This window comes from Triturus cristatus, chromosome 5_1 (genome assembly GCF_964204655.1).
Source record: "Triturus cristatus chromosome 5_1, aTriCri1.1, whole genome shotgun sequence".
Lineage (NCBI taxonomy): Eukaryota > Metazoa > Chordata > Amphibia > Caudata > Salamandridae > Triturus > Triturus cristatus.
In genome coordinates this window covers 848005799-848077887 of record NC_140587.1, presented here as the reverse complement: position 1 = coordinate 848077887, position 72089 = coordinate 848005799, and positions in this window count along the sequence as shown.

The window sequence follows — 72089 nt, the reverse complement described above, 5'->3', positions numbered from 1 at the left end:
CATTACAATGTTGTTGTCACCCCTGATCCGATCATCGAGACAGTTTCTAATCCTACGGTATTACGAGGTGGTCTTATTAATGCCCGTTCGCTCTGCAAAAATGCCCAGAACATATATGATCTTATTACTGATAATATGCTCGACTGGCTTCTGATTACAGAAACCTGGCTTAAGCCGTGGTGTAAAACTGACTTAGCTATAGCCCTCCCGCAGGACTTTTCTATCCAGCGCCTAGACAGAATCAAACAACGGGTAGGGGGCCTTGCTATCATTTATCGTAACTCCTTAAAATGTTCTTCTTATGAACTGGCTGACATTAAAGGAGCAGAAGCGTTAGCTTTTTCCTTGGGCATTCATGATTCATTCACTTTTTCGGGTGTACTTATTTATCGCCCTCCGGGCTCCCCGAAGGAGATTCTGGAAGCTGTGGGAGATGTGCTAAGTGACTTAGTGCTTAGATTTTCCAATCTTACTATATTGGGCGATCTAAATCTGCACCTTGATTTTCCTAAAGCCCAGGAGTCGACTGCTTTATGGAGATCATTATTGTACTTGGACTCACTCTTCTGACCCATGAACATACACACGCAGGAGGTCACCTTTTGGATTGCATTTCTAATAGGCTTGCAGTTAAACCACCTTGCCCTCAGATCTGGTCCGATCATTTTTTTATTCCTTTTCACATTCATTAAATCATAGAACTTTGATACCTGTTACAAATAATACCATTATTCCTAATTTAACTCGTAAACCTAATTGAAAGAAATTATCTAGCAGACCTGATGTGATCGAATCTCTTATAACTAGCGTACCGGTGCCAACAGGCAATACCTCTGCAGATAATCAAAACTTCTGTGACTGGGTAACTACGGCAGGTCACCGTTTAGACCCTATCAGATTTCAGAATCCTAGTTCTATTAAAACTAAAAGGAAGGCCCCCTGGTTCTCACTTGTCTTGAGATCAGAATTGGCAGAGTTAAGAGTACTGGAACGGAGGTGGCGTAGGCAATATGAAGTCACTGCCCGCGATACTTACAAACGGGCGAGAAGAAAATACCATGCAGGTATAAAGTCAGCTAAGAAAGCCCATTATTTACAGGCCATTTCTATGGCAGCTCAAGGGAAAAAAGAAATCTTTAAGATAGTCAAGGATTTCATGAATCCATCAGTTCTCTTGCAGGAAATCCCGCCATCTCAAAATCTCTGCAATGAGATATCAGATTATTTTGAGAATAAAATCCTTGATAACGTGAAGACCTTCCCTCCAACGTCCCCTATTCTAGGAGCTGTTGAAAGAACAGAAAGGGAGAAGTGTTTAACCTGCTTGGAAACATTTTCCCCTGTTTCCCTGGAAGATTCCTTTAAAGCTATCCTTGCCAGTAAATCTGGATCCCCCTTTGGTCCATGCCCTCCTTTGGTCTTACAGACCTTAGTAGTAGCAATCAATCCCATAATTAATGGTATCATCAATTCATCTTTAGCCACGGCAGATGTTCCTAATGACTGGAAACTTGCTGCTGTCAAGCCTCTTCAGAAAAAGGCACTAGCCGATCCTACCACCCTTTCCAACTTACGCCCGATTTCCCTGCTCCCGGCAATATCAAAAATGACAGAGAAGTTCGTGAATAACCAACTTACGAGCTTCCTGGAAGAAAACAATATCTTGCATCCAAATCAGTCAGGGTTCCGGTCAAATCACTCTACCGAGTCTGCCCTGCTGTTTACAGCAGAGACCCTTCGTATGGCCATTGACCAGGGAAAGAAGGCTGTCTTAATCCTACTCGACCTGTCAGCAGCCTTCGATACGGTTTCACATAACATCTTAGTGAACCGTTTTGATGCCGCAGGAGTAGGTGGGATGGTTTTGGCTTGGCTTAGGAATTTCCTTAGAGACAGACGCCAAATCACAGTGCTAGGTCATTTCCAATCTGAGGTTAAGGCCCTCAGCTCTGCAGTTCCCCAGGGATCGAGTCTAAGCCCTATACTTTTTAATCTGTATATGGTTCCCCTGGTAAAACTGATCACATCTTTTCAGATCAGTACAATTTCGTATGCTGACGATACTCAGCTTATCCTAGTACTGGACAGTGAGCGGTCGGGCACTGAGGAAAATCTTAAAGAGTGCCTAGCAGCAACATTTAACTGGATGACTGATAATCACCTTAAATGTAATGCTGGCAAAACTGAAATCCTCCCATTCGGAAAGCAAAATTTGCTTTCCCCGACAATCTGTTGGCCTGATGATGCAGAAGCCCCCCCTAATATCATTACATCTGCCCGAAATTTGGGCATCAAGTTTGACAGCCAATTGCCCTTTAAACAACAAGCGCTTGCCGTAGCTGGCTCATGCTTTCACATAATAAAAGCTTTAAGGAAGTTTTTTGATCTTCTTCCGCTGCCAGCCAGGAAAATGGTCGCAGTGGCTCTAATCGCCTCCAGGTTGGACTATTGTAATAGTCTATATGCTGGAGCCAACAAATCGGTACTTCACAGATTACAAATGGTCCAACATGCAGCGGCCCGTCTAGTACTACGTTGGCCCTGTAAGTCATCAGCTTCGGCAGCACTGAACACGCTTCATTGGCTTCCAATTGGTAAAAGGATTCTTTTTAAGATCCTTTTAATCACCTTTAGGGCTTTTCAACATCAAGGACTTAAATATCTATGCAATGGCTTTAGACGATACCACCCGGCATGTTGTCTAAGGTCTGCGGGTCAGAATCTGCTTATAATTCCCAGATTCAAGTTATCAACTAAAGGTGGCAAATCCCTTTTTGTGTTGGGTGCCAAGGCCTGGAACAAGCTCCCTCTCTCCATACGATCCTTGTCTCAGGAAACTCAGTTTAGGAAGGCCTTAAAAACATGGGTATTTTCCCTTACCGATGTAGCTTGCTCAACAATGGTGTAGATATTTAGTGTTTAGCGTGAAATGTGTCCTCTTCCTCCAACTGTTGCATCTGGTTGGGTGAGCGCCAAGATACTCCCTGGAGTGGTAGTAGCGCTATAGAAGTACATTTTTACATTACATTTCCAGAGATTTCTTCAGCAATTGATTAAATATTGAAGGGCTCTCTGTATACCCCTGTGGAATTCGGCACCATGCCAAAATCCGCTCTCCAAATCTAAATGAAAATATTGGCTGGCTGTCATGATGCAACGGGACTGAAAAGAAAGCATGACACAAATCAATTACAGTATACCATTATGCAACATGGGGAATCTGATACAAAATAACTGATGGATTTGGCACAATGGGACAGCATGACACAACAATCTTGTTAATTTTTCTCAAATCCTGTACTATTCTGAACTTTCCATTAGGTTTCTTCAGTCCCATTATTGGTGAATTACATGGGCTGCTCAATATCTCTCTTAACACCCCCTGCTGAATCATTTTCTCAATTATGGGTGTTATTCCTTCAATTATTTCAGGTGTCAGTCTGTATTGTGGTATGTTTGGGTAAACCACTCCCTCTTTTACAGTAATCTTTACTGGATCTACATTTCTCATCAGGCCCACATCTTCTCCAGTAAAATCCCAAACTGCTGCTTTCACTGTCTGTTTCAATTCTGGGGGTAATGCATCTGGGTTAAATACACAATATGTCCCCAAAGCCTCACATTCCCTGTTATCCATGGTCATTCTGTATAGGACATCCTCATCTGGTGTTTCAAAGGTTATTCCATCTGGAGTATAGAAAATAGTGCAATTAATCTTGCACAGCAGATCCCTGCCTATCAAGTTCACAGGACTAGTGTCACACACGACAAATCGGTGCATGTCTGAGAATTTCCCTATTCTAACCCTTACTGGTTCAGTAAGATGAGTATTAATCTGTGTGTTGGACACACCAACTACTTGGATTGCTTCATCCGAGAGAGGAAGATTCTTTATATCAGCTGACCTGACAGTTGATCTCGTAGCTCCTGTGTCAACTAGAAAGGTAACACTTTCACCATTGATTTTTCCATCTACAAAAGGTCCTGCCTGGTCTATTTCTAGAGTTGCGCCAAGTACGCACTCCTCCTCCTCTCTTCGGCACCGTCAGAAGTCTCCCTCAGAATCACTTCCCTCATTTTTCAGCCAATATTGAGATACAGCGCTTGCGCGTTTTGGCTTGATTACCTGCTCTTCATCGTAGAACCCCGACTCTTGACTGTACTTCTGGGATCCTCTTCTCTGTGGCAAGGGTGGTTTTGGCACCTGATTCTGCTGCTTAACAGCCTTCTGCTGTTGCTGATGCTGACCACACCCCTCACTCAGCACCTGTGAATTCAATGATGGATTGTCATCATTAGTAGACAGTGGATTCTTACACTCGGATTTCCAGTGCCCTAATTTTCCACAGTTGTGGCAAGGGAATTTCTTCTTTGCCTCCTCAATATTTCCTTTCCCTTTTCCTGGACCAAACCTGGGTTTATTTCCTGGGTTATTGGCTTGTTCAACCAACTGAGCTTCCTGTCTTTCTGCAACTTTCACCTGTGCCCACATTGCCTTTTCTTTCAGTTTCCTTTGCTTTGCCTCAATCTCATCACTGAAGTGTTTTGCATGTCTCAGGATCTCATCAATCTTTTTGCTCTGCCAGTCTACGGTATGCTGCCTTATCATTTCACTGATTTCAGGTCGCAAGCCATATACAAATCTATATACAAAATGGCTCAGGTCCTTGTCACCTAGATGTTCATCGCCACTGAACTGTTTGAAAGCCAGTATTATTCTTTCATAATATGCATGGACTGATTCTTTCAATTTTTGATGTGTTCGATCTATTTGAAACCAGTCTGTTTCCTTGGGGGGGTACCTTATTTTTCAAGAAGGCCATAACCTGCTCATACTTTTTCATGACTTCCGGATCTGGAGCTCCTGTCTTTGGATCTCTTGGGTATTCCTTAGTGGGCCAGTCTATGACTATTTTACATTCTGCCCACAGGTCTGCTGGTACAATTATATCAAACAGACTATTCAGGTCGATCCACAGCACTTTTGACAACTTCACAAATCTGTCGACCTGTCTATACCACTCGACGGGCTTCCCCCTTAGTCGAGGGAAATCATTTGTAAATGATAAAATATCCTGTCTGGTCCATGGGACATGTACGTACCCACCTCCTGGAATCTCCCTCATGGGGTAGGCTGTCACTGCTTTCTCCTTTTCTTTCAGAGGGAATGTCGAGTAAGTTCTGTCTGCTGCATCCTCTTGCTTTCTATACCATCTATCTTTCCATCTCTCCACATCTCCCCATTTTCTCAGCAAAGCAACCATCTCCTTAATCTGTCCTGTTCGGCCTGCATTGTTCAGATTCTCAATGTCCTTATCTGTAAAATCCACTCGGTAAGGCTTTTGTAAAGCTTTTACCTTGTCCATGTCAATCCCCATTTCACTGGCTATTCCTTTCAACCTGTCATGTATGTTCTTTGCTCTCCATGTGATGCTCTTACATAAAAATAGAATCTCTCTTTCCTGATAATTTTTCAGCGTTTCTGTAGGGATTGTTCCTACAATCAGCTCCTCCATTTCCATACGTAGTCTAGATACATCAAGTCCCCGGGACTCTTTTTCTTTCCTCTGCAAAGCCTTCAGCCAATCATTCAAATCTTCAGCAGTTATTCCCACAGATTTTTCTATGCCCCCTGGTTCTGACACTCTTTGTGGTTCTAGGATTGATCCTCTGTTCCCTTCCACACATCCAGAATTCAAACTTGAGTTAGTCTGCACACTCAATTCTCCTCCACATATGGTATGTCTCCACTGATTTTCTCCCGTTCTCCACTGTATTTCTCCTGCTCTCATTTCTGCCTGCTCTGGAGGAACAATCAATCTATTGCCCACATATGGAACTGTCAAACCACTTTCGCCCGTCCTCTGCTTATCAAAAATCGGCATAACCGGACCTATTGTCACAGGCACTGTAACTGCCTCAAGATTTTTAGTCAGTTCCCTGATTTTCTCTGTCAATTCAAATGTAGTCCTTGCTAGTTCTCTGGTCTTTTCATCCTCAACTTAATTCTCCCTTTCTCTCTCTCTTTCTCTTTCGCTTTCTCTCTCTCTTTCTCTCTCTCTTTCTCTCTCTCTTTCCCTCTCTCTTTCTCTCTCTCTTTCCGCCAGAGAACAACTGCTTTTCAAACCAGGGGTGGTACCCTCTGTCTTAATAATCCGCAGGGTGTCTCTCATTGGGGTCACTGCTGTTCCTACCTCTGGTTCTCGTCTATACGGGGGTGGTCTTTTGTAGAGCATGTCCTCTAGGACATCATCATCAGACTCATTCGCCCCATACCTCCTTGTTTCTACATTATGTTCTTTCTCTGTACACTTTCTCCCTTCCGTCTCCTCTGCTGTTCTTACAGGATAGAATCCCTCGGTCATACTGGCATCACGCCATCGTCTCATCCGGTCATGATGGGTTTCGCGATCATACTTTCGCCCAAACATATACCGGTAACTACCTCCACCCCTCTGCTTTTCTCGCTCATGCATTTCATCTTCCCATTCAGTTAATGCCTCAAATTGCGTCGGCCTAGGCCGAGGCTCTAGACACATCATCCGCTCCCGTAAGTTTCTCAGTATGGCCAGATTAAATGAGCCATGTTCTGGGAAAGCTAAAACTCCATCCTCTTTCGTATACTTCACCCAGTTGTCTAACCAAATACAGGTATGATACCCATACTTCGCAACCATGAAGGATGCGGGGGTTCTTATTGGGGGCAGTAACTGTCCTTCCCTAGTCACCATATCCTTATCCTTGTCAAACCAGTTCTTAACCTTACTAAAAAAGGATTTCTTTTTCTTTTCCTCAGCGTGGTAATACATTTTCTTATTTTTCCGCAACCCTTTTGTCTTTCTACAACTGTACGATCTCCTGTCCAATTGCAGCGCGACTCACACCAACGCACCAATCCTGGAGCGTCTACGTCACTAACTCAGTCCACGAATCCCAGCGCGACTCAAACCAACGCACCAATCCTGGAGCGTCTACGTCACCCTGTATGTCTCCCAATCCTTGCGCGGCGTACACTAGCACACCAATCACCGTGCTTCCACCGTTCCAACCCACTGTCCAATCACAGCGCGGTCTCCCTGACGTCGCCAGTCGCTGCAGCAGTTTCTACTCCTGTCTCCTGTCTCTCTCGTCTACCCCTCCTTTACAAAACTACTCGGTAGACTTTGTTTCAACTTCTACGAGTCTGTTAGTTACAACATACAAACATCTCCATTGTCTGCTTCGCTAGCCACAGAACAGCAAAAGACCTTTCCCACGAGAATTTCGCCTTGCCCTACTACGGAATCGTTACTTCTGTTGATAAAGTAGCACATCCCTCTACTCTACCCTTCTAACAAGCACCAATTAACTGTTTTCTCCGGAATGCTCCTAAGTGTTTCACAATTAACCAGAATGCCTTCTCATTCACGCACTTTCACACCAGAAAATGTAGTACATTCACACAGAATTCTGTCTTTCCCGAGAACAGCGAACAGTCTGTCCTACTACAGAATTATATCACATGTTAACAAAACAGCGCTTACCTCTGCTCTGTCCTTCTAACAAGCTTAGAGAATACCTATTACCTTTCTAGTGATAAGCGTTAACGGAATGCCCTAAGGATCCCTGATACCTAAGACCAGAACTTCACAGATACCCTTCGCTATCATATTCACTTCTCTCACACAGAAAATACGTTTCTAATGGCAACACACGGCGCTGCTACCTCATCGAACCCAGACAATGCGACGCGCAACTTCAATTGTCACACGTTTTTCCCTGTCTGCATACAGGGCCAACAATCCCGCCTTTTTCAGAGAGCAGCACTCCCTCTGCCCTACTACGGAACTGTCACCGACTCCCTACGTCCCAGAAGTCGTACACAATACATAAAACTCAATACAACTTCGACATATAGTGTTATTACAAATATCAATCAATAATCAACAAGCCTATATACACGCAAATTCGCCAGATCAAGACAATAGTTAACCATCCTCTGCTACCAAGAAACTGGTGCAGATCGTAGCTTCCAAATCCCCTCTACTTCCACGGACGGAGTGGTTTCACAGTCACACACGCACACACACATCACACGCTAGTGGGGCCCATTACACCAACATTCATCCTACCACTCTATCCGTGTCATGTATAAGGGGAAACACTTTCGATACCTAACCAATCTGCATGTACCCTGAGGTCAATGGCATCAACTAGTTGCTATAGATCTGGTGAAACATTTTACAATATGCAAATAAATTCAATAAACATGACAATAAAATAACCACCCGACACAGTGATTCAAACTGAATATTTGTTTATCTAAAATTGTATGAAAAGCCAATTAAATGCAAATTCATTTCTCTCATATTTACCTATTCTGGCTAAATGTCAGATCCTAAGTCAGAACCGGCCCTCAGCAAAATAATCAAAGTTTCTAGCCGTCATGTAGAGTCACCGTCCTCTCCGTCAGCATCGGGACCTCGGATCATCAGTTCGGGAAGAAGTGGCGCTAGACCTCTCTAGTCTACTAATATTTATACTAAAATTACATTCCAAAATGTTGCAATCATATCGTACAAAATGGATGAATGGCGGAAATTATGTCGTCTTGGTACATTGAGATACATCCAAACATTTTCACACACATTGATCGTCTCAGATAATGAATAGAAAATAAGGGGTCCATAACTAATTCGTTACTTCTACGGATGTCTCTTTTGGATAAATTGTATCCCATTCGTGGGATCCTTACAAATTCATAAAGTCAGTATTTTGTTTAGCAACAAATATCATGTTCAGGGGCTCTTGGCATTACTCCTGGATTTGTCGTCATGATCATGGCTTTTCAGTTCGTCAAGAGGGCAAGGTCACAGGCAGCGCGAAGCCTCCTTGCAAAATTTCCATCAACTCGAATGCAGGCTGCGGGTGGTAGCCATATTTTGGTAGGCCACATTGGTCAACTTAATTAAAATGAAACACAAACAAAATTACTGCACGGAAATGATTATACAGTGTTATTCCCCTGCTAATACCCTTATGTGTATGTATTTATCTAGCCATTTGCGACATCAAAAGCCATTAATGCATATTAATTATAAGCGCAAAACACAATAACATCACATAAGCAACATCTATTTCTGTCAGTTTGCTCACCAACTTAGTTCACTTATTATTTTAGCCATGCAATAGCATTCCCACGTGTAATTCTTTTGTTAATAAGGTTGATTAGACAAGACTCGACAAACTTTTAATGATTAATAATTAATCAGTAGTACTTTTAATTATAACATGCGAAAATGAAACAGGTATTTGGTTTTAAAGAAAAAACCCTGCTCCATCACAGTCCACCATCAAGAAAGTTTTTCCCCGTGTTTTTCGCGGGGCCGGCTGAGGCAGGGGCCGCTCGGCCGGTCGAGGTCACCAGCAGGGTAACCAGAGAGGCTCCGGTCAGTCGCAGGACCAGTCCCGATTTGTGAACTTCTACCCTACCAGAGGCCGCAGAGGCAAAGGAAGAGGATTCCGCGGTGGATCCACCGCCTCCAACTCCGGTGAGTCTTCGCATTTTTTCCCCATCAAAGATAGGGGGGCGGTTGGCAAGTCATTTTCAGGCTTGGTTGTTCCTAACACACGATGCTTGGGTTCTCCAAACCGTGAGGGGGTTCCATATAGAATTCACGGGGTTCCCAGTTCAGCGGGCAAGTCCTCGTCCCATTCAGTTTTCAGCTCCAGACGTCGCTCTAGTGGACGAGGAGGTCGCATCCCTCCTACAAAAGGGCACCATTCTTCCCGCCATCCGCCATTCACGGGGTTTTTTGAGCAATATCTTCTTAGTGTACAAGACAGACGGCGGCAAGAGGCCCGTCATCAATTTAAGCGAGTTCAACGAATGGCTGGTTTACCGCCATTTAAAAATGGAAGGGATTCACCTCCTGAGGGATGTTTTACGACCCTGCGACTGGATGGTTCGCCTGGATCTCAAGGACGCCTACCTGGTGATCCCGATTTTCCCTCCGCACAGGCGGTTTCTCCAGTTCTCCTGGCGCAACCGGGTTTACGAGTTTGCTTCCCTCCCGTTCCGCCTCTCGTCAGCTCCGTGGTGCTTCACCAAGGTTCTCAAACCGGTGGTGGAATTTTTGAGAGCAAGAGGGGTCAGGATGATCGTGTACTTGGACGACCTCCTTTTGATGGCCTCTTGCCCGCGCCAACTGGAAGTCCAACTCCAGATGACGGTGAACCTCCTTCAAGATCTCGGGTTTGTCATCAACCAGAACAAATCTCTCTTACATCTGACCCAGTCGCTTAGCTTTTTGGGATTCGTGATTGACTCAACGTCGTCCACTCTCAGCCTTCCGGCCAAGAAAATCTCCAAGATCAGGCACGATTTGCGTCGTGTCCTGGCCAGGCAGAGAATCTCCCTCCGTCAGCTTGCCCGTGTGGTCGGTCTCCTGTCAGCCTCCATTCAGGCCATATTTCCAGGCCCACTTCATTACCGGGCTTTAAAGCGCCTAAAGGCTTACTTTCTCAGGAAAGGTTTCCCTTATTTGCACACAGTGGCTCTCACCCCAGAGGTGAATGCCGAGATCCAATGGTGGCTGGACCATATGGAGGCCTGGAATGGCCGAGCAATTTTCGGGTCCGCCCCGGATCTGGTAATCGAATCAGACGCCAGCCGAATGGGCTGGGGTGCACGCTGCGGGGAGTTAGCAACAGGAGGTTTGTGGTCTCCAGACGAACAGAAGTTACACATAAATTGTCTGGAACTTTTGGCAGGCTCGTTTGCCGTACGGTGCTGGACGAAAGACTTGGTGCGGTCGTGTGTTCTACTAAAAATTGACAACATTTCTGCAGTCAGATATGTGAACCATCTGGGGGGAACCAGGTCCAAAGCTCTCTCGGATCTAGCGGCGAATTTCTGGCAGTATTGCCTGGACAGCCAGATCTCAGTCACGGCAGAGTATCTCCCCGGTCGGGACAATTTGGAGGCGGACTTCCAATCCCGCCATTTCTGGGACTCCAGCATGTGGATGTTAGATACGGGCATCTTTGTGGCTCTGAACAAGCTGTGGGGACCGTTTTCAGCGGATCTGTTTGCATCCAGACTGGACCACCAGATTCCTCGGTTTTTCAGTTGGAGACCGGATCCGTTGACGGCAGCCACGGACGCGTTCCTGCAGGATTGGAGCGTGGAGCAGGGGTACGCGTTTCCCCCTTTCGCAATGATCACCCGCTCTTCGGCGCAAGTTCGCAGGCAGAGGGCGGACCTGGTGATAGTCACTCCCCTATGGAGGTCGCAAGTGTGGTTTCCAGTTCTTCTGGAACTTTCCTGGGATTTTCCAATCCTACTCCCCCAATCTCCCACTCTTCTCACGAATCCCGACGGGGGTCCTCACCCACTAGGGTCAGCAGGATCACTGTTTCTCATGGTGTGGCGGATTTCCAGGGTAGATGGGAAACCCCAGGACTTTCGCGAGCGGCTGAGAGCCTCATCTCAAAGGCCTGGGCGGACAGCTCAGTTAAAAGATACAAGTCCGCGTGGAACCGATGGGCCAGTTGGTATATGCGACTGGGTTACGATCCCTTGGGCGCAGACGTGGTTCAGGTGGTGAATTTTTTGGCCCAGCTAGCTTCTGAGGGTTTGGCCTACCGGTCCATTAATACCTTTAGGTCGGCTATTTCGTCGGGCCACACCCCGGTTAATGGAACGTCTATAGGGGAACACCCCTTGGTTTGCAAGTTGCTCCGAGGAGTGAGGCTTTCGTTACCTCCGGAACCTCGTTACTCCGCCTTGTGGGATGTGAATCTGGTCCTTAATCTTTTTCTCTCTTGGCAGCCTAACCGGTTTCTTTCTCGGAAGGAGCTTTCAGCAAAATTGGCAATGCTCCTTTGTTTGATCTCTTGCAGGAGAGTCTCGGATGTGCGGGCCCTGGATATTTCTGGAAGGATGTTCACCCCTGACGGGGTAACCTTCACCCTTTTACGGCGTACTAAGTGCCATTCTAGGATAATCTCGTACCCGGCGTTCCCGGACTCACCAAAGTTATGTGTGGTTAAATGCCTAAAAGCTTACGAGGAGATGACGGAAGAGTTCCGTCCCCCAGGAGAACGCCAGTTGCTCATTGCGCTCCGGAAACCCTTTAAAGCGGTTTACTCACCCACCATTGCCAGATACTGGCATAAGCCTTCGGGACTTTGGAGCACACTCTGCTCACGGAGCAATGGTGTCAAAGGCATTTGGCCTAGGTGCACGCCTTGAGGATATCCTCAATGCTGCAGATTGGTCCTCAGACTCTACGTTTAAGAGGTTCTATTTCAAGCCAGTCCTAAATATAGCTCAGCTGGTTGTGGGCAAGCTTTGAACAAGCATAATCCTCGCCTCCAGTCCTGACATAGAATGAAAAATTTCCTAGCTAACGTAACGGAAAGTTTCAATTCGATTAAGGAATCGGAGGCGAGGATTATCCCGCCCTTCGCTCCTGGAGGAGATCCCTCCCCGTATGACAGTAAGTAGACGTTTTCCAGTGTTGATTGACACTTTACTGACGTGTGTAACCTGTCTTGCTCCGTAACAGGGTTCCATATTGAGTAATACGTCTCTGTTATTTGCAGGTTCAGACGCTCAAAAACAGGATATTTGAAGAGTGCGGACCAGCTGTCGTCGCGCTCCGAAAGAGGAAGAGAGGACACTAGCAAAGGACTATGTGGGACTCTCTCGCCGTGGATTGGACGTTGATGCTCTCTGTTGATTGGTTTTTGCCATGTTGTCTTTTTTTGACTGCTCTTTCCCTATGGTGCAATGGAAATGTAGTCTTTTGTTTACCTTCATGCTGCTGTGGAAATAAAGTGAAGGAAGAAGGCATAATCCTCGCCTCCGAGTCCTTAATAGAATTGAAACTTTCCGTTACGTTAGCTAGGAAATTTTTCATTGTCATGCACAAGGTGACAGGCACCGTGAGGTGCCTGCCACCATGTCCATGACAATGCAAGGTGCACCCCCACCCCCCCAATACCCTGGGGGCCTGCAACGGACCCCCGGAAGAGAATTCCGCATGCCTTTCCGTGGCGTCAATGCCGCCACGGAAGCTAGCTAGGAAATTTTTCATTGTCATGCACAAGGTGACAGGCACCGTGAGGTGCCTGCCACCATGTCCATGACAATGCAAGGTGCACCCCCACCCCCCCAATACCCTGGGGGCCTGCAACGGACCCCCGGAAGAGAATTCCGCATGCCTTTCCGTGGCGTCAATGCCGCCACGGAATGGCATGTTTCCAACCCCATGCTAATATGGATGGCGGTGTCTAGCAGACATCGCCACCATATTAAACCCTTTTCCGCCCGGTCGACTTGTCGACTTGGCGGAAAAGCGACAGACGGTCTTCCCATCCGCCACGGTACCCCCGCCATACTAATATGGTGGGGTGTAAATGGGTGGCAGGTGGGTAAGGATGTAGGGTGGATCGCCTCCGCCATGCGGGCGGAGGCGATCCGCCCTACATCATAATGGGCCTCTTAATCACAGAAAAGCATACTTTCTGATGTTGATTGACCCAATCACTTGAATGACATCAGTTTGAAATCCATCACTTCTTCTGGTATAGACTGCATGGGGGCTGGAAAATGGACGTATTCCTAAATCCAGTACGTTGGACTAATAATTCCAACTCCATTCTTTCTTTAAAAAAAGCTTTCAGGCTAATTGGATTGCACGTTAAATTTGTCAAAGTGGGGAGATGGGCACAAAACCCAAGCCTTTGTTGAGGACTTACATTTCTATTTGGGATAGTTTGATGGAGCTGAGGTTACTATGATGTCTTTGCTTTGCTCGGACCTGGTTGGATTTCTTTGCCTTTGCTCTTGGTCAGCATATGCACCGTGTCTGTCCATAGAACATTAGCAGTGTATTTTTGTTTCCCTCTGCCCTGTCCTCTGCGTTCTACTAAAAAGGTGGTGAGCTGTATGGATAGGCAAATCTAGCAGGGAACTACTGATAAGGATTAGGCCAGAATTCCTAAGAGTGTCCCTCTGGAGTATTATGGGTGTATGTAAAGGCCCTTTTATTCTCATCAGTGTGACTGCTGCCTCTATTGCTGGAGGTAAAAGACCAAATCTCTAGTGTAGATGTTCTCTTCATATTCAGTTTCTGTTCCCATGATTGCCTAGCATTGGTGGAGTAGTATTCATTGGTTGACTAGGGAAAAGTTGTGGCATTACTGGATTTCTTTATGTGTTTTTGTAACTTGTTTTTTGATTGGGTCAAAAATTCCCTGTGTTAGGCCATGTCTTTAATATTTTCACCTGTCTTTTCTTGTAAACTCTTACCTGCACAGCTGTTTCCAGGGTATTTTCACTGGTCATGATTGTACCAGCATTACATCAGAGATTCCCTTGGCCATGCTGATGCTTAACAATTACCAATCCCTAGCACTTCTCCAAGCAATGCATGATCATTCCTTGTGGAAGCTAATATCATTAAGGAAGATGTTAGACCTGCCAGATTTAGGGTAGTCTTCACCCAAATGTTTTGCCTGCTTGCCTGCAATTTTGCTGAATTTGTTTTTGTTGGTCTTACGACTCTGTGCACTTTACCACTGCTAAACAGTGCTAAAGTGCTTGTGCTCACTCCCCTAAACATGGTTTGATTTGTATATCCGTAATTGGCACATTTAATCTACTTATAAGTCCCTTGTAGAGTGTCACACTGCCATGTTGACGTGGCATTTAAAACCCCATATCAAGCCTTACATTTCCCTTTATTACACATAAGTCACTCCCAAGGTGGGCCCTAGTTAGCCCATAGGGTAGGTTGCTGTGTAAGTAAAAGATAGGATATGTACTATTAAGTTTTACATGTCCTTGCAGTGGAAAACTCCTAAATTCGTTGTTCACTACTGTGATGCCTACCCCTCACATAGGATAACATTGTGAATTTCTTATTACATTTAATAAGCTGCAATTCCTAATGGAGATACGGTAGATCTGACATGTTTAGTACCTATGAAACTTTAATGATACATTTTATTTAATTAAAGATTTATTGTTACTATTTTGAAAATGCCACTTTTAGAAAGTTGTCATGTTGCTGCTCTCAGCCCTGTGTGCCTGCAGCCTGTCTCTGATTGCATGTCTGGGGTGAGTGATAGTAGGAATTCATTCTAGACAGCCACACACAATGAGATCACAGGTGTGGTTTGATGGGCCATTCTGGGAAGATGGGAGGGAGAAGCTGGACACAGCCTCACACTTAAATCTGAATAGTCTGTGTCCTGTCCACACACAAAGGGCTGCATAAACCCCTGTAGAGATGCTGGAGCCTGGGCAGGAAGGGAGGACCTATGTGCTCTTCAAAGACCCTTCTTTGAAGTCTCCCCCACTTTGAAGGCACCACTAGGTATAAGAAATGGACCGCACACCATATCACTTCAGTACTTTTCTGGACCTGTTGATACTCTGCCAGGAAGAAGGACTGCTATGCTGCTGAAGGCCTGCAACTCTCCTGTGCTGCTGATCTGGAACGGCTGCTTTCTTGCTGTGCTAACGCACTGCCTGTTGCCCTCTTGGTCTAGGATAGAAGGACTGGACCTGCATCACTTGACCCCAGTACCCAGAGTGACTCCAAAGTCTAGTTTGCTGGCCTCCTGATCTGAAGTCTCAAGGGCATAACATACTTCCAACTGTCCTTCTTCTGCACCTGGCCTCTGTCATCTGTGAGTTTGCCCTGGCAAGTGATACCAACCCAGTCCTGGACCTTTGGAAGTGGCCTAAGGTGCTTGCTGAACTGGCACATTGCCCCTGTTGCATGAAAGAACAGAACTGGCATATTACCTCTGCTGGATGGGTCAATCCAACTCATCGCCTTTGGAACCTCCACTGCACGATGCTCTCCTCTGCTCAATCAAATAACAATAATAACCTTGAGGATTTATTCTGTTGAGATTAATTAATTAGGCAGTCACAATAGTGATCTTAATTTCTTTGAACTCAAAAAAGAAGAAACTCACAAAATAAACTTTCAAAAATGACCCAAGTTCATTTTTAGTGCTTTTTTTAAACAAAAATCAATTTGTATTTTTAATATTTTCAATATTTTCATCCGGTAAAGTAGTGAAACAATACACTTTACATTTCATGTACGGCAACATAGAACTACTGTCTTATTTACGATCTCATTTAGCAGTAGTCAATGACATTATTTACAAACAAATCAAAGCCAACCACACATTTGGCTATGTATTGAACTTAATCCATATAAACAGAAAGATTTTACACGGCTTCAAATGCCAGTTAATTATGTAAAAAAATGTCACAGCGTCGACGTTTCGGTCTCACTCTTGAAGAACAATCACAGAGACCATCCTCAGGACCGGAGTTGCACCATGAATCTATTAAAATATATACATATATTCTATTAATATATTTGAGTTCATAAGTTTGTATTAAATATACACGAAAGGAAAACAGGTGTGATCTGTTCCAACCACCCGAAGTGGAGTGCCAATTTGAAAGAGCCCAACACCTATACACCAAGCCAAGAAAACAATCTCCCGTGAATAGCAAGGATCAAAACCACAAAATATATGGTACCAAAAAACTCACTGTATTGAGAAATCCAGTCTGCTCTAGAATTGAACAGCGTTTAAACAGCGTTCTGTGGTGAAAAAGCACTGGATTCAAAAACCACGAGAGACAACAATTGCTACTCAAACCTATTAACTAACGTATTGTATAAACAAACATACCGGCTGCTACTCGCCGACAAGAAGGCAACACTCGTCTCTCCCGTTGAAATCTGGGAAAATAACAATACCAATATTTCAGCCACCTATTCTACCAAACCCATATAGATGTATAACGATGGCCTGTGCTATTTCGCTATTTACTTACTTCTTTACGTTCAAATCCCACAGCTTTGAATTCTGTGTCTCACTCACCAAATCAGTCGAGCCCCGAATGCACGCTGGCTCCGAGATTATAAACCAACAGCATGCCGGTCTCAGCATGGTAAAACCAAAAAACAAATCGGCCATCTTTAAGTTGTAAGCATTCTAATCAATCAGAACCTTCCTGGTCGTACTTGGGTACACAACGTGGAACCAGATAGGCAGAGCGCTATTACTAAATGTAGATATTTCAAATCTTAAGTGTGTTATATGTACATAGTATTAGTGTACTAAAAAATCAACTGCGAATACCGGGACTGCATAATGTGTCGGCCATCTTGGGACAGTATCAGTTACTATCTCAGTACAATAGGTCTTTGCATCTCAGTCAATGGGACCCTCAATGACGACAACGAGAACTCTAACACACACAGCACCTGTGCTCCTCAGAAGTAATGCATCGCCACTGCTGTGCTATCAAGACCAGCCCATCACTGAAATTGAGAGAATTGACACCAACGCATCAATTCAACATTGATGCGTCCCTTTGGCTGTATCCCACATCCTCCTCGTTGACAGGATCTTCAACATAGACACCACCTGGATTAAGGTACTTTTGCTCAGTGGGATAAGCCTGGTCCGTGTAGATGTCCCACGATCCATAGTGGTCGGTCTGAACTTTTTACTTTGTCCTGCTCCAAAACGTGACCAGATAGCCCTTATTTGCACTTTGTGCTTTTTGGCGCTATTTTCATTAGATTTGTGTAATTTTGTGTCAAATAATTGATTAAAATATTATGTAATTTTCTAATTTGGTTTGGGATTTTTCTTGTGTTGTGTTTTCACTTTATTACTAGTTTTGTGCTGCATAAATACTTTACACATTGCTCCTAAATTAAGCCTGACTGCTTGTGTGCCAGAGGATTATGGCTGTTGCTTGACCAGAGCTTACACCCCAAAACAACCAAACTTCTCACAGAAGATGTGTGGCTCATTTGTGATGATCAATCCTCTTAGGGTGGTTTTTGCCCATATATATACAGCCATTATGGAACCATGAGGCACAGGTTTTATTTAATTCCCAATCTCTCATCAGAGACAGGGATTGTTCATGCAAATGTTACCCAGTTAAGAGGGAGCATTTAGAATATTAGTTACTATGGGCCAAATTTATTTGCTGGCAGATAGCCCATTGGTCTGTTAGCGCAACAAAGTAAATTACTCCATCGCCCTGGTGGAGGCACTGGCCACTGAATTCTTGAATGACTGCCAAGCTGCCAGTCATTCATAAAGCATTTCAAGGAACCATGGTCGCAACACTTCCTGTCAATGCATTTTGCTCTTTGGCACAAGGCTCTGTCAGCATGACAGAGCCCTATGCCAAACAGTTTTCTTTATTTATTTTCAAAAAGAAAATCCTCATATGGGATTTCCTTTTCGAACATTAAAAAGACAAATGTTCCTTCACTATGTGAGTCCTCTTCAATGGCGAGGGGCCCCTTTAGCAGTTTTCACTGCCCCTTACCGCCAGCGTTTATCCTGGCAGTGACGGGTAAAAAAATAGTATTTCTAATTCTGCCCATCTTAATCAGATGGGTGAAACTACAAGTTTGTCTCTGACCTGCCCTACTTCACAGGGCCATCAGGGTTATTTAATCATAGTGGAGATGAAGTAGTCTCTTTCAGGTTAATCCTAAGGTCCACCTGCAGCTAAATTGGGTGGTCGGACTATTATTTTGTTGGAAGCATAATCCATCGCGATTGCAATGGAGTATGCTTACAGTCAAATATATAAATCGGTCCCTATGTCTTCATCAAATGATAGTTTGTTTGGTTCAGATATGTTGGAGATGCTCGTATGTCGTATGTTGACCTGAGGTCTTGTAAAATGTAAGCAGCATGCCCAGGTTTTTCACTGTGCACTTGCATCAGTTACCCTTGAATAGTTGGCCCAACCAATTAGTTCCCCGAGGTTGTGTACCTGACTGAAATCTAAACCAATGATCCCCTAAAATAGAAGGGGGTGGGAGAACAATAGGAAAAGTATGGGCAGCCTATGTTTATGTCCATCCTATAACAAACTATAGAAGATAGTTGGAAACTTGGGGGATCATCCTTCTGTTTGGGCCCTTTGTGTCCATTTATGTCTGGATAAAAAAAGTAAAGGAATTACAAAAATGTGTAAGGCATGGCCTCAGACTCTCCCCTTGGTGTCATGCCCCTTGAGTCAAAATGAGTTGTTGGGGGTGAGGGGGCTTAATTTTTTGTTGCAAACTGTATACTATGTGGATAAAGGTTTTGATAATGGCAAGTTGTACATATTTAAGCACACTGGGCCAATAAGTTAGGCCTCAGTGTGCATTCTTAAACGCAGTGGGAAAATAGCATTGGTCTCAAGTCAACCTATTTCACATTCAAAAAAATTAAATTATATTTGGGATCCTTCATCCAAATGATGTTAAGGAACATTGATAGAAAATGGTGCAGATCAGGAACGTTTCTTTACTTATTATCTGTTGCTACTGCAATTCCAAGTACGCAGTATCTTTACAATATTTCTTTTTTTAATAGTTCTCTATTGGCATTTTAGCATTGAAGAAGAGCAACAATAATTGAGGTCTCAGCAGAATGTAACAGACATGTCAGTCTCAACAATACCCACAATGATAACATTCTCAGCCTAACACCTTAGAAAAGATAAGGTATCCCTGAGGAACATCTGTAGGACGTAAAGTCTAGAAGATACAAGCGACAAGTATACTTCCTGTGAAAGGCAGGAAACAAAGTTAAAAGTACATACCCCCTCACTCCACTGCTTGTGTTTATGCAACAGTAATGACCAATAAAGGGACCCCCTGACCACCCTCCAGAATAGGGCATTGCAATATACAAATAGAGACCTGCTTGTGTGCCCCCCCCACACCAAGTCAGAGAGGAGTCTTCATAGGTCTTCGAAATAAGCCCTAGTGGGTATCAAAGGCCCGCTGCAAAGAGGTAAATAAGCCATGGCAGTATTAATATTTTTGCTACCAAGGCTCGGCTCATAGTGGAGAGGGGCAAGCGTGACCAGAAATCTACAGCTTGCCGCAGAGTTGTCAGAGCCCTGCCATGGTGTCCATCTAATAAATCTTTGTCATTGTGATACACGTTGACCCTAAGGTAATGGGGAGTCGATCAAATTCCAATCCCTTTGCTTTGTCACGATGCACCGCACGCAAGGGAAAGATACATGATTTTCCTCAGTTAACATGAAGCCTTGAAATATCTCCAAACGTTACAGCAAAGTAAAGAGAGCTGTGAGGTCCTGAGCAGGCTTCCGTAAACACAGCAGGACATCGTCTGCACACAACCAGACTGTGTGCCGCCTAGGGCCAATAGCTATGCTTCACTCTGGCCCCCTAGCGCATAGCAGGGTGTCCAGGGGTTCTAAAGCCTATGCAAAAATTATGGGTGATAATGAAAACCCGTGTTGTTTCCCCCAACTGTTAGCAAACTGGTGAGAGGTGTGACACCACATTTTTGTCCTGGCCCATGGCACCACATGAAGCAGCCTAACCCATCGCAGGAACTCAGCCCACCCCCAGGGTCTCTAAAATAAGCAGGAGGTATGCCTATCCCAATGTGTCAAAAGCTTTTTCCAAATCAAGGGAGACTGTCACTGGTAGCCCAGCGGTCCTTCAAATCGCTCTCGTGATATGCCACTGCCTATGTATATTGCCAGAGGTGGGTCTGTGGGGTATGAACCCATGTTGGTTGGTGTGTACCAATGTCTGAAGTAATGGAAGCAGTTGAGTTGCCAACACTATACTAAAGATCTTATAATCAGCGTTCAGCATTGATAGAGGACGGTAAGAGTTCTCCTCCGGTGGGTCTCCACCAGCCTTAGTTAGCACCATGATGAGGGCCTCACATAAAGAATCAGGCAAGCTACCCAGCTGATGTGCCTCGCATTACACCTCGAGCAGCTGTGCTATAGAATTTTACCAGGAATACGTCAGTACCCTGGACTTTATTACGAGCCATCTGACTGATGTCTATTTGAATCTCCTCTGCCTGCAGGGGTTGCTCTAACTCCTAGAGCTGCAGGGATTAAGGTGTGGGAGGGCAGCCCCAGCTATGGCAGTCCTGAGACACTCAGAGGAGGATCTAGGGGGGGTGAATATAAGATCTTGTAGTAGTGTGCAAAACCCTTGCATATCTCAGATTGGGAATTCACAATCTCCCCAGTGAGAGTGTGTATTTCTCCAATGACAGTCCTAGGTACCTCAGAATGTAAAAGCCATGCCAGTGTGTGGCCACGTCTGTCTCCATCTGCATTCTGAGAAACCAGGGCCGACTTATAATCAATGTTACTCAGGAGCACAGTTCTTCCCTATATTGACCCCATAAGACGCAAAGTCTCTCACGATCCCCCGCTTCCGTTACTGCTCCAAACTCAGTGGCATGCAGGAGTGCCTCCAAGGCCGGAACATCACGTGGGAGTGAAGCTTGTTCCCCCGGTGATGTCCTAATACAATGACCCCTCATCACCACCTTCATGGCATCCCATTCCAAGCCCTTAGAGCCCGCAGACACCCCCATTCTGGGCCAGGTGGGTGTCAATGACATCCCTGTAGACCGAGTCAAGTAACGCCTAAGTCTGCAATCTCCAGGTAGAGATTGGCACCCGGTCCTCTCCCCACCAAAAAGACACTTTAAGAGAGCTGTGATCGGACAATGTGCTTCCCAGATATTCAAAACCTTGCACGGTGGGCTAAAGCATAATCTAGCCTGGTGTGGAGCTGATGTCCCAGAGCATAATATGAGTATTCAGCCTCTCTCAGAAGCTCCAGTCACCAAAATATCATGTAACCATGCCGTAGCTGTCCACTGCTAAAAATCCTTGGTAGCCTATATCCCCTGTATCCCAGACAGTGGGGATATCGACCTATCTGTTTGTGCGCAATGAACACAGTCTAAATCCCCTCCCCAGAGGCTAGGGGTCTTTGGGTCAGAGAGTAAGGCTGGGGGACAGTGCACGAAGCAAGTCTCCCTGATGTGTGTTTGGTGCGTATAGTGAAACAAGAGATGAGCGGCGCCCATCTAGTGCCTCTTCTAGTATGACAAAAAAACTGCCATACGGATCCACCACTAACCTGCTCTGTATAAACAGCTATCCACATTATAGTGCCCCCCTTGCAAATGCGGAGCACCCATTACCTATTATTTGCCCGCTCCATCACCTGGACACCTTGGTAAATTCAGTAGCTGTAAGGTGTGTCTCCTGTAGCCATTCTTTGTTAATGTTCTGCCATCGTAGGTAGGCATAAATCCAGTGCCGTTGTATTGGCGTTGCCATCCCCTTAATATTCCACGTCAATACATTGTATGCGAGAGCCATTACAGGTTGACAGTGCCCCACCCTGTAGGCCCATTGACAGTAGTGCACAACCTGGTACCCACTTTACCCCCACCTACCACCCAGCCATCCGGCAATGCCCTTAAACACAACAAAGCACAAAGTAAAACAATAGCTCCTTCTCCCTTGGCTTGGATACCAACGGGCATTGTGCCAGTACATTCCCAACTAGGCATTTCATGGTAAGGACGTGCCTTCAATGTGAAACAGTCCTAACGGAAGTCTGTAGAGGTCAGGGTAAGAAATTCACAAGATAATGCCTGATGAGGTTGCACATAACTCAGGTTTTTGATCAAAGCATATAGGCTCCAAATTATCTCATAACACAATCCACCCTCCAGGGACCTAGCAGTAAACCATTACCCTTTTCATCACTGTCCAAGGAGGAAACCAGGCAGTTCCCTCACTAGCACTTGAGGAGCCTACAGTTCAGATCCAACTGCTGAAGCAATCTTACCCAAGCTACGGCAGAGTCCCATCTGAGGTCATAGAGCAGGGAGCATCAGGGGCGGTTTCCAGGTCGGCGTCAGATGCCAGGGTCTGAACCCGATTCACACCATGTGGTGAGACCTCCGCCACCACCAGCACTCGCACTTTAGCAGCTTTCTCACTGGTGGTACGTGGCCAGATCCCACGGTGCTGATGTCTATGTCGGGGTCTCACATATGACCATCCTCATAAGTTCTCCCCAGTCTCTGTTGGGGCCTGAACCTCCTTAGCGTAAAGCCACGACCAGGACTCGTCTGGCGTAGAAAAGAAGTGAGTCACATCTGCGTCCACCACCCTGAACCTTGCAGGAAATAGCCAGGCAAAAGGAAGTCCCAGACATCATAGCTGTTCCTTCACAACTCTGAATGTGTTACGACATCGCTGGACTTCAGCTGTGTAGTGGGGGTTGGCAGTAATGTTCTGTCCCTCATAGACCTAGGGGTCCCTGCCTCGGAACAATTGCAAGATCTGATCCCTTTCCCTGTAGTTGAGCAGGTGCACAATCACCGGGCGCAGATTGGTCCCTGGAACGAAAGGGCGGCCAGGAATATGATGCGCCTGTTCCACCAAGAATAAGTTAGGGACACGGCCAGTCAACACGGTTTTCGTCAACCAGTCCTCAAGGAATAGCTGTGTAAGGCTCCTCCACCTTATGGGACAATCCAAGAAATGAACATTATTGCACCTCAAGCGCCCCTCCATATCGTCTGCTAAGGTTTAGAGGTCCCGCACTTCAGCCTGAAGGAGTTCAACTGATCTTGAACAGTTACCAGAGAAGGTCTCAGAGTGGTCAGGGAGGAGTCTGCATTATCCATCCTCTCTGTAAGCTTTGTGTGAACTGCCAGCAGGAGTCCTGTCTCTATCTGGATGGCCCCAAATGGGCCTTCATGGCAATCTTAGAGTCCTGAATAGCCTGTAAGACCCTGTTGAACATCCCAGTGTGTTTTCCAGGGTGCTCTCCTGCTGCCGAATGGGGTCTATGGGCTCTGAGGAGGCATTCAGGAGGTCCATAATCAACTTTAGAGGGGGGTCACGGCTTGGAGGTCTTCAGTTTAACCATATCATGCTAGTAGCAATCTCAGCAATCCTGGGGGGGTTGGCGGACCAAGGAGATAAGACCTATTGTTGCAGTGCGGGGAATGGAGGAGAACAGCGCATCCGACACAACAGTCCCTCAGATCACAGACTGAGCCATCCCACTTTGGTGCTTGCAGCCTTGTGAATATCTTTACATTATTAGCAGAACAGTGGAACTCTCTACCTTCATGGGGGAAGGATGAGTCACGTCCAGGCAGTATAGCAAATAGAATGTTGATGCTTCCCTCCATGGTATTATGTGGAGGCCTGGAGGTCCTGCTTCTAATAAATATCCACAATTTCAATATGCTTTGGAACTCCTACAGCATGAAGTACCACCCACGTTTAAAAGACAGTAGCATTAGTAAGACCTGAAGCACAGAAATTGTGCAGAAAGCGTGATTTGTCATGGTGTCCCCAGAGTCCAGACAGACTGCAATTATCAAGCTTAACAGTTGGTATCCCTGCCTCTGCCCTTATGTACCCTGCCATCCATGGTCACGGAAGCAGTGGCATAAAAAGAAAATAAATGTATAATCATCATTTGCCTCTAGCTATATACCCAGTGTTAATGGATAAGGAGTTTAGAAGCCTCGGCTGAATCAAGGGCCCTGCCATATAAAACTATTGGTGGTCGGTGTGTGTGTGATGTCATTCACACTGCCCCTGGCATTTTTGTTAATTGACATCCATGACAGAAGAACTGATACTCAAACTATGTACTATATATGTGCAAGCTGGTCCGTCTCGTAGCAGTGTATTGATTTGTGGCGCGAATCGTAGCTTATATGCTTCTTTTCCGGATGCTGTGACGTGCTGTACGTGACGACCCGTCCGGCGCTTAGGAAGTACGCATCGTACTTGTCATGCCGGAAACTGCTATGGATACTGCTTCCGGGCGACTCGGTTCCTCTTTATGAGTTACGGCTCGGACGGAGAATGGGGCTTGATTCACAGCCTACGTGTTGGTCATGTTTTTGGCAGTTATGCGCATCGTACTTCCTGTACAGGACAAACCGGCTACGGGTACGTGTCGGTCGCACGGTAAGGCTATGGACAGCTGTCCGACCGGCCATTGGAATCGGCCCCTTTATGTATGTATGTTTACATTTTTTAACTTACATTTATTTTATATTCGATATGTTTATACTTATCATAATAAAAATAGGATGTCGATATTTTTGACATCGATATTTACAATTCAATATTTGTGTATGGGGATATTTTGGGGGTCGATATTCTATCAGCGAACCGTTTATGATAAAGGAGACTGGTAATAGTGCAATAATAGGACTGATTTGTAGACATACTATTGTTTTCTGTGCTACAGCAGGCTTAAACTTGTGTTTGATAGATAAGTGCTGCAAACCTAACGCTAACCTTGTACGATTTTCAAAGGTAGAATATCCTCTTCTGAGCAAGAAGCAGTTACCCAAAGACAGTAAATATCACCCCAGCTAATCTAGTACTCTCCTTACCACCACCTTAAACCATTGGTAAAGCCATAACATCTCTAACTCATATGGCCTTTTAACTGCCATTTCCCTGGTTCCCATCCTCTCTCTTTAGCAGTAGGGAAACAGCTAAATGTAACTATTAGGATTAGGCTTGTGGTACTTTAATTTTTGGGACCACGTAGGAGATCATGGCCCTACCCTGCCTATTTTGGTATAAGCGAACCGCGAATGGCCAATGCGGTATGTACAAGTGTTTTGCATAACGTTTCATCGATAAATTCACTTTGTATACGATATTACACATTGACTTTGTGGGTTCCATTTTAGAGCGGTAGCCATCCTATGGTTGCCCTCACATAGGCTGCACATTAAGGACATGCACAGGCCTTCAGAACACATGTACCTTCTATTGACTTCTCTGTGACCTGTGCGGACTGACTCCACTGCCCGAGGCCAGTCCGGTCTCACGAGCTCCCCTTCCTACGGCCACCTGTGATTAGTATCAGGGTTTGACACACCATAAAGCCTTTCATCCCACACAAGCCCCCAACTAATCTCTTTCACACCTGACTCTGCTTCCTGCTTTATGGCCTGTTTTACGAGGAGGAGGTGCCCGTGTTTATTGGGGTCTGCTGATATCTGATGAGGGTTCTGAGCCTCGCTGGGTAAATAATTGTGGGCTGACCGAACTGAAATGTGGGATGGTCATCATGACTCTGCTTTTTCGTTTGTAAAGAATACATATGAGTGACCATATCGTAAAACGAGGAATGTGTGCCTGAAGCATGATATTTTGTATATAAGGAGAAGACTGGTTTTGTAACTTTGAGCAGTCTCCTGAGAACATACTCGTGTGTACTTCTAGGATACCTGTTACTGACTGCAGTCATAATAAAATCGATCTTTGACGCCACCACAAGACTCTGTGTTTCTGTGGTCCAAGATAGGAAGAACTCGAAGTCATAGGGTGCTACCCCTGGCACCGCTGGGGTCCTAAAATCCCCAGTACTTCAGTTGGCGCCCAATGTGGGGCGATTTCAGCGGTACTGGTCCAAGCCAGAGGTTCGTGAGGAGCTTCGTGTGGAAATTCTTGAGGAAGGCCACCACTTCATCGACCCCTGCATGTCGACATGGTCCGAAAGTCTTTGCTGCGAGGTTCCCCGCTTGCTGACGGCTACGAAGGACTGCTGCCCTGACTATCGCCCTGTTTTGGACCCTTGATAATTTTGTACAGCGAAACGATTAACTGAGTCTTCTGGTGACGTCATCGATACCTCAGTTAAGTATAAGTGGAGCGTCTCCTAATTCTTAGTTTGGTTCTTAGTTTTGGTATCCCTTCGGGATCGCTTTGATTTGGAGCTTGCAAGCGCCAAAGCCGAAGGACTCGTGTATTCACGAGACTATCGCGTTTTGATAATCCTTTGAAGTTTGAAACTAGACTAGTGAGCAAAGATTTTTTTTTTTTTTTTTTTTTTTTTTTTTTTTTTTTTTTTTTTTTTTTTTCACAAAAAGCAACCACTATTGAATTGGCGAAATACCAGATTCAGAGTAGTGGAAAGATGTTGTTCAACTATCTACTTGACAGGTGGAATATCAAAGATATTGAAGTAAAAGCCTCACTCACGTAATAGTGACATGCTTCATCATAGGCAATTACTCCACACCCAGAGAAGATGGTACTCTCTGGGCGGACTCAACCAAAGATATACTGGGAGTTCCTAGATAAATGAACCACTGGTTAGGCAGGGAACCAGATCAGATTAAAAATACCTATGAGTGTACCCTATTTTAAATTATTTATTATTGGGCACTCATGATATCAGTAAAAACTTATTGTCGGGGTTTCTTTGAACTCGATTTGTTCAATTGTACCCGCTACCGTATGCCAACATGTTTCGGCCCGTCTTGTAGCCCAATCGGGTCTTGGGGCCTTCGTCAGGGCGATATCTTTCTTTTCCTTATGCTATAAGGTCCCTGCGATTAAGCTGTACATGTGCTTACATGCAACTCATTCGTACGTGAGGCCTAATGCACTCACCTGTCCGTATGTGCCTTCCGACTTCAGTAGAATTTTTCTATTGGACATGGGACACAAAGTTAACATGTGTTTCTTTGACGACACAACAACATGAATCTATCTACAGCCCGTCTTGTGCTCGTAGTCGTTGGTTCTTAGTTGTAGTGATGGTGTACCACCTGACTATGTGCTCTCTATGTTAGGGCTTAGTGTAATACATTAATCATTCCAGTTTGCTCACCGCCACATCACATCCACATCTATACACCACACAACGTGATCATCATACTGCTTGTGATTGACTATGAGTGAAAAGGATTGTGGCTATAATGTATTTTCTAGTCATCAATCCTATAGCTCTCTATTCAGGCACCCATTCCCTTGTTGTGTTGTTTATTCATTTCTTAAATATATCACCATGCATAGTGATCATGTATATCTCTTTCATCCAGTCGATTATTCAGAACTTCCGGCGCTCACCTACTGCCCTGTGCCTACTGGCATCATGCAGATCTCGTGTGTTAGGTGCAGTCCTGTAGTCAAACACTGCATCAGAGATAAATAAAGGCAACTATTAGCACGTTCAAAACCGATCTAATGATAAACATCTCGTTCTCTACAAGATTCTAGTTCACGGAACCTTATTACCGCGTTACTATCTTTTTACGGTTTAGGGAAATATATTCAGGGACGTATTTATTCTTATTTCGCTTCCGTGCCAGTATTCCTGCTTAGTTCTTCAAATCCTGTGTTGCAGGGTGAACTTTCCCCCTATTTGTATATGTTTTGTTTGCTGTCCCTTTTGTTATAGCTAGTCTTTTTTTGAAATTATTTAAACAGAACAATTTGGAACCATTGGTAAGCTCTACATGCGTCTCTGCTATCAACACAAATCATACGCGATAACAGGCGTCTGAATAACAAAGTGTACCCTCGCTGTCACTTACTTCATCAAGGACCCTGCACCGCCGTTGCACCTAGTCAACCACACCGTCTGCCGTCGGGGATGTGAGTACGGCGGTGTCGGCTTTTAACCGGAGGTGCACGAGCCTGATTGGAGGGCGGTTCTGACCCAATTCTCTAACGTCACGCAACGTAATCACAGCTGTTCACACTTTTACGAGGCTGAACTACAAGACTTGTGGGAAATGTAGTTTATTTATGTCTGGTGCGCCGTGTTCGATCCCCCTCACAGCGAAGGATTTGTTAGTTACAATTTTGAGGAGTATTTCGTTGATCCCTCGTGTAGTTATTTTAATGATAATCGCTTGAAGTGTGTAGAGTTGCTATTTCGCCATTATCTTTGCGGAAATAGCGTGTCTCACCTCACGACCAGTGTTAGTGGGTATGGTGTAGGCAGCCCCACTTGAGTTTCGTATATCTGCTAACGGCAGGTCATTCTAATCAGTGGATTTATCTAGTTGACTGCACGTTTGTTACCTAATTCCGACTTTCATGGTGTTATCCCCTTGTGTTCCTAAATTATATATATCGAGGACTAATGTTACACCCCAATCTTTTGTTGTTATATATGTCGGAGGTTTTGTTGTCTTTCCAGGACTATGCCTCTTGTCTTTTGCTCCTGTTTACCATGTTTTAGGGATATGTATACTTTGTGGCCCAATCTAAATTAAACCTTCCCGCGGAATTTTCTTCTTATTTCCTGTTGTTGTTTTAAACGGGCAATAGATCTACTTGTGATTGCCATATTCAGAGATATGTAGGCTATGTGGCAAAGCTACGTCATAGAGCACCATGGAATTTCCTCGTTCAGTCCTGATGTTGTGCTTGACAAGCGATAGATCCACCTTTGCTCTAGTTTTAGCAATTGTTTTTCGTTGCAGCTGTCTGGTAGTCGCTCAATTACAGTCCAAGTAAAGTCATCTTCACTGTGTTTCTGCGTTTGAAAATGTCTCATCATTTTTGTGATGGTTTTACCGCACCTAAATGTACTGCGGTGCTCATTGATCCTGATCTTGACCTTACGTGTGGTCATCCCAATGTATATTTTATTGCAGATGCACGTCATTAGGTAAACCACATTGTGGCTGTTGCAATTGCTGAAGGACCTTTGTTCCCATGGTGTTTTAAGGCCCACGTCGATTGTTTTGCTCTGTGTTGTTAATTTGCATACACTACATGATCCGCACGGGTAGTGTCCGGTTACCTCTGGTAGATTCCAGAGTGTGCTCTGTTGGCCTGTTCTGCCTTGTTTCTTTTTTGGTCTGGTATGTACAACAGAGTCTTTGATGGATTTACCTCTCTTAAATGCAAATAGTGGTTTCTCTAGTTTAAGACCCCCAGAGTTCAGTGTTCTCCAATGTCGTAGAACTATGTTCTTTACACTGTTGGAATCTGTTCCGAATGTGGTTACGCATACCAGTTTTTTGTCATCCAGTTTCCTTTTTGGTTCCAAAAGCCCTTCTCTGTTGCAGTTTTTTGCCCTTTTATATGCTTGTTTAATCAGTTTTGTAGGGTAGCACTTTGTCTGCAATTTCTGTGTTAATTTTTTGGCGTGAATTTCATAATTTGCTTTTTCCGTACAATTTCTCCTTAGTCGTAGGAATTGGCCTACTGGCAAGTTGTCTCGCAGCGCTTTCGGGTGGAAGCTGTCATATCTGAGGAGGTTGTTGGCATCTGTAGGTTTGTAGAACACTTCCGTTTTTAGTGTCCCCTCCGCTGGCCAGATTTTCAAATCCAAAAATGTGATGGAATCTTTTGTTAGAGTCATTGTAAACTTCAAGAATTCATCCCTGTTGTTTAGCCATGTCAGAAATTCTTTTGCTTTTTCGGCATCTCCTTTCCAGACTATAAAGATATCATCTATGAATCTTCTCCATACTCCCAAGTTGGATTGGTACGGGTTGGAGTCACTATAGATGAAACGTGTTTCGAAGTCATGCACGTACAGGCATGCTACACTGGGGGCGCAGGTCATCCCCATTGAAGTGCCATGGGTTTGTAGAAAATACTCCCCTTCAAATTCAAAGTAATTTCTTGTTAGGGCTAATCGTACACATTGAACCACAAATTTTATAGGTGTTATTGATGACCAGTTTTCCAGACCCAGCAGATTTTCTATCACCCTAAGTGAGGCCTCTTGTGGAATACTGGTATACAATGCTTCCACGTCTAATGTCATTAGGTAGTCGGTGGTAGGACTGAAGCTCAAAGTTTGAAGTTTCAATAAGATGTCTTGTGTGTCTTTAAGGTACGAGGGCATTCTCTGCACCATTGGTCGCAAGAAATGGTCGGCAAATCTTGACAGTGGTTCGAGAGCCGAACCAATGCCTGACACAATCGGTCTGCCTGGTGGTGGATGTACGTTTTTGTGCACTTTCGGGAGGATGTAAAAGTATGGAGTTTTTGGGTCAAGTTCTTGTAAAAAAATTTCTTCTGCCTTGGTAATCCACCCCTCTTGTGCTGCTTCCGAGACCATCTCTTGTATTTCTCGTTTCAGACTCACAGTTGGATCTCTCTGTAATCGTGCATAATTCCGTTGATCATTGAGTAGTCTCATACACTCATTTCTGTACATCTCAATGGGTAGTATCACCGTTGCTCCTCCTTTATCTGCTGGTTTAATTATGACATCCTGCATCTTGTCAAATTCTGCCAGTGTCTGCCGTTCAATCAATGTGAAGTTGTTGAATCTTTGGTTGGTATTATCCTTCAATTCATCGATATCCAATGTTACTGCCTTCTCAAAGGCTAGTAATGCCGGTGGCATAGTGTGGTTCGGGGGGATGAATTTCGATTTTTTTCGTAGGCCTGTATTTTTATCTGTCAATTCACTCAGTTCCTCTGGTCCCTCTGTTTCTGCAAAGAACACCGACAGACGGAGTCTGCGAAAAAATTCGGCAAGTTCAATTCTTAGATCAAAGAAATTTGACCGATTCGTCGGGACAAAGCCTAGTCCTTTTTTTAGGACATTTTCTTGTTGTTGGGAGAGGATTCTCTTGCTCAGGTTCAGTATTCCCGTGCGTTCTTGCTCGTGCTGGGTCCCTGGTCCTGTGCTGTCAGGTCTTCTCTGTTGGTATCCCATTGAACCCGTTGCCCTCTCCGGTTGCCTCCTCCTCGTCTTCGGCCTCGCCCTAAAAAAGGTTGTTGATAGGGTTGCCACTGGTATCCAAACTGTGGTGGTTGGAAGGGCGCTTGCATGAAGGGGTTCCATCCAAAGGGTGGTTGTTGTTGTATTCCTCCTTGCATGTATGGGCCTCTATTTCTTCTTGGGTTGTTGCCTCTGCGTCTATTGGTGCTTTTTCGGCCTTCAGATGATGTATCGCTGGAATAGTTGCCAGAGCCTGTGCTTCCTGTGTCTGAGAAGTCTGAGTTGTCTTTATCTGTTGGGGTATAATCCTCTCTCGAGTATGGAAAAACACTCTCAAATTTAAATTTTTTCAGGTCTTTCTGAAATTTTGTAATTTTTGCTTGGGTAAGATATTCTTTGTACTCATTAATTATTTTATTGTTTTCGTCCAGTTTCTTTTTGAATTGTGCAATTGTGATTTGAGTTTTCAAACCATTTTCCAGTGTTTTTATTTCAATAAGGAGGGCATCTGAGAGTCTTTTAGCAGTCTTAATAATTAAGACCAGCCAGTCTCTGCTGCATTTCCATGCGATCAAGGACCAGCTGCGTCTAAATTCGGGGTCATTCAGGAAAATTCGTGGGGAGTTTGCCACAATCAAACCGTTGGGTGCTATATTACCCCTCAAGTATTCAGTCATGATGGCTCCGTGAAGTAAAGTTTTGAGTTGGGTCCTTTTCAATTCTGTTAGAGAGTCCCAATCGCCATTGTTTTGGTTGACGTGTGTGAGAGTAGTGTCGGAGATCAGTGGTGGCATTGCTAAAATGGATGATATTTCATCTTCGTCATATGCTAATCCCTCGGCCATCTTGGCGGGATGATTGCAAGTCTGTGGGGTCAAAATACCCCAGACTTGTCGGATGACCTGATCCAAACTATGTCAGGTGTGCCACACCTCTTCTAGGGAGGTGTTTTTTAGAAACCTCTCAGGGCTATGGAGGCCCCTCTGAGCTCTTTTATCACAAACAGAGAGGGAGAGAATAAACAACGTGGTTGCGTTCTCCCTGAGTAACTTTTTTTCACAAAAAGCAACCACTATTGAATTGGCGAAATACCAGATTCAGAGTAGTGGAAAGATGTTGTTCAACTATCTACTTGACAGGTGGAATATCAAAGATATTGAAGTAAAAGCCTCACTCACGTAATAGTGACATGCTTCATCATAGGCAATTACTCCACACCCAGAGAAGATGGTACTCTCTGGGCGGACTCAACCAAAGATATACTGGGAGTTCCTAGATAAATGAACCACTGGTTAGGCAGGGAACCAGATCAGATTAAAAATACCTATGAGTGTACCCTATTTTAAATTATTTATTATTGGGCACTCATGATATCAGTAAAAACTTATTGTCGGGGTTTCTTTGAACTCGATTTGTTCAATTGTACCCGCTACCGTATGCCAACATGTTTCGGCCCGTCTTGTAGCCCAATCGGGTCTTGGGGCCTTCGTCAGGGCGATATCTTTCTTTTCCTTATGCTATAAGGTCCCTGCGATTAAGCTGTACATGTGCTTACATGCAACTCATTCGTACGTGAGGCCTAATGCACTCACCTGTCCGTATGTGCCTTCCGACTTCAGTAGAATTTTTCTATTGGACATGGGACACAAAGTTAACATGTGTTTCTTTGACGACACAACAACATGAATCTATCTACAGCCCGTCTTGTGCTCGTAGTCGTTGGTTCTTAGTTGTAGTGATGGTGTACCACCTGACTATGTGCTCTCTATGTTAGGGCTTAGTGTAATACATTAATCATTCCAGTTTGCTCACCGCCACATCACATCCACATCTATACACCACACAACGTGATCATCATACTGCTTGTGATTGACTATGAGTGAAAAGGATTGTGGCTATAATGTATTTTCTAGTCATCAATCCTATAGCTCTCTATTCAGGCACCCATTCCCTTGTTGTGTTGTTTATTCATTTCTTAAATATATCACCATGCATAGTGATCATGTATATCTCTTTCATCCAGTCGATTATTCAGAACTTCCGGCGCTCACCTACTGCCCTGTGCCTACTGGCATCATGCAGATCTCGTGTGTTAGGTGCAGTCCTGTAGTCAAACACTGCATCAGAGATAAATAAAGGCAACTATTAGCACGTTCAAAACCGATCTAATGATAAACATCTCGTTCTCTACAAGATTCTAGTTCACGGAACCTTATTACCGCGTTACTATCTTTTTACGGTTTAGGGAAATATATTCAGGGACGTATTTATTCTTATTTCGCTTCCGTGCCAGTATTCCTGCTTAGTTCTTCAAATCCTGTGTTGCAGGGTGAACTTTCCCCCTATTTGTATATGTTTTGTTTGCTGTCCCTTTTGTTATAGCTAGTCTTTTTTTGAAATTATTTAAACAGAACAATTTGGAACCATTGGTAAGCTCTACATGCGTCTCTGCTATCAACACAAATCATACGCGATAACAGGCGTCTGAATAACAAAGTGTACCCTCGCTGTCACTTACTTCATCAAGGACCCTGCACCGCCGTTGCACCTAGTCAACCACACCGTCTGCCGTCGGGGATGTGAGTACGGCGGTGTCGGCTTTTAACCGGAGGTGCACGAGCCTGATTGGAGGGCGGTTCTGACCCAATTCTCTAACGTCACGCAACGTAATCACAGCTGTTCACACTTTTACGAGGCTGAACTACAAGACTTGTGGGAAATGTAGTTTATTTATGTCTGGTGCGCCGTGTTCGATCCCCCTCACAGCGAAGGATTTGTTAGTTACAATTTTGAGGAGTATTTCGTTGATCCCTCGTGTAGTTATTTTAATGATAATCGCTTGAAGTGTGTAGAGTTGCTATTTCGCCATTATCTTTGCGGAAATAGCGTGTCTCACCTCACGACCAGTGTTAGTGGGTATGGTGTAGGCAGCCCCACTTGAGTTTCGTATATCTGCTAACGGCAGGTCATTCTAATCAGTGGATTTATCTAGTTGACTGCACGTTTGTTACCTAATTCCGACTTTCATGGTGTTATCCCCTTGTGTTCCTAAATTATATATATCGAGGACTAATGTTACACCCCAATCTTTTGTTGTTATATATGTCGGAGGTTTTGTTGTCTTTCCAGGACTATGCCTCTTGTCTTTTGCTCCTGTTTACCATGTTTTAGGGATATGTATACTTTGTGGCCCAATCTAAATTAAACCTTCCCGCGGAATTTTCTTCTTATTTCCTGTTGTTGTTTTAAACGGGCAATAGATCTACTTGTGATTGCCATATTCAGAGATATGTAGGCTATGTGGCAAAGCTACGTCATAGAGCACCATGGAATTTCCTCGTTCAGTCCTGATGTTGTGCTTGACAAGCGATAGATCCACCTTTGCTCTAGTTTTAGCAATTGTTTTTCGTTGCAGCTGTCTGGTAGTCGCTCAATTACAGTCCAAGTAAAGTCATCTTCACTGTGTTTCTGCGTTTGAAAATGTCTCATCATTTTTGTGATGGTTTTACCGCACCTAAATGTACTGCGGTGCTCATTGATCCTGATCTTGACCTTACGTGTGGTCATCCCAATGTATATTTTATTGCAGATGCACGTCATTAGGTAAACCACATTGTGGCTGTTGCAATTGCTGAAGGACCTTTGTTCCCATGGTGTTTTAAGGCCCACGTCGATTGTTTTGCTCTGTGTTGTTAATTTGCATACACTACATGATCCGCACGGGTAGTGTCCGGTTACCTCTGGTAGATTCCAGAGTGTGCTCTGTTGGCCTGTTCTGCCTTGTTTCTTTTTTGGTCTGGTATGTACAACAGAGTCTTTGATGGATTTACCTCTCTTAAATGCAAATAGTGGTTTCTCTAGTTTAAGACCCCCAGAGTTCAGTGTTCTCCAATGTCGTAGAACTATGTTCTTTACACTGTTGGAATCTGTTCCGAATGTGGTTACGCATACCAGTTTTTTGTCATCCAGTTTCCTTTTTGGTTCCAAAAGCCCTTCTCTGTTGCAGTTTTTTGCCCTTTTATATGCTTGTTTAATCAGTTTTGTAGGGTAGCACTTTGTCTGCAATTTCTGTGTTAATTTTTTGGCGTGAATTTCATAATTTGCTTTTTCCGTACAATTTCTCCTTAGTCGTAGGAATTGGCCTACTGGCAAGTTGTCTCGCAGCGCTTTCGGGTGGAAGCTGTCATATCTGAGGAGGTTGTTGGCATCTGTAGGTTTGTAGAACACTTCCGTTTTTAGTGTCCCCTCCGCTGGCCAGATTTTCAAATCCAAAAATGTGATGGAATCTTTTGTTAGAGTCATTGTAAACTTCAAGAATTCATCCCTGTTGTTTAGCCATGTCAGAAATTCTTTTGCTTTTTCGGCATCTCCTTTCCAGACTATAAAGATATCATCTATGAATCTTCTCCATACTCCCAAGTTGGATTGGTACGGGTTGGAGTCACTATAGATGAAACGTGTTTCGAAGTCATGCACGTACAGGCATGCTACACTGGGGGCGCAGGTCATCCCCATTGAAGTGCCATGGGTTTGTAGAAAATACTCCCCTTCAAATTCAAAGTAATTTCTTGTTAGGGCTAATCGTACACATTGAACCACAAATTTTATAGGTGTTATTGATGACCAGTTTTCCAGACCCAGCAGATTTTCTATCACCCTAAGTGAGGCCTCTTGTGGAATACTGGTATACAATGCTTCCACGTCTAATGTCATTAGGTAGTCGGTGGTAGGACTGAAGCTCAAAGTTTGAAGTTTCAATAAGATGTCTTGTGTGTCTTTAAGGTACGAGGGCATTCTCTGCACCATTGGTCGCAAGAAATGGTCGGCAAATCTTGACAGTGGTTCGAGAGCCGAGCAAAGTGAGCAAAGATGCCTGGTTCTAGTATATTTGGAAACTTGTTTTGTTTGGGTTGTAAAAGGGATTCCCAATTAGAGGATTCGTGTCCGGTTCCTCCAATTGGAACTCCAACTTATGAGCTTTATGTAAAACATGGCGTGGGCCCCATTGCATATAATGAAGTATGGATCCGATACACCAGGAAGGACGGTGTTTTAAAATGGCCCCAAAATGGTAGTTTCGACACAGATATCTTAGACAATTTGGAAGTTAAATTATTTAAAAAGAAAGCCCAGCCGGCGATGTTTGATCCTTTCCGCCTATGGCGAAAGGAAGCCAAACAGAAGGAAATTAAATTAGCAAAAAGAAATACGAGAGAAAAAGGTATGTCTATAATGCAAGCAGCTGTACAATTTAAAGATAATGAGGAGGAACAAACGAATGAGCAGTTACATAGACAGCGTAAACTAGGGATCGATAAATGTTACCCAGTTTTGCCACACCTTCAACAAGATGTGTTAAAAGAAAAGGAGAAAGATCCCCTAATGTCACATTTGCTGAGTTCGCCACCTCCGTATGCGCAGAGTGGTACAGCACCTCCGCAACCCTTAAATGTACAGCCTCCAGTTAATGTGCCGCAAGCTTTCCTGCAGCTGCCAGCTCCTCCTCAGCCGGCGCCTGCTCTTGTGGTGCAGCCCCCTCAAGGGCCGCCGACTTTGCTGCCTGCCTCCCCTTTGCCTTCTGCGACTTTGCCTGCCCCATCAACTGCCTCCCTTGGCGCTCTTCCTGATACTGTCCTTGCATCTGCATCTACACCTACTGTGCTTCCCTCTGTTTTCTCCCCTGTTCTTATGTCAGATTCTCCTTCTGCACGACAACGCATAACTAGTGCGGTTACTAGTTTTGTGTCGCCTCTCCTTGGGTTATCTAGTGTGATTCCTGGCTCACAACGAAATCAGTTGCGTAGTCAGCTGCCTGGTTCTGAAGAGAGAGAAGTATTAGACCACATGGCACATAGATGGATTGTTTACCCTTCGAGATATGATGTGGAATCTGTTCTAAGTGTTTTTCATCAATGGGAAGCACCAAAGCAGAGATACGTTTTTGAACAGATGTGTGCTTTCCTTTGTCAGGAATTAGAGGATAATGGCTTAGAAGCAATTCAACAGGAGTTGTGTCGTTTACGGTTTGAATTCGAAAAAGGCACGATTGTGGGTTCTGATGTCGAAAAAGCAGTTGTGGCGTTGTTGTCTTTTAGGGTTGATGATCCTTCCCAGCAACTGTTTGAGCATGACCCCTATGGTAAAAAAGTGTGACAATACCCTATGAGAGAAGTCCCTCCGGTATGGAAGGAAGCCGTTGCGGCTGATGCCGGTCTCGGTATTGCTGCTGCTCCAGCTCATTTCCAGCGTGTTTGGGTGCATGTCCCTTGGAATTGATCTGAAGTAATAGCGCTTAAACAGACATTGCCTGATCCCCGTAAAAACCCTGCAGGATATTATAAGGAGTTGTCTCAGACGGCAGGATCATGTATCATGAATCTAGCTGACATAGATATGTTGTTTTGAAATGTTGTTCCACAGCCTTTGTGGGGATTGATTCGTAATGCAGATCATGCTGCAGAGTTAGGTGACACATGGGCTAATAATATTATTGCTAATGATGGACAAGATGGTGGTGCCAAGCCTGACCCTTTGGTAGCAGAACTCCCTGCTAGAATCATTGCTTACATGACGACTTTAATGCCCGCGATGCGTGTGAATTGGGGTAAATTGTCTGCGTGTAAGCAGAAGAAAGATGAAACAGTGTCTGATTTCTTCACCAGGTTTGAGGAAACGTTTATTGACCACAGTGGTCAAGATATGAGTACGGAAGGTGGTCAACGATTATTTGTTGATAAATTTGTGCATAATTTGCTTCCCGAGTTGTGTAAGAAGTTAAAAGATTCAGAGAGTTCTTGGGCTGTTTCCTCATCAGCGAAATACTGGCTACAGCACAGTATTACGAAAATAGAGATAAGGATGAGAAAGATAAAGCAGACAAGAAAACGAAAGAGTTAAAAACTAAGGTTCTTTTACAGCAGGCTTACCCGCCACGTGGTGGCCAGAGTAATTATCAGCAACAGCCACAGTTTCAGAGAAACGTGCAAAGGTACGAGTATTCTCAACCGCGCGTTCCTGTAGGCCCTAATCAATGTTCATATTGCAAGGAAGAGGGTCATTTCAAGTATAGTTGTCCTATTCTGCTACAGCGCGCTAATGGCACTTTTAGCACCAGAGGTAGGGGTGGCCAACAAGCTCCTAGAGGTAGAGGACGCGGGAATGTTCCCCAGAACACGCGTCCTCTTCCATCTCAAAATACGATTAACAGTTTTGATCAGCAAGGCAATGCAACTGGTAGGACAGCTCAGTACTATAACAATGACTATTATGCAGAGGATGAAAATGCAGAAAGTAATGATTACTAGGATAGCCGCAGACAAAGAGAGGGAGTTGTTCCAGTGCCAGTGGATCAGAGTGGACCGTATGTCAAGGTGACTACAGCAGGTGTGTCAGAACCTTTTCTGTTGGAGACTGGTGCTGCAAAAAGTTCAATTATGCCTTCAAAACTCCCTGGCGCGCCTTTGTCTGGCGACATGAATGTTTCAGTGGGTTTTTCTGGCGCCCCGGTTAGGAACCCGATCTCTAGTCCTATGCCCCTGTCTGTTGGACCTTGGGAGCTGAAAGCACCCCTTATCCTGACGACAGGTTGTGGTGAAAACCTGTTAGGATTAGATTTGTTAAAGAGATTACATGCGACATTATATTGTTCCCCCTCGGGAGTACAACTTACACTGGGTAGGGAAGTGATTTCTCCAATGTATCTATCAAAGGACAAACTGCCAGCTGAATTGTTGTCTCTTCCGGATGCTCTTTGGGCTTCTGGTCTTAATGATGTGGGTCTTTTGGAAATACCGCCATACGTGGTAACTTTGAAAGCCAATGTTAAATTGCCACGCATTCCCCAGTACAAGATCTCTAATGAATTTGAAAAAGCGTTGCTAGCGATTATCTATGATCTGATTGAAAAGGATGTAATTGAAGAGACAAGAGGTAACGCTTGCAAAAGCCCTGTTTTGCCTGTTTTAAAACGTACTGACCCTTCACAGCCACCTGTTTACAGATTTGTGATCGATCTTAGAGAGGTAAATAAGATTGTTGTGCCACAGTTTCCAGTTGTCCCTGATATAACTGCTTTGTTAACTATGATTCCAGCTTCCGCTGCTTGGTTCTCAGTGATTGATTTAAAGAATGCTTTCTTTAGCATCCCGATTGCAGAGGAAAGTAGGGACATTTTTGGTTTTAGCCTAGGAGGTCGTAGCTTCCGTTTTAAACGCGCTCCTCAAGGCTACTGTGAAAGCTCATCAATATACAGCCAAGCTTTAAAAGCACAGCTTGATGCAATTGTTTTACCTAGTGGTGCCACCCTTATCCAGTATGTTGACGATTTACTAATCGCCGCGGATACTGAGGAGATTTGTAAAGAAGCTACGGTGTCATTGTTGCCTCATTTGTCTGCCTTCCATCACAAAGTGTCTCTCTCAAAAGTGCAATATTGTCGACAAGAAGTGACCTACTTAGGTCATCTCTTTTCGAAGGAGGGAAGGAAACTGACCCCAGAAAGAATTCAGGCCATTGCAAAATTGAGCATGCCAAGAACACAGAGAGAAGTGCGTGCTTTCTTGGGTATTACTTCCTACTGTAGGCAGTTTTTCTTTGCTGGCAAAACCTTTAATAGCATTGACATGTAAAGATACACCGAATCTCGTCCCATGGTCTGAAGAGTGTCAGAAAAGTTTTTCTGAATTGCGTGAGGCATTATGTTCAGGTCCTGTGTTGGGCACTCCCGACTACAGCAAGCCTTTTACATTGTATGTTCACGAGAAAGAAGGTTGTGCATTGTCAGTGTTGACACAGTCATTTGGAGACAAACAGCGCCCATGTGCATATTTTTCATCGACCTTGGATCCGGTAGCTAAGGCCTTGCCAAGTTGTTTGAGAGCCACAGCGGCAGCAGCTGTCTCTATTCGACAGTCTGCTGGGTTAGTAATGAATAACACGTTAATTGTGATGGTTCCGCATGCAGTGGGCACGTTGTTGAACAGGACCAAGACACAGCACTTAACTAGTGCTCGATTGTCAGGTTATGAGTTGACACTATTAGCGAGTCATGTACACATAAAAAGATGCAACACATTTAATCCAGCTACTTTATTGCCGATTGCAGCAGACACAGATGAGATTGAACAGCATGATTGTCTGTTCAGAACAGAAGAGGAAACAAAAGGGAGAGTGGATCTTAAAGATACTGCCTTGACTGAGTGTGATGGTACCTTATGGGTGGATGGTTCATGCTTCAAGCTTCCGAATGGTGATACGACTGCTGCATATGCTGTCACGACTTTGCACACGGTTGTTGAAACCGCACGTATACCACATAACTCGGCTCAAGCAGCAGAGCTAATTGCACTTACGAGAGCATGTGTGTTGTCGAAAGGTATAAAGGTGAACATATACACAGATAGTCAGTATGCTTTTGGCGTGGCCCATAGTTTTGGGCGCTTGTGGAAAGAACGTGGCTTCCTGACTTCGCATGGAACCAAAATTCAGAATGGTCAGTTGGTGAATGATCTCCTTGAGTCACTGACCTTGCCGCTACAAGTTGCGATTGTAAAATGCAGTGCACACAAGAAAGTTACAGATGATGTTGGTCGTGGTAATGCATTTGCTGATGAAGTTGCGAAAGAAACAGCAAAAAATGTAAATAATCGAATGTATGTTGCAGGCCCTGCAAGATGAGTTGGTGATGTTGGAATGTGTGAAGACACGATAGAGAGCGTGAAGTCCCTTCAAGCTGAAGCCACAGAGAAAGAATTGAGCAAGTGGAGAGAAAGTACGGGTAAATTGGATGAAAAAGGTTGTTAGGTCGATTTGTCAGAACATCAGCGTTGGTTGTTACCCGATGCGTATGTGCTTGCAGTGGTGACGATGGCTCATGGAATGGCCCATATTAGTGTAAAAGGGATTTGCAAGTTGTTGGCTCCAGTATGGCAAAATGCTGGAATTCCCAAATGTGCAGAGAATGTGGTCAAGAATTGCATGGTGTGTCTGAAATACAATCCTGGTAGGGGAACCCCAACTCCAGCTGGTCATTTGCACCTCCAACGTATCCGTTCGAGGTTTTGCAGCTAGATTTCATCCACATGGAAAGGTGCAACAATTTAAAATATGTACTCGTTGTCTGTGCCTTCTCAAAGTGGATAGAAGCATACCCCTTAAAAGACAATACTGCCTTATCCACAGCTAAAGCCCTCGTCAAAGAATTTTTCCCTAGGTTTGGAATGCCAAGAATGGTCTGGAGTGATAATGGGAGTGAATTTGTGGGTCGAGTGATGAAAGAAGTATGTGAAGGGCTAGGCATTACACAGAAATTTCACGCTGCAAATCACCCCAATCAGCTGGATTAGTAGAGTGCTATAACGGCACCTTAAAACTTAAATTGGCTAAGATCCAGGCGAGCTCTGGTCTTAAATGGCCTGACTCTCTGCCTTTAGCACTCCTGTCAACCAGAATGACTGTGCACTCACGAATGGGACTTAGTCCGTATGAAATAGTGTTTGGCCGCCCGGCCAATATATGGGGAGTGCCAAGGCCCACAAAACTCAGCGAAATCGAACATCCAATACTGCTTGACTATCTGTATGAATTGACGGCTAAATTGCGTGTTTTACACCAACAGGTGCACGATACTCTGCCTCAGGCCTCTGAAGCTCCAGGACATCCCATAGATCCTGGAACGTGGGTGCTGGTGAAGAATTTTCAACGGGAAAAGAATGATGAGCCCCGTTGGACTGGCCCCCATCTCGTCCTTCTTTCTACAAGATCGGCTGTTTGAGTGAAAGGAAAGAAGAACTGGATCCACGGCGTCCACTGTAAAAGAGTCCCTTTGCCTTTACCATATGACCGGTGGGTCCAGGAGGGGATCGCTGATTCTGAAACTGAGACCGTGCCTCGTTTTCTGCCTTTTAGCGATGCGCGTGTGAAAGGAACAAGCTCTGAGCAAGAAAGTGACAATATTCTGCAAGAAGCTGTGCCACCATCAATCCGATTGGATACTACAGAGCCTGAACTTTTGTTTCAAGATCAGACAGTACCCGGACGAGAACGCTATAACTTGAGGCCTAGAACTATGGACAAATAAAAATTATTTTTCTTTGATATTTTTGACAGTACAGCTCTCTCTCATCTGAGAAACTTTCTTATTTTTGGTTTTTCTTTTTCGAACCACCATCCGGGTTCAGCTGTAGGGTCGCGGTGCCAAGACTTTGGGGTACAAGCCGGAGACGTTAGGTCAACGGTTCTGGTTAGTCTGGGGCGTTCCCTGGACTGACAGGTGTATTCCTAAGCAGAAGAAACTCACCCGCCGCGAACAGCACGATTAGAGAATGGAGGTTTTCAAGATGGAGAGACCCGCTGAGGAAATGAACTTTAAGAAAAAAATATGTAAAATAATGAAGAGCAAACGTTTTGTATTATTATGTCTGTTTGCACTAGTTAGTATGATGATGTTTACTGTGGGATATGTATTATTGTCCTCTCAAGTGCCATTTGCACCCACTGTACAGCCTATACCTCCTCCTACTGTCTCCTTACACTCTTTCCACCCTCTGCCTGAACACGAACAAGCTAGACGGTCTGAGTTGTTAAACAACTCGTTTAATCAACTCCTGCACCAGCACCAACTAGTTATGAATACAACAAATTGCTGGGTGTGTGGTTTAATGCCACATACCATTAATAAGGGTATCCCATATCTAGTGCTGCCGTTTAGCTATAATGGATCGTCATGGGCATTCCAGACTATGTTTCTTTTTGCATTAGATGCCTACTCCCCGCGACAACTGCGTTTTATCAGACCTAGCACAAACAATAAGGCCTTAATGAAAGGAGTTGCTGATATGAGCAGAGATATCGACGCATACTCATCTATTCCCAAGGATGAATTGCGAGCTTATGTAGGTTGGAACGCGACGGGGTATAGCATTAGTCTGGGCGAAAAGCAGCGCAAAATTTCATCCCCAATTTGGGTCGTACCCCACATAGGTCGGTTCTGTCTACAAGGCAATGGTCAGAATCCAAGACCTCAACTGGGGAAAAGTGACTGTACTGAAACGTACACTTTTCCATCACAATTTTCACCTGCGTTTTTGGCTGCCAAGGGTACATATTTTGTTTGCAATGACCGAGCATTTACATGGTTGCCCCTGATTTCTCGGGCACATGTTATATTGCAAACTTGCTACCGCCAACATTTACTGCTGCCTCTGATTATCACAAGACCAGAGTTGTGAGAGGCGTTGTTAGTCAGGAGGATACTGCCGGTCAGGAAGCGGGAGACTTCTTTATGAGTTTCCTGCAGTTTTGGGGACCGATGGTCAATAGTAGGAACCTGAGACAACTGACTCATGTGGTTGAATCCACTGTTAATGTAACGGCTGGTGCCCTTGGTAATTTGACAGCTGAGCTCCAAGCGGATCGCCTCATGACTTTGCAGAACCGTATGGTTCTAGACGTCATACTTGCAGACCGTGGTGGGGTATGTAAGGTCATCCAATCTAGCTGTTGCATTTTCATACCAGATAACGCTCCAACAGTTTATCAAGCCATCTCCAAACTGCATAAAATATCTGAATCTATTCACGTGGATAAAGGAGATTGGTCACTGATGGGGTGGTTCTGGGAACTGATATCTGCCTGGGGATGGAAGATTCTGATGGTCATTGGAATGATCTTAGCCATTCTTTTCCTGCTCTGTCTGTGTGTACAGTATGCTCCTACAGTATGTGGCCTCTGTGCTACATCGTGTATAAGGAAACCTGTAACGAGGGACGAGCTAAGCAATAGGATGATGCTACAGCAACAACTCCATGACCTTATGAATATAGACCTGGACTCGGATTAATATGAGTATAGGTATTGCCTATGTAAGGGCAAAAGGAGGGTCTGTGGTACTTTAATTTTTGGGACCACGTAGGAGATCATGGCCCTACCCTGCCTATTTCGGTATCAGCGAACCGCGAATGGCCAATGCAGAATGAACAAGTGTTTTGCATAACGTTTCATCGATAAATTCATTTTGTATACGATATTACACATTGACTTCGTGGGTTCCATTTTAGAGCGGTAGCCATCTTATGGTTGCCCTCACATAGGCTGCACATTAAGGGTATGCACAGGCCTTCAGAACACATGTACCTTCTATTGACTTCTCTGTGACCTGTGCAGACTGACTCCACTGCCCGAGGCCAGTCCGGTCTCACGAGCTCCCCTTCCTACGGCCACCTGTGATTAGTATCAGGGTTTGACACACCATAAAGCCTTTCATCCCACACAAGCCCCCAACTAATCTCTTTCACACCTGACTCTGCTTCCTGCTTTATGGCCTGTTTTACGAGGAGGAGGTGCCCGTGTTTATTGGGGTCTGCTGATATCTGATGAGGGTTCTGAGCCTCGCTGGGTAAATAATTGTGGGCTGGCCGAACTGAAATGTGGGATGGTCATCATGACTCTGCTTTTTCGTTTGTAAAGAACACATATGAATGACCATATCGTAAAACGAGGAATGTGTGCCTGAAGCATGATATTTTGTATATAAGGAGAAGACTGGTTTTGTAACTTTGAGCAGTCTCCTGAGAACATGCTCGTGTGTACTTCTAGGATACCTGTTACTGACTGCAGTCATAATAAAATCGATCTTTGACGCCACCACAAGACTCTGTGTTTCTGTGGTCCAAGACAGGAAGAACTCGAAGTCATAGGGTGCTACCCCTGGCACCGCTGGGGTCCTAAATCCCCAGTACTTCAGGCTCATGAAGCAGCTGTGCAGTCTTCTGCCGCCATCGGGCTCTCTGTTCTGCCTTACTATGTCATGTTTTGTTAGCATTATAAAACCTATAGTTGATGATCGGGCCTCCAGAATCCCTACTGACACTAGAGGATAGTATGGCTCTGGTATGCAGACACATAGGATAGGATAAAACTTGTAGAGGGCACTAATACTTGTGGGTGTCAAGGCGCTACAATGGAGCAAAGGGATCAGCAAAAGTGAGGCGGCCAAGAGGGGAGTACTAAGGTGTGAATGTCCTAATACAGTGTGAATGTTTTCAGGTGTTTTTTTAAAGGCCACAAAAGAGTCTGCATCAGAGATATAGGTAGGTAGGGCATTCCATAATTTGGTGGCTGCTACCGAGAAAGAGTGACCACCCCATCTGGTCTTACGAAATCTAGGGATCACAAGTTTTTTTCAACAGGAGGATCTCAGTTGCCTCCCAGAATGTACCATTGAAAGAGCAACTTTAAGTGAAAGGGACTCTTAACATGCAGGGCCTTAAACAACAAGCACAAAGCCTTAAAGACAATGTGTATGCTGTCAGGAAGCCAGTGCAGGGAACAAATTTCATCCCTAGCGGAATGTCTCTTGGGAATGTTCAGAATGAGGCGAGCTGCTGCATTCTGTACAATTTGAAGTTTATTCAAGGAGGAGCTATTGATGTACAGGTACAAGGCGTTGCAGTAATCTGACTGTGCAATGATGACTGACTGGTGCAGTTCCGATGGGATGTAGGGGATAACATTTTTCAGGGTGCTCATGATGTAAAAACAAGTGCTGACAGTGCAACTGACCTGAGTATCAAAGCTCAGAGCGTCGTCAAAGATGAGCCCAGGGTTCTGGCTGACCTGACAGGGGAGGGGAGGGAAAGACAGGCCTCTCGCCACCACATGCTTGACAAGATGGTGTTTTCCGAACCGAACATAAGCATTCCAGTCTTGTCTGCATTGATTTTCAGGGAGTTGTCCTGCATCCAACAAATGATGCTGGTCATACACTGATTAAACCTCTCCGTCACCCCTTGCAGGTCCTTAGATATGTCGAGGATGGTTTGCGTGTTGTCAGCATGTGACAGCACTTGAAAACCAAATGAACACACTAGGTCAGCTAGAGGGACCACATAGAGATTAAAAAGGGTAGGACTCGGAGATGAGCCTTATGGTACCCCACAGGGAAGACTGAATCCCTTGGCCTTAAACTCTCCACAGCTGATAGTCTGTGCCGTGTTAGACATAAATGAGTGGAAGAGCTGCAAGGCTACCCCACTGATCCCCACTTGCTGCAGATGCTGGACCATCCGTGCCAGGAAAACGGTATTGAATACTGCCGAGACGTCAAGCATTATGAAGATAGCCGCCCCACCCTGATTTAACCTGGGCGCGGATGCTGTCAGTGGCCACAATCAGGGTAGGTCCTGCGCTGTGACCAGCACGAAACCCATTTTGAAAGCGATCAAGAATCCTCTGATTATAAATAAATTTTATCAGCTCCTGATTCATAAATGTTCCCAGGACTTAAGCAGGAGCAGGGAGTAAGGAAATAGGACTGATATTCTTCAAGTTGTTGGGATCGGCGTTGGGTTTCTTAAGGAGCGGCGTAATAGTAACTTCCTTCAAGATGCCGGGATAGATTCCAGATTGGAACGTTCAATTGAACACCTCGCATAGAAATTTGGCTATCGGGTCAGGAACAAGTTAGAGTATAGAATGCGTAAACGGGTCTGAGGAGGCTCCTGATTTTAAACTCAGGAGTAGATCCTTTGTTTGCTATATAGAAATCTGAGAGAGGGCACCAAGGAGATTTTCAATAGAACAGTGAGCAGGCTTATCACGATTCAATGGAGATTTCCTCTACCATAGGTGGGTCAAGTTTTCGAATGATGCTGAGAACCTTTTCTTGGGAATAAACTGCAAATTTGTCACAGTACTCTTGGAAGGAGTTAAGTGCACGTTGCCTCAGAGGTTCTGATAACTCCTTTATTACTTTAAGGTGCCGATTCCAATCCGGGTCGGAAAGCACTCTGACCAAGTCGGATCCGGAGTGTTTTCCGACCGAGCCGGACCCCTACAGTCCGACCGAGCGAGTACGATGCGCACATATTCTGTCGGACTCGGTTCAGTCGGACTCCCATAGAAGTCAATGGGAGCCAGTTATACGACGCGTACATGCGCTCCCATTGACTGAATGGGAATGTCTCAAACAAGTGCACCCCCTACAGTGGGTACGCGTTAGTGCCATCTGCGCCGTACATGCCTGTGTGGGGGAGACCCATGTGTCTCCCCCTGTGTGCGAGTCGTATGGCTGCGGGTGTCGGGGGTCTGACGCAGACACCCGAAGTCCGACTCCGGGAGCTTTTGCGAGCCGGACACTCCGGCTCGCACAGGCGGTCTGACGCGTGCATAGTGCTGGCTCGGTCATGAATCGTATCCATTGCACGCCACAGTTAGCTTACGACCGAGACGTATGGAGTGGTTCGGCCCCGGAAACGACTCGGTAGGTGAATTTCATGTAGCTCGCATTGTACTGGCTCGCTCGTACAGCTGTACGAGTCAGGCAGAAAACACGCATACGGCTCGTAGTTTTTCCGGCCGGATCGCGTTCGGTGCCCTTCCGACCCGGATTGGAATCAGCCCCTATATAGCATATTAGAGGAGTTGTTGGCAGACCTAAAATTCTCTGTAAAAAAAGTGTGTTTTGGCCTGTACTATGGCCTGGTTATAATTCCGAAAAGTTCCTTCTGTTTCTCCTTTTCACTGGAATACTTGTTGACTCTCCACTTCTGCTCTTGTCTGTGGCATTTCTGCCTAAGAAGCATGAGTTCAGTGGAATACCAAGGGGCAGAGGGTTTACTTCTTTTGACAACCATGGTTTTAGAGGGAGCAGCAATATCCGGGGCATCATAAACCCAATCATGGAGGCCTTCAACAGATGGGGAGTGTGAACTGTCCATAGCAACTAATGAAAATTCCAGGGCTGCTTCCCATTCTTCTGCTGTGATCATGTTGACGTTGCTACAGCGTAGATGTCCAGGGAGGGTTGGGCTCGTCCCAGTAGTGAAATGAGGAAGCAGTAGCTTAAAGACAATCAGCCAATAATATAAATATTATACTGGCATATGTGCTTTTAAAACCATTGAAAGATTAACAAAATGTCCTTGTTTACAGATGTGGAGTTTAGTGAACATTGATGAAGGATTTCCTCATTTAAAATGTGCTCTTTTTCATTCATTTTTCGAGCACTACTAAAACTTTGATTTCTTTGTATAATGCTTTATAGCACAAATTGTTGAAAAGTTTTCATAAAGTTTAAGCAAACTATAGATGCGGGTATGTTTTTATCATTTGAGTGTACGTGCAAAAGCACTTTTATCTACACCACTTTACAAAATTACATGAAGGCAGTATAAATACAAGTAGTGCAGAAGTGATAGATGACGTGTCATAATTAAGAAAATAGCAAGTTAAATGATGCACAGATCCACAGAGAAAATTAGGGTGATGAAGCAGGTGAATATAAATAGGAATTACTGCCTTTCAAATACTGAGGGCTCGATTCACAAATGACCTCCGGACTTGTGGTGGAGGCCACTGCAGTCGTGGCAGGTGCCTACACTTGTGGCTGGACCTCCGCAATGAGAAACAGCAGTGTGGAGGTCTGGCCAAGAGTGCGGGTGCCTTGGCATAACTGCAGGGCCTCCAGCACAAGTACGGAGGCACTTTGTGAATTGGGCCCTGAGTTTACAGAGAGTTATGCCTCTATCACTTTTCACCACATGAAAGGTGGGGTGAAGGGTTAATCCCTGACAGCTGGAGACATGAGAGGAATATCAGCAGATTGCAAGGTACATATTCAAAGTGGAAAAGGCAGACAAGGCTCGAAGATAGAATATTTCAGAGTTAGCAACAGGACAGCAGTAGAAACACCCAAGTAGTAGTAGAAGGAAAGTGCTCTTCAATCACTCCAAGTTCCTCAAAGTGTGAGAAGATTGGAACTAGATGCCAGAAAACCAAAAATCCAGCAAAAGCACAAGAGACAAACTACCTTGAAATCCACAGAACGAGCACCATGCAGCCACACGAGACCTCTGCACCTCAGCAAACTCCAGAGAAAGATTCAGCAGTGTCTCCGGCACACGTTCAGAAGTACTGGAAATACATGTTAGCGAGAGGACAGTGGAAATGGAGATGACATACAGTTGTGTTCCCCTGCCCTGAGTGCCCAACTGCTTGTAAATCTGCTATTCTTTCATTTTGACCCTGATATTATGCTAATCTACCATATACCTAGACCTGTCCCTGATAATGAGAGATCCATGTCCTGTCCTGTTACCTAGAGGAATGCACCAAGCATATCCTTATTGAGAGAGTGGACTAATGTCCCTGTCAGAGGTTTAGCACATAAGGTGGTGGTGGCAGTATACTGTGCTTTGTAGTCCATACTGTGACTAGACCTTTGAATCTGCTGGGGGAATGCTGGCTACTGTTACCGCTAAAGTAAAGCCCCTTTTTTATGTGAGATTCAGAAACTTGCACTGATATCAAGTATGTTGTGTGTACAGAGAGCATATGGTGTATACATGGTAGTAGGAGTGTTTGGTGTGTGTGGGGTGTGTGGTGCATGTGTTATGTGTGTGCGTGTGTGTGTGTAAGCCTCTGATTTGAAAATGCACAGCAGGGATGATGAACACAGCTTCCCCAAACAGTGGAAGTTAATTATCTGCATTCATTGGCTGCAGGATGGACATCCAGACACCTAAGTAAAGAGAGTAGAAAAAGGTCTAGCTATAGAAATTCAGTAAAAACTTTGTAAGCAAAGGAATGCTGATTAGATCCGACGTTTAGTTGATGGTGGAATGGAAGGGCGGGACTGCAGTTCTGCAGTTTCTGTTGTGCAAAATGGAGACGTTTCTAGGCCACACCTGCTTTTTTGTCTATCCCTGACTAGTGCTCAGTAAGGCTGGTGACAGGCTAATGTAGAAACATAACACATCACAGTGTTCATGATGTGGGTGCTTTTGCTTAGAGACATCCCCATCGGCACCTGATGAGAGAAGCATTACTTCACTCAAATACGGTATCTAGAGAGAGTAAAGAAGATCTCACCTTAAAAACAAACAAATCAAATACCATTCTAAAGGTTGATTCAGGGATCCACTTCCCTTGTCTGGTAGAAGTGTATGCAAGTGGCAAGCAAACCACCCCACATTGTTCCATTTTCAAGTTCTTCTTGACGAAGGAAGGGAAGGCACTGCAGAGTACTCACAGTGATGCTGTGTAACAAGGGCTAGTGTATGTTTGACAGACAGTCTGCCAGAGGTTGGGGGAACATTCCCAGAAGTCTGCTCTTCCTTCTAGAGGTGCTGGCAGTCTGCCTAGTGCCTCAAAGCCTGCCTGCCTCCTGAGACAGGGAAGGAATATCCTTGGCCATTCATGAGATGAGACTGTCCAGACGGAGAGGACCAGCATGTCCTAGGTATGAGTAACAACTAGAGAAAGTAGATTGCCTGAGAGAGCAAAGTTAGGCTGTAGATTGGCTGAAAATACCATGTATTGGGGTTCATCTGAACTGACCATGAGGTGAACTGCAAGTGTTTTTCCTCTAAGATTCTTCTACACTGGCCCAGAGGTAGAGTGAAACTACTTTTCCATGGGAGATGCCTGTATCAACCTGTATTTCGGTCACAACTGCCTTGTCATCAGAGAAGACTACATCAGCTGACAAGTGGGGTGTGAATGTGAAGAAGCTGGATCACTTCAAAAAGGCCCCATTGGGTTGCACTTGTCTGTTCTAGGGAGGCTGCACATGCTGAAGACTTGGATTGTGACTGGCCTCTCTTGCAGCAGCTACAGTAGCAACATGCAAGTCCAGTGAGCTCTGCCTGCCATCAGGACAGAGGAATTGCAACATACTGTTGAGAGGCAATGACTTAAGACTCTTTCTACCTGTATGTATCACCAGATTCTAAACAAATCAAATCTCCTTATTTCCTGCCCCCCCACCAGATATTGGAGAAGATGTTGAACCACCAGCTATCATCCTTCATCTAGGTAAATCCCTGCTGGGGAACAACCTTTACAACGCAACTTTTACAACGGACTACCATTACAACGAAACTGTTACAACGCGAGTGCATTGACAACGCAGGGCATTACAACGCAAGTCTTTACATCGACTTGCACTAGATGGCGTGCTAACATTAAAAACAGTGTAGTTTACTATCCCAACACCTTCCCTACTGTTACGTGGACTGGAGTTGGAATAGTAAATTACACTTTTTTAATGTTAGCACGCCATCTAGTGCAAGTCGGTGTAAAGACTTGCGTTGTAATGTCCTGCGTTGTCAATGCACTCGCGTTGTAAAACTTTTGTTGTAACAGCATGCGTTGTAACAGCATGCGTTGTAACGTCATACATCCATCCCTGCTACATGCCACTCAGTTGGGCTTCAGACTGCCCTACTGGAAGTGTCAGGGTTTGTCACAGAGTAGCTTGTGGCTCCTCAGCTATGGTGGTTTTGTTAGACCTCTCGGCAACATTCAACACAGTTGTACACCCCACCTTGTTGAACAGGCGAAGTCTGCTTGGCGTTCAGGGCACAGCTCTATCATGGTTTAGATCTTTTTCAGAAGAGGGTTCTCAGCGGGTTCTTCTTCACCCTTTTTCCTCCTCTTCCAAATGTCAGTAATCAGCAAAAGATCATACAATGTGGTCTAGTATGACAATGTTCTGGATCTTTAGTAGGTGTGTGTAAGTAGTTCCGTCTGCCACAGCTGAGAAGCAAATGCCATAGGTGTAGATGCATGGCCCACAATAAAACAGAAGTTGAGAGCCCATTGGGTATAGTCTATAGCACCAGAAAATATTTAGCAAAATTATTGAAATCCATCAGCTAAGGTGCTTGTTAATAAACCACATCATATTACTACACAAAACCTTTCATTTTGGCCATGTGCAGAACTCCACAGCACCCGGCGCGACAGCATTTTTTAGGAAGAGTTATAATGATATGATTTCATTTTTGTAATAAAATTACCTTATCTGCTATACTTGTGTACTTTCGAGACCTTTATTTGGTGCTGTATTCCCTACCCGTTTTAACCTTGCCCTTAGTTTGTACCTTTGTTTATACGGTTAACAAAAATATAATTTTGTTTTCTATAGAGCACTTGCCACAGCAGAATTTTCACTTTTAGAATTCTGTAAATGGCCAATATTATTGACTCAATGACATCTATTACATTAATCTCAGAAGTATGAATGGTAGAAATACGCTGCTGAGGATCATAAATGGAGCATACCAAACGAAAATGTTTGCAGAGGGCAGAGAGCTGGCTCATACCTGAATGAAGTTGCATTTTGTGCCTTAAACAGAAGAATCAGTAGAGTATTTCATTTGCTTGCCCTATATGAGAATGAAATATTGTTTCTCTTCTACATTGTGCATTGTGAATGGGATCGTAACAGGGCAGGGCACCCCTGTGTTTATTATGCAAATGATGAGGTGTTTCTTATCACCAGGTTTCATTCCTGCTGTTATTTTACACTAGTACCCTGGGCACTTTTGTTATCTCTGAACAGCAGCAATTGTGCACCTAAAGCAGGTCAGCAAGTACATTAAAATCCTTGAAAAGAAAAAATGACTGCTGGGTTGATATGGCTGTTATTCAAACACGAATAAACTCCTTTTTTCAAAATATCTAAAAATACTTTAAATTACAAAAATTTCGGGAAAAAAGTTCAAATGCCTGATGCATATGCTACATATGAAAATATATTCAAAAGTATTGCTTAAAAAAGTAAAGGTTTGACTACTTTACCCATGCCATAACAGTTTTCCGTCAGGTAGGTAAAATAGCTGCAGCGCTTTAGGGGAGGCATAGACTTATGGCCAGGCACCAACAAGCATGAGACGTAGGGGGAGCACATACCGATGGGGGAGCACAGCTCCATAGAATGATGCTATAATTGTCAGCTCCCTTATGACGTAGGGAGAGCACATACCGATGGGGGAGCGCAGCTCCTTAGAACACCGGCTGAACCAATGCAGCCAGCCCTACCCAAGGAGACTGACAGAGGGGGTCTAGCGCCCTCTTAGCCCAACGGGTGTTGCACGCATACCCCACAGTGATGTGACAGGTGGTGCCAGGCTCCCAGTGTCTAGGGGTCTTTGGTGGGTGCTGCTACCGTGCTGTACTGATTAGACCGTGGAAGTCTGCTGGTGACTGGCCTATAGTGCTCAAAGAGTGAGAGGTGCCATGCCTTCTTGCAGCTTGCTGCAGTGCACCATGCTGGCAAAAAGTCCTGCCACTTCTCTACTGATGTATATACCAAGGGGTTGGATCTATTTAATCAACCTATCAGTTGAACCAAAGCAAGGCATCTAATTTTGCCAAAAAGATTGCCTGTAAATAGTTGAAAAGTCCCTAACCCGTGGAAGTCAACGCGTTTCAAACCCTGTCGTTTTGGGGTCTCCTCCATACCAAGAGATGGGTACCACAATAAAGAAATTTAGTGAATAGGTTGCTATGTTAGATTCTCATTATTTTGGCGGGGATTTATCATTTAAATTCCACCTCTCGTGGTTAATTTTTATTTCCTCTATTTTGGTGTATGTTCCAGCTGTGTCCGGTATTATTAAAATGAAACTGTAACATCAAATAAAAAAAATAAAAAAACTGGTGGTTATAGTCCAGTCTCACTATTATTTAAAATAGATGCTGGTGATACGACTTACAAGAGTTACTAGAGTGTCTTCTGAATTTATGGGCACCTTTTCACTGAAGCGTGCAGTAAACGCTCCTGGTTTACCTTCAATCTGTGCAGTCTTCAGGTTTTCAATTCCTGGATTTATAAATGAAAAGCACTCTATTAGTTATAGTTTACATCCTTTAGTTTGTGTTTTTTTATCTCCGAAACTACCTCATCAGTGATTGCAATGAAATGTTGGCGCGCCGGGGCTGCATTGTTTTTCTCCTTTATCGGCGTTAGATTTTTTCATTACAATGTGACTGTCTAGTTAATCTTTTAGAAAGAGGAAGTAAACAGTCTCTTCTGGGTTGATGAGGGCTGAGACCCCGAAACTAGTCTCAGGATGCTTGTTTCAAGTCCAGGGAGGATGGGCTGGACTGTTCCCATGGCGAGCAGGGTCAAGACTGATTTGCATATGGGTGGGTTTTTGCATTAGTCACCCCGAGTGGGACGGGTATGCCCAGACGTGGGTCCTGTGCTCATCATGCCACTGCGTTCAAGCTAGCCTGGCTGATGTTGGGTGATACCCCGAAACCGGTACCAGTATGCTTGTTTCCAGTCCAGAGAGGACCTGGCCTGGCAGTTCGGGCTGGACTGTTCCCATAAGGAACAGCGTCAGGACTGATTTGCATATGGCTGGGTTTAAGCTGGATTGACATGGTGGGCAAAAAAACGATGAATTTAGGCCCAGAACTCTGTACTGGGGTGAATGTGTGACATTGTTCGGCATTCTGTCCATCAATTGTTCTTTTTGTATTTGTCACCCTGAGTGGGACGGTATGCACAGACTTGGGTCCCATGCTCTCCATGCCACTGGAGTCAAGATATCCTGGCTGATGAGGGGTGAGACCCCGAAACTGGTCCAAGGATGCTTGTTTCTAGTCCAAGGAGAATCTGCCGTGGCCGTTCGGACTTGACTGCTCCGATGAGGAACAGGGTCAAGACTGATTTGCATAAGGCTGGGTTTACAGTGGATTGACAAGGCGGGCAAAAAAATGATGGATTTAGGCGCAGGTCTCTATACTGGGGGTGAATGTTTGAGATTAGTCAGCATTCCATCCATCAATTGTTCTTTTTGCAGAAGAGATTCAGAGGTAGATCGGCAGTGCTCGGTTTGATTGATATGAAGTCTAGGCCCACCTTTACTGTAGTGAACAACAGAGACTGCCAGTGCAATTCTCAATGAAGGTATTATACAGATTTAATTCTATGACGCTGTGACACATTTTGTCAGGCAGAAGACTCTGGGCCTCAGCAGCAGACAGAGGAAGACCATTTTAGCGTGTGCGCTGGTTATAAATGCAGCTTCCTCGTTGATTGAGAAGTTCGTGGTGGTGTGGCCCCAGAGGCGCTATATCACGTGACTAATGCATTTTAGTGCAGTGATGAGGATACCTCCACTAAAATGCTTAAATCTAACCCCTGATGTGTGGTAGTTGGCAGTGCTGGAGGGGGCCAGGGAGCACCTATCTGCAAACCGGTCCAACCACTTTCATGCATAAAATTCAGGCTGACTTCATATCACAAAGGGCCTGGGCAGTAGGTTTGGCACAGGGTGGTGTGAAGATATAATTTGAAATGTTTAATGCATCAAAGGAAAATTTACACACCCTGGGGCAGATTTACAAGCTCCATGCGCCACATTTACGCAGCCCCTGCGTCACTTTTGTGACGCAGCGGCGGCGTAAACCATGCGCCACGTTGCGCCTTATTAAGAACGTGCCGCATCTAGGGAGATGCATCACGCTGTAAAGCCTTGCTCCACATGAAACCTGCGTTAGGTTTCATGTGGGTGTTCCGGCGCAGGGTGGGCGTTTCGTCGCAGGAACTACTGGTAAAAGTGACGCAGTGAAATCTACAAAATTTCACTGAGTCACTTTTAAATCCATGCTGCGTCAAAACCCTGCGCCTGCTTAAAGCAGACGTAAGGAGTGACGCAGCATGTTGGGCATAGGGCACCCCTGAGCATAGCTGGAGCCGCGTCGCACTTGCGACACGACTCCAGCATTGCGCCACCCTTACGCCACAGGATGTGACACGCACCGCCCTATCCTTGCGCCACGGTGTGCCACATTGTATATGCGGCGCATTTGTGGTGGCGCAGGGAGGGAATTGCGTGTCGCATCTTTCTGGCACATCCTTGCTGATTTGCAGAGATGCGCCAGAACTCGTACATCTGCCCCCCAGTGCACAATTGTCTGATATAATTTTCAATTACATTATCTGGATTTGTACTATTGCTTACACAAAATCCTTCTAAGTTCATCCAGTTCATTGTTATTGCGCCTAAACCATACTGGTATCCAGGCACGTGTGCAGAACCGAATGAATCATAAACTCTGTCAAACAGATGGGTCTTTAGCATTTTCATAAAAACTTTGGAATTCTGCAAGCCCTTGCTATCGAAGGGAAGGAGATTTAATGCGAGCCCTTGCTACTTGCAATAATCAGCTTCCTGCAGAGCTAATATGATAGTGTGAATCACGCAAACAAACCTTCATTCATGAGTACAGTTGTTTTTTTTTGCTTGCATACAAATGAAATACTACTCACTGCTGGACCAAGCAATTTCATATTTTGAAATCACAAGCCGTGCTTCACGCTCCTCCCCACATTATCATACACTAGACCCATATACTATAATAATTTAAACAGAGATATGAGAGTGAAAAACAGGAACACTCTCACATAATTATAGACGTCGAGGTTGAAAGAATCTATATTTGTTAAGATTTTATATTTTGACACATTATTTATCAAGCTGCAGGCTAGATTGTTTTGTGACAGGGAAGCTCTGTCAAAGGTGTGCTGTTCTATATATTTTTTAAGCCACTGCAGATTGCATAGACTTTCATTTCTATTACCTTTCTTGGAGCGATGTCAAAGATTTGTTCCAGTCTGATTTCAAATCCTGACATTTTAACCAAAAAGAACAGCCAGGTTTGGGGATATTTTCAACTTTCTTTTCTTCATCAGAGTTGAAAAAGTTTCAACCCATTTAAAATTTCATTTATAAAAATGTTGGAGACTTGCTGTAGCTGTTTCTTTGTGACAGGCGTTGACACATAGTTTTGGGAAAACAAACTTTCTTTGGAAATTTGACTCATTGTAATGCTTGTGTCTGTTTGAAATATGCTTCAATAACATTTCAATAAAGGCATTGTTTATTACTACAAACAAATATATTCACAAGAGCTAAGCCCCAGAATTTAGGTATTTAAAATGAATAATGAGAAATAATGTTCCTTGTTTAGATGATAAAATTCAAAGATCACAGTGACCTATAATTAGAATAATGAAATATATTATGTAATTTAATTTCCCAGAGCTACTGCGTTATTCTATGCTAACAGGGAAAATATCAAAAGGCAAATTCAGTAAAAAAAAAACTAATGCCTTCATTAAAGTTGAACATGGTTCACGGAGAATGTTTTACTATCAAAAACGTTAGAATAGCAGAAGCTATTTTGTCACTAGTGGAAGTGTAAAATAATGTTTTTGCCTGTGCTACTTTGAAAATGTCCAAAATTAAGCATAAGGCAGTTCACAAATGGCAGCAGTGGGTGCACGTCCATGGATGTGCACCATTAGATGCAAGCACTGATTGACATCCCATATTCACATAAACTCGGGTTGGGCAAAACTTGTGGAATTTTAGTCCGAGGAAATGTGAGCAGTTACATAAAATCTGTGCGAGATTTCGCAGACTTCAAAGAGCGGCGGAATTTCAATGCATAGTACTGCTCGTGCTGATTTTTAGCTCCAGGAGCTTGTTTTGCACTGTAAAATCAGCGCAAATAGCATCATTCGCTGCACCAGAAGGAGTTGCCTCTTTGTGCCGCTTGAATAGAGTTTCTACTCAAGCAGCACCATTCTCAATGGGAAAGGTGGCCCCCTACCGTGACCAACCACGTTGAGAAATCACGAAGGGGCTCGTCCTGGTGCTCAATTTTGTTTGTTTGTGCTCACCAACTTAACAATGGCAAGCTGCACGCAAGTAAAACTCCGCCACATGGTGGCTTGCTGAGTTATTCCGGGGCTCCGCGCTCCTGGCGGCTAAAGCCTTAATTCAAGCTTGATAGTATTATGAAAACTCAGCCTACCGGGACCTACCAACATACTCACTATACAGATTACAAAACATCTACAATACAAAATTTAGTCATGTTCAATCTCAAAAAATTAAACTCCATCTCTGGCAAGTCAAGAAGCATCACTGGATCCCAGTGTGGAAACTAATTAATTTCAAAGCTTCCCGTATCATGTTTGAAATATTCCAGAGGTCTGCCCCCCATTTCGAATCAGGCAGTTCAAAAAATATACCCCCACAGGGACACTGCACTCCCAGTCTAAAAAAAAGTTTGAAATGACCCTGTTCTCATTATTAGAAATAGGGGGGCAGATCTTTTAACCATGAGAAAGCTAAACCATGGAACCAAATACATCCTGAAATTAGAGCCCATTTATTAGACCTGTCTCAGCCATAGAATAGGATTTCCCTCCACTTTTTGCCTCCGCCCTCCTATTTTCCTGAATTAGTTTTTCTGGCTTTAGGACTCTGTGCACTGTACAACTGCTAACCAGTGCTAAGGTGCCTGGTTTCCCTCGCTAAAACATAGTAAAACTGGGTTATACCTTATTGGCATATTTAATTTACTGATAAGTCTCTGGTAAAGCGGTATACCACATACCCAGGGCCTCTAAATTAAATGCTATTAGTGGGCCTGCAACACTAATTGTACCACCCTCTTACGTAGCCCCTTAAAACATATCCCAGGACTGCCTTTGCATCCGGAATGTAGTTTTAAACTACATGTTTTGACTTGGCAATATAATCGCTTGCCATTTCTTAAACCCTCCTTTTATTGCACATATGTCACTCAGAGGTAGTCCATAGGACAGGGTGAATTGAAATTAAAAAGGTGGACATGTACTTTTAAGTTTTACATGTCCTGATAGTCAAAAACACCTAAGTTCATTTTTCACTACTTTGGGTTATCTTACATTTAATAAGTGCTAACTTTTGATTAGAAGCAAGTAGGACTTTCATGTTTGGTGTCTAAGAAATTATCATTTAAAAACCTCCTCAATTATAAAGTTGTATTTTAAGTCACACAATTTTGAAAATGCCACTTTTAGAAAGTTTGTACACACACAGTTTACACAGACCGGTCAGACACGCTTGACTGTGTTGAGGAAACATCCAGAGAATAAGAGAAACAAAAAAATCCTTGAAATAATAATTAAATGGTGCCATTAATCAGATGCATCAGCCTTCATTACAGAAGAGGGAACCACCTGAATCTGACAGTTTCCTCCATAAAATTAAGCAGGTGGAATCACAGAGAGATGGAGAATCAACCAGTCAGGGTTCTGATGAGAACACAAACTCAATGAGAGATTCAAAATGCATCGATGGCCAGACTTGGGGAGCTTTCAGTTTAAGTGAAAACCCAATGTAGGCAATCCTGCAAGGGACATTGGTGGCCTACTGAAATAGAGTGTGTGATATAAACCCCAAGGATGATTTAAGCAGGAGTTTCAGTCCTTGAAGAAATAAGACTAATAATTGAAACCCCAACAGTATGCAAATCACGAGACTGGTTCAAACCTAATTTTTTTGGTTTATTTGTTTTATGTATGAAGTATTAAATGCACTTGGTCCACCTTGTTTGAAAATAGTATGTTTCTAAGCCATTTTGTGTAAGTTAATGTTTCTCAGATAGGGCAGTAAATATTGTGCCTTACACTTTAATGTTGTCTGAAAGATATGTCCAAGTGTCTGTGAAATGTACAAAATTGTTACAAAGTCTTAAATCATAAACAAGGTTGAGTTAATTAAATGACTTGATCTTACAGCATAGAAATGTTTACTAAATAATTCTGAAATCATTTTATTCATACAAAAAAAAATTGTGGATCTGTGATATTTCTTAAAAGAACAGTGATGAAACTATGACATCACAACATTATCAGCAATGCTGACAATAACAATTATATTAAAAGACAAAAACGTGGATCTGATCTATATAAAACATAAAAAGTCATTAATTGATAAACTAGATATAATAAAGTACATATAAAACACACAAGAGACAACATTTACAACAAATCAAAAAATTCACAAGGTGACTTTGAGTATGATGATATATCTATTATATGTATGAATACAATTATTTTGTATCAATATTCAATGTACACTTAGTCTGTAAATATCATGTTGTTCTTTAATAAGGTCTCATAAACTTTATAGACAGTGACACCAAGGGTTAGCTGGCTGGCCTCCTGATCAGAGCCTCTGGTACAAAAAAGTCTCTAAACATATTGAAGCCCGAACTGGACCCAACCTGAGTGTATCCCAACTCTTTGGAAGTGATGCTAAAGGTGCCCAGATAGCCAGAATCCAAAACCTGGGATTTTGACTTTTTTTTGGCTAATACTGCTCTAAGAACTGCTAGAAGACTGGGACCAACCTGCTCATCTATCCACGCAAGGTGCATTTGCAGCTGGCCTGACTTCGTGGAGGCTCACACTACGCTCTTCGTACATCAGCAAGTCTTGTTCGGCTGACCTTTGCAGAAGGGGTGTCAAGCATCATGGATCCCTTGTTGACTATAGCCTCCAGCTTCATCTCACTGGAGAGTTTTAACTTCCGAAAAACAGACTAAGTCCAAACATGGAAATCTTCACTGAACTTCAGCTAGCATCTCCCCGATAACTATGCCTCCTCCTAAGATGCTGCATGATGCCTTGAACTGCTGAACTTTACCTTATCAAGACAGTTTGCTGAATTTCTTTTCTATGTTTCAAGGTAAGTGGCAACTGATTTCAATCCAGTTTTTACATCTGACCAGCATTCCATTGTGGTCAGCCATATTTTTTGACTTTGACCCATTTATGCGTGCCTACATGTCTGTGGTTGGAGCTTCGAACTTTTAGAAACTAATTTTTACTTTCAATCAATCAATCAATCAAGGCATTTGTATAGCGCGCTACTCACCCGGAGGGTCTCAAGGCGCTTGGGGAGGGGGGGGAGCTTCCGCTACTTCTCGAACAGCCAGGTCTTGAGTTGCTTCCTGAAGGCGATGTGGTCTTGCGTCTGTCGGAGGTGGGTCGGGAGGGAGTTCCATGTCTTGGCGGCCAGGTAGGAGAAGGATCTTCCTCCCATGGTGGCTCTTCGGATGCGGGGGACGGCGGCGAGGGCGTGGTTGGTCGAGCGAAGCTGGCGTGTGGGTGTGTAGAAGCTGAGGCGGTTGTTCAGGTATCTCGGGCCTTGGTTGTGTAGGGCTTTGTGTGCGTAGGTGAGGAGTCGGAACGTTATTCTCTTGTTGACTGGGTGCGCTGCCCAGGGCGGGGGGCCACCAGGAGTCGTCCCAGGTGGAGGGTGATGATCCCAGGATGAGTACTTCCGTCTTATCTGCGTTTAGTTTCAGGCGGCTGTTCTTCATCCATTCGGCTACATCTTTCATCCCTTCGTGTAGGTTGGCTCTGGCTGTGGCGGGGTCGTTGGTGAGGGAGAGGATCAGCTGGGTGTCGTCGGCGTACGAAATGATGTTGAGGTTGTGTTGGCGTGCGATGGCCGCGAGGGGGCTCATGTAGACATTGAAGAGGGTGGGGCTGAGCGAGGAGCCTTGGGGGACGCCGCAGATGACTTCGGTGGCTTCTGATCTGAACGGGGGAGGCGGACTCTCTGTGTCCTTCCGACGAGGAAGGAGATGATCCATTCTAGCGCCTTCTCTTGGATTCCGACGCTGTTGAGGCGCTGCACTAGGGTGCGGTGGCAGACAGTGTCGAATGCCGCGGAGAGGTCCAGGAGGATGAGGGCCGCGGTCTCCCCGTTGTCGAGCAGGGCTCGGATGTCATCGGTGGCTGCGATGAGGGCGGTCTCGGTGCTGTGGTTGCCCCGGAAGCCAGACTGCGTGATGTCGAGGGATCCGTTCGTCTCGAGGAAGGTGGCCAGCTGCTTGTTGACGGTCTTCTCGATGACTTTGGCTGGAAACGGGAGGAGCGAGATGGGGCGGTAGTTTTTGAGGTCGGTGGGGTCTGCTGCTGGTTTCTTCAGTAGAGCGCTGAGTTCGGCGTGCTTCCAGCTCTCCGGGAAGGTAGCGGTGTCGAAGGAGGTGTTGATGATGTCTCGTAGGCGGGGTGCAATGATGGTGTCGGCCTTGTTGTAGATGTGGTGGGGGCAGGGGTCGATTGGGGATCCGGAGTGGATGGAGTTCATTGTGCGTTGCGTTTCTTCGGTGTTGATCTGGTTCCAGGCGTGGAGGATGGTGGTGGGGGGTGCCGTTGCGGTCGTGGGGTTCGTCGGCTCTGTGCTGAAGCTGTTGTGTATGTCTGCGATCTTGTTGTGGAAGTAGGCGGCGAGGGAGTTGCAGAGGTCTTGTGATGGGGTGATGTCGTTGTTGCCGGCGTTGGGGTTGGAGAGCTCTCTGACGATGTTGAAGAGTTCCTTGCTGTTGTGTGCGTTGTTGTCCAGTCATTCCTTGAATGCAGTTTTCTTGGTGGCATGGATCAGTTGGTGGTGTTTTCGAGTGGCGAGTTTGAGGGTGGTCATGTTGTCTGGTGTAGGGTCTCTGCGCCAGGTTCTCTCGAGGGCTCGGCAGTTCTTCTTGGAGCTCTTGAGTTCGTCGGTGAACCATGGTGCTTTCATACTGCCGGGTCTACTGGGTGGGGTCCTCAGGGGGGCGAGGTCATCGGCGCATCTGCTGATCCACCACGTGAGGTTGCTGGCGGCCTGGCTGGGGTTCGCTGAGCATACGGGGGGTCCTGGCTCAGGGAGCTGATCGGCAGTGATCTTGTTCCAGCTTCTGCGTGTGGCCTGTTGTTGGTGGTGGTGGGTCGTGTTCCTTCTGAAGCTGAAGTGGATGCAGCTGTGGTCCGTCCAGTGGAGGCCGGTGGCATGGCTGAAGACGATGTCCTTGCTGGAAGAGAAGACGGGGTCGAGTGTATGCCCGGCGTAGTGGGTGGGGGTGGTCACCAGCTGCTTGAGACCGAGGTTGGCGAGGTTGTCCAGCAGGGTGGTGGTGTTGCGGTCGTTGCTGTTCTCCAGGTGGAAGTTGAGGTCCCCGAGGAGGATGTAGTCGGTGGAGGGGAGGGCGTGCAGGCTGATGAAGTCGGCGAAATCTTCGCTGAATTGTGTGCGTGGGCCCGGGGGTCTGTAGATGAGGGTGCCTCTGAGGGTGGTCTTGGGATCGGTGTGGATCTGGAAGTGCATGTGTTCGGCGGTTTTGAGGGTGTCGTCGGTGGTGGTTGTGATGTGGATGGTGTTCTTGTGGACTATGGCGATGCCTCCTCCAGTCTGGTTGGCGACGCGATCTCTCCGGGTGATCTTGTATCCGTCCGGGATGGCGATGGCGATGTCGGGAGCTGAGGAGACGTTCATCCAGGTTTCCGTGAGGAAGGCGACGTCTGGAGATGTGGTGTCGAGGAGGTTCCAGAGTTGGACGGCGTGTCTGTGGACGGATCGGGTGTTGAGAAGGATGCACTTCAGGTGGTTGATGTTGGTGCTCTTCTTGGCAAGTGAGGGTGTAGTGCAGGTCCGGATGCAGGTGAACTTGCAGGCACGGCAGCTGAAGGGTCCGTGGGTCCGTCTCGGGGTGGCCCGGTAGCAGCCGGTGTTGAGTGCGAAGAGTTTGGTGGCGTCGTAGGTCAGGCGGGTGGGTTGGCGACGGCGGGAGCCAGGGGGTTTGGCGCTCGGCGCGGTCTTGGCGCGGACGGGCGCAGACGGGCTTACCTTTGGCACACAAACGGCGCGCCCGCTGCGCGTCAGCGCTGTGCGTTTGCCACTCTGCCATATGAGGAGAGTGGGGGGGCGGAGCGAGGGAGGAGCAGCTGGGAGGCGGGAGCAGGGCGGCGAATGGGAAGGCTCTCTGGTGGAAGGGGGCGGGCCGCAGGGGGGCAGCGGCGGGGAGCGGGGAGGTGGCGGGAAACGCGGCGGGGGCACAGCAAGGGAACAGCGGCCAACAGAAAACAGGACAAGTAAGGGGGCAAAGGCTGGGCACAGAAGGGCAGCAGAGGAAACAGCGATATTCAGAGGGGACACACGGCACAATACACAGGAGACAGGTCACGGAGCGGGCACCAGGGGAGAGGCAACAGACAGCAGGAGAAGCGGCGCTGCGCTACGGAGGTTGAGACCTCACCAGAGGTCAGGAGCACAGCTGCGGGTAGCGGCGGGGTCGTGGCATCCTGGGCACACCCACAGGGAGTGTGCGCGGAGCGAGGTGGTGTGACCGGCCCAGAGGGTCACTTTAAGATTGAAAAATTCACAACTCCAGTTCAACTAATTGGATTTATGTTGCTTTGAAGTCAAATAATCTAATAAAGTTTACTTTGTTTTTCTAAATTAGTGTAGGATTGTTCTTTTGTTGTCTTTTCACTTTATTACTGTTTGTGTGCTGCATAAATACTTTGCACATTGCCTCTAAGTTAAGCCTGGCTGTGTTGTGCTAAGCTGCTACTGGGTTAAGCACATGGTAATTTAGTGACTTTTGTGGTCCACCCTGACAAGGATTGTGACTGCTGCTTGAGCAGGGTCAACACCCCACCATTCTGCTCTTCTAGCTTTTAGGAAAGCATACAAACAATGGCTTTTAACTTCTTAAATTCAAGTGTAACATTAGTTTTGATGCAGCTGGTCAACACCAAGAGACAGTGTATGCAAGTTTTATAATAACTAACTAACCAAATAAATAAATAAATTAATTAAATAAAAATAAACACATATTCACATTGTTTGGAAAATCAGAAAGTTACAAATTACTACACTTATATCACAAAGGCATCAGTGCACTTCCTAGAAAGAAATCTTCAACCTACTACAGGTGCCATGATTCAGACTGGTATAAGACCCAAACAATTATACACTGGAGTGCATTTAGGATTCTCACAAAGACTCATGCAGCTCATAGGATTCCCATTACATTTGTGGTGCAACGATCTTCCACATGTATTACATTAAATCCCTGCATTTTGTTTAATCCACTGTATAGAACATTGATGCTCAAAGTACATCTCGGGGCCCCAAGCAGTCCTCCTGACTGTCACATGCTCTCCACCTCAGTCAACAGCCAGTCAACAGCAGCATTCGGCACTAAGCGCTAAACATTAAAAGATGTTAAATAAACAGGCGAGAATTTATTTAAAGGTCAATTGATGTTTAAGAATAGAAGTAACTAGGGAACCTGCACCTTTTAACTTTAGGGCCACCTTCATGTATCAAGACATCTTGCAGCAAAAGTGTATATTATGAGAAAGGCTCTTTACAATTCAAAAAGTGTATTTCATTAGCATGAAGAACCTTAGTCCATCAGGTTATATCAGTGCAATGAGAAGCATTTTTTTAAATTGATAGTTCTCAAACATACATTTAGAGACAATAATTTCCTCCCCACCCTGACAACAATGCCAGTTGTGAAATAAAAGGCAAATCAGTTGTGTGTGCTCTTTGGGTGTCCTGGGATCCTATTCTACATGAATAATATTATACTTTATTAAATCAAACACAGGACAATGTTTTACACAGTGGACATCCTGAAGTCATGTATTTCGAGGTCCTGTTATATAAGGCAAGGAAGTGAAGGAGGGAAAGTGAAACACAACAATTGCCTAGGATCACACAATTTGGTAAAGTGGGGAAGCCAGGATTAATTCCAAGTTTTCTGGTTTCTCACTGTGCAATTCAGTCACCAGATGTATATGCTTAATTTCCCCTACACCCACCTTAATGACAAACACTGGCCCCCCAACTGCCACAGCTGTCATCAATGCAGCCCCCAGTCAAATCACGGACCAAACTTTCTGGGGAAAAGTTTTGCGAGTACCGATGATGCTCTGTCGGGGTTTTCAGTATATATGTAATGGTCGAAATCATAAGTAGATTTTCTTTTTTTTTTTCATTAACCCAAAGTCTAATTCCCGATATATATAGTCAACAAGGCTAACATAGATGGCAGCTTATCTTTTTATAAGCCGCGTAATTTTACATTTGTGAAAAGACCTGGAAAGTTCAAAAACCTTCTTTAAGGTATATCTGTGTTTTGGTAGGTTTCTTTATATGATAGTAGATTATACTATGTTCTCCTTTCTTTAATTCTACAATCAACATATCTCACAATAAAATCATTGTGTCTGGCCATGGAATTTTAGTTTTTTGTCAAAAATCACACTTTATGCAAAAACTTAAAATTGTAATCTCAGAAATTGTGATACGCCTTTTTTTTGAAGATATGTTGCCATCTCACTCCTGAAGAGCACTATCAATTTGAACTTAAACATTTTAATAAAGACTTAAACATTTTAATAAATTCAGATTCCACTGTGCTCAGCGAACACATCAAACTACATCAAATACATCAAATTGCAATGTAATTATTCAATGCTACTGTCACTTCTAGCCTTTAGCTAGCCATGTTAATACATTGTAAAAATGTGCAATAGATGTGCTAATGGCATAAAAGTAAGATGCCAGTGAGATTTCTCTCAGAAATATGTTAGTCTGCATCAAATGCATAAGAGATTTCAAAAACATGGTATTATGACGCACCCAGAGGCCCTGAACCAATGTAGAACAAGCTGCAGCAAGCACATCAGTATAACCCTTTTCACATTTAAAAACCTATTACTTTTTTTTAAAGGAGCTATTAATCACTACATTTGTCTATTTCTATATATGAGCTGGCAGTCCCTAAGATGCTTCTGCCAGACTCCCACCCTCTGCAGTGTTTGTCATCAGATTTTTCCAAACAGAGATTTGCCCAGCAGAGGTATAAAATATGTTGATGTGCAAATATGTAAAAGGGACAATTGATGGACAGAATGTAGAACAATGTCATATATTCATCCACGTACAGAGATCTGGGCCTGAATCCATCGTTTTTTTGCTCACCATGCCATTCCAGTTTGAACCCATCCATATGCAAATCAGTCTTGATCCTGTGCCCAATGGGAACAGTCCAGACTGAACTGCCAGGCCAGGTCCTCCCTGGACTGGAAACAAGCATCCTAGGACCGATTTTGGGGTTTCACCCCTCATCAGCCAGTATAGCTTGACTCCAATGGCATGGAGAGCACGGGACCCACGTCTGGGCATACCCGTCCCACTCTGGGTGACAAATGCAAAAAGAACAATTGATGGACAGAATGCAGAACAATGTCATACATTCACCCCAGTACAGAGATCTGGGCCTAAATCAATAGTTGTTTTGCTCACCATGCCATTCCAGTATGAACCCAGTCAATGCAAATCAGTCTTGACCCTGTGCCCAATGGGAACAGTACAGCCCATACTGCCATGGCAGGTCCTCCCTGGACTGGAAACAAGCATCCTAGGACCAGTTACAGGGTTTTACCCCTCATCAGCCAGGATAGCTTGACTCCAGTGACATGGAGAGCACGGGACCCACGTATGGGCATACCGGTCCCGCTCGGGGTGACAAATGCAAAAAGAACAATTGATGGACAGAATGCAGAACAATGTCATTCATTCATGTGCAAATATGTATCACCTTACCTTGCCCTGAGTCCGCCAACAGCTCAGACTGGGAGAGGTGTGATCCCTGTATAGACTTTGGTGCTCCCTGATTGGACCAATCTCTACCTATCACAAGACTTAGTAATGAAAGAAGGCTGACATTCTCAATTCGAATGACACACACAGGTCAAAGTTTAAAGTCTTTCTATAAAGAATTATTAGGCAAAATACATTAAATATATCATCATCATCATATTTCCTTTTTTTCGGGTAAAGAAAACCGTAAAAGGTAAAATATAGAGCATTTAAAATAGAGATATAATAAAAAAAGTGCACATTTATTTTGAGAAATTATTTCTAGGTAATACTAAATTGTGTGGGAAATTACGGTCCAACAAAACAAGTCTCATCACATTATTTTTTTTTATAATCAATTTTATTGGTTTTTTAAAACAAGAAAAACCAGCAGTAATCAAATGCAGTATGTTACAGCAGTTGTAGGACGTCTTCATGTTACGTATACAGAAAATGCACCTGAGATACATAGTCTCATAAAATCTCACATACAACTCACATTCCCTAAAGTGAGGAATTTTTATTCTTTTTGCCCCAGCCATTTGACCCAAACTTTACGGTGTTTCACCAGGCACCCCCTGACTCATACATAGGGTCTCTTGTGGGACGCACCAATCCACCCCTCTGCACCATTTCGGTATAGTGGGTGGGGCAGGGTTCATCCATTTGGCAGCAATGTCCCTCTTGGCCACTACCATGGCTGTGTTCAGAAATAGTTTGTCGAATCTAGACCGGTCTAAACCATCCGTGATTCTTTCCTTATGCCTTGTTGCCTTATTGTTGATTTATTTTTTGCCTCTCTCTCCCTTACAATGTTTTCAGCACTTGTAGACCCCGCCCACCTCCCGATCTCCGCTTCCCGCCTTCCCGCCTCTCAGCTGCGCTTTCCCTCCCCCTCCTGTACTTAAAGGAGGCTGCTGCACGGAGGATCAATCAAGTGCCCTGACCTTCTGGCATGGGAACCGCTCTCCCTCCACGCAGCTCTGCCTGGCCATCACTGCCGCTGACTAAGAAGAGCAGGGTTCAAGACTGCTCTCGACCCGCTCTCTATGCCTGACCTGGTTGCCTGCCCTGGTGTCTGGTTTTGGCATTCTTTTTTAGTTCAGTTCAGTTACTAGTTATTTGCCTAATTTTTTATTTGTTTTTTTGTCTCTCTCTCCCTTAAACTGTTTTCGGCGCTTGTAGACCTCGCTCACTTCCCGATCACCGCTTCCCGCCTTCCCGCCTCCCAGCTGTGGTTTCCCTCCCCCTCCCCTACTTAATGGAGGCCGCTGCATGGAGGATCGAGCGAGTGCCCTGACCTTCTGGCCTGGGAACCACTCTCCCTCCATGCAACTCCGCCTAGCCTTCACTGCCACTGACTAAGAAGAGCAGGGTTCGGAACCGCTCTCGAACTGCTTGTAGACCCCGCCCACTTCTTGATTGCTGCTTCCCGCCTACCAGCCTCCCAGCTGCGCTTTCTCTCCTACTTAATGTGCGGCCATGCCGCTGGTGCGCCGAAGGCGTGCCAAAAGAAAGCCTGTCTGCGCCCGGCCGTGACACAACAACGGCCAGCACCAGGAACCCTGGATCTCAGACCATCCATCGCTACAACACTACCATGCTCCTCGCAATCAACCTCAGAAGACTCAGAGACTGCCAACAGACCTCGCTGAACATGACCCATGGCCAGTTCTCCTGCCTCCACTGCTGCCAGACCTTCACCACCACCCCGGCCTTCAACACCACTGACGCCAGCACCGGCGACACCCTAGGATACATCCTCCTCAACGTGCGCTCCGTACATAAACACATCATGGAAATCTGGAACCTACTCGACTCTCTCTCGACCCAACATTGCCTTCTTCACAGAGACCTGGACCAACGCCTCCTCTGCCCCAACATCCACACCACCATCCCGGACGATTTCAAGATCCAGATTAAGGACCGCCCCAACCACCCGAGAGGGGGCCTCATCATCCCCCACAAGAACATCCTCCACCTCACCACCTCCAGCGAAACCTTCCCCTCCACCGAACACCTGCACTTCCAGATCCCGACCAACCCCACCGCCACACTCTGAGGAACCCTCATCTACAGACCCCCTGGCCCCCGGACACCCTTCGCCACCACCATCACCAACTTCATCACGCCGCATGCCATCGCCTCAATGAACTACATACTAATTGGAGACCAGAACTTCCACCACGACAACCCCAGCCACCCCAACTCCACCATCCTTTGTGACAACCTCACCAACATTGGACTTAAACAACTCGTCACCACACCAAACCACAGAGCAGGACACACCCTTGACCCCATCTTCGCTGCAGGAAACAGCGTTCACTTCAGACACAAAGCAACCGCCATGGACTGACCACCACTGCGTACACTTCGCCCTAGACAATCCCAAGGCACCCAAAACAGCGCCACCATGAAGGGACTGGAGCAAAGTTACAGACGAGCAACTTAACTCCACCCTCACCCAAGACACCCACACCTGGGCATCCGATGCAAACATCCCAGCAAGAGAACTCCACACTTGGATCTTCCACTGCGCAGACAGGCTCGCCCGCAATGAAAACCCGACAAACAGTGCCCCAGGAAAGCCGCCTGGTTCACCACGATCTCCAAGAAGCCAGGCGCACCTGCAGACGCCTGGAGAAGAACTGAAGAAACACCAAGACAACTGAAAACTACTCCACCTACAAGAACGCCATGACAGACTACCACAACCAAATCAGAATCACCAAGAGGAACTTCATCCACAACAAAATCCTCGCCAACTCCAAGGAACTCTTCAGTGTCATTCAGGAATTCACTAACCCATGCAGCAAAGCCACAGACCTCACCCCATTCCAAGACCTCTGCAGTGAGCTTGCAACCTACGTCCACCTCAAGATCAAAAACATCTACAACAACTTCGTCGGCCATCCACCAAATGCCACAACCGGCCGCCCGCCCTTCAGAGACACCAGCCAGCCCATTGTCTCCAACTGGACACCGATCATGACCGAAGACACCGCCTTGACCATGAAAGGCATCTACTCGGGGGCCCCCATCAACCCCTGCCCTCCTCACATCTACCACAGAGCCGCGACCACCATCGCACCCAAACTACAATGCACCATCAACACCACCTTCAAAACAGGCACCTTCCCAGATGACTGGAAGCGCGCAGAAGTCAGGACTCTGCTCAAGAAGCCCACAGCTGACTCCACCGACCTCAAAAACTACTGGCCCATCTCGCTCCTCGCCTTCGCAGCCAAAGTTGCAGAGAAAACAGTCAACAAGGAACTGACTCGATTCATCGAAGAGAACACCATCCTTGACCCATCCCAATCCGGATTCCGAAGCAACCACAGCACCGAGCCTGCCCTACTTGCCACCACAGATGACATCCGCACCCTCCTGTACCAAGGCCACTCTGCAACCCTCATCCTACTCAACCTATAAGCAGCCTTCAACACTGTCTCCCACTGCACACTAGTCGCCAGACTACACAACACCAGCATACAAGGTACAGCTCTGGACTGGATCCGCTCATTCTTCACCGGAAGAAGCCAAAGGATCAGACTACCACCCTTCCTCTCCAATCCCATGAAAATCGCCTGTGGAGTCCCACAGGGGTCATCACTGAGCCCGACCCCCTTCAACATCTACATAGCCCCCCTCGCAACCATCATCCGACAACATGGCCTCAATCTCTAATCCTATGCCGTCAACACCCAGCTCTTCCTCTCCCTCACCAAAGACCCCCCACCGCCAAACTCAACTTCCAGAAAGGAATGCAAGACGTCGCAGTCTGGATGACTAACAGCTGCCTGAAGCTCAATGCCGAGAAGACAGAAGTCCGCGTCCTTGGAACCACCCCTTCAGCATGGGACAGCACTTGGTGGCCAACCGTCCTCTGAAGCCCATCTACCCCCTCAGACCAAGCCAAAAACCTCGGCATCGTACTCAACTCATCACTCACCATGAACCGACAGGTCAACGCCATCAACTCCAGCTGCTTCAACACCCTCTGCATCCTTCACAAGACCTTCAAATAGATCCCCCCCATCACCAGCGAACTGGACTATGGAAAAGCACTCTACGCAGGCATCAACAAGTCCCTACTCCGCAAACTCCAGACAATAAAGAACACCGCTGCCAGACTCGTCCTCGGCATCCGGCGGCAAAAACACATCAGTCAACACTTACGAAGACTCCACTTGCTCCCCATGGAGAAAAGAGTCACCTTCAAAATCCTCACTCATGCCTACAAATGCCTACACAACAACAGACCCAAATACCTCAATGACAGAATCAACTTCCATGTACTCAAAAGAAACCTCCGATCTTCCAACCTCGCAATGGCCAAAACCCCACGCATCTACAGAGCAAGAGCAGGTGGAAGATCCTTCTCTTGCATTGCAGCCAAGACCTGGAATGAGCTACCGGCAGACATCAGAGGCGCGCCCTCCCTGAACACCTTCAGGAAGAACCTCAAGACCTGGCTCTTTGGCTAAACAGATCTGCGGACTCCCCCCAACCCCAGCGCCTTGAGGCCCTCACCATTGAGTATTTGTCTTATAATTCCCCTGATTGATTGATTGATTGATTGATTGATTGATTGATTGATTTCCAGGAGCATATTTAGCAGATTATGTGGGACCTCCTAGCCCAAATTGCTCTGTGAGTTCCTTCTCTGTTGAGTCCC